The following is a 72089-nucleotide window of genomic DNA, read 5'->3' as shown; positions in this document are numbered from 1 at the left end:
AAATGAAATTTACAAGTGAATACAAGATAGATGTTCCTCTAGCCTGAACATATAACTACATTAGACTATCTTGATTCATAACGCTCTAATCATATTACATTGAGTTTTGAGCTAATTGACTTTAGTTGTCTTCTCTTCTGACTTCACCTTCTTCTAAATCTTGAAGCAATTCCTTGTCAAAAAACACGATCCTTTTCTGAAGTGAAGCTTGCAGGTCTGACTGGTTGAACTCCAACTGTCTTCAACTTATTCTTGAGTTGATTGTACCTTTTAACATTCTTCTCACAATAAGCTTGAATCAAGTCAGCAGCTTGAGTCTTCAACATGGATGAATATCCAGCAGTTCTCAAATGATGTTCCATCCAGACCAGATGCTTAGCTGAGTAGTCTTTAAGAGATTGTACATCTAGCTGACAGATTTGAAGACAATCAGACTTAAAGAATCTCACTTGATGAGGATTGTTGACCACTTGAGGACTAGCTCTGCTGGCAAACTCTTTAAGCCTTTCCCGAAGAACTTCATTCAACTCTGAGCTTCTTTTCACTTTGTTTAAAAGAACCCAAATCTCTGACAATGAACGATTCTCAAATAGATGAAGTGACACTTTGAATGATCCTTCACTCTGACAATATACAAAAATGCTCATCTCATTTAGGGATCTATCAAAAGCAGCTGTGATCCTTGAGACTTCAGTCTTGATAGCATTCATGTACATGTCATTGTTAGGATTTGAGATTTCCAGCTTGTCAAGAAGATGTAAGAACTGCCTATCATTGTTAGTGCATAGCTGAGGCATATCGAGTACTCTCCTAGCTTCATCCCACTTTCCACCAATCTTCAGTCTGACATCTCTTCTCCTTTCTTGAGCTTTAATGTCATGAAGACGTTGCTTTTGAAGAGTTTCTGTTCTTTGTATGTCTTTTCTCCTATCAATGATCTGTGAGACCTTCTTGAGTTCAGCTTCTTTTCTTTGCATCTCTGACTGCTCTTTCTGAAATTCTTTCTCAAACCTAGGATCCACTGTATCTTCTTCTTCCCAATCTTCAAAATCACTTTCTTCTTCAGCTTCAAATAACCCATCTTTATCTTCCTGAACTGGTTCAGTAGGAATGTCAAAAATATCGAAGTCATCCTGTTCTCCACTGTAGTAGGCATCATCAGCCTTTCCTTTATCTCCAGCAGAAGTATCTTTTTCTTTCCCTTTGGAACTACTCCCTTTCTTCTCCCCCTTAGTTGAGGGATCCTCTACTGACTTTCCTTTGAAACCTCCACCACTTCCAGAGCCTGATCCTCCACCAGACGGTCCTTCAAAATAAGCTCTTTGTTCTTCATTAGGGCAATGAGAATTCTTTATCATGTAATATAAGTGCTTCATGCCTTCATTTAGATGTTCCATGCCCGTCTCTATCTTTAGAAATCTTGAGTTGTCCAGTGAATGATTCATCTCAACGAGGTCTTCAAGAGAAGTCATTCTTGTATGTAGGGAGCAGAAGTTGGATATGTCATCAGCTGATAAATTTGGAGTGTCTTGAATAGAATTGAGCTTTGGTATTACAGTAGTCTTTAAATCTGAGATGTCATTCCTTATGATTGCAAGCTGATTGTCGACAGAGGTGGAAGAAGAAGACCGTTCAACCACTTGTGCTTTGAATGCTTGAGCTTCAGCTTGACTTTTAGCAAGTTCTTCTTTCAGGGCAGCAATCTGAGCTAACAGGTTGACAGTATCAGTGTCTGTGTGTGCTCTCACCTGAAGTTCACTCGTATTTGGTTCACTCATCTCACGTGCATGTGTTTCTCTCAATATGATTGCTCGTGAGGAGTCTTCCAATTGCTGTTCTTGTGTACCTGCATTAAAAATCACCCTAGCCTCTTCAAGAGAGGTCAGTGGTGGTGCAATGGGAATTCGCGAGTCCCGATCCTCAGTCAATACTATCAAATCTTTTGGAATAGATGTCTGAATTGCTTCAGGGATAGATTGACCGAGTTGCCCTCCACTTTCTCCAGATAAATCTGCGAGTGGAGAATCCCATAAGGGAGCCAGAGTTGTTGGATCTGGGAGGGGAGAAAATGACTCTATTAAAGATGGCGGAGAGTCAGATTTTCCCTCTGAAGCATGTGACTGCTCTTCTGCCGTAACTATGGCAGGCACTGTAACCGACTCTACGTGCACTCCTTGCTGTGTGTCCTGAGTATGATCTGGGGAAGTGTATGGTTCCATTGTGAGTAATGGAATTGTGCTGGACTCAGTACAAGATGCCATGGCCCTATGGCGAATTTCAATAGATGCATCCTGTTGAGAGAATGCCTCTAGTAACTGTTCATTGGCCATTTCAAAGTCCATGTCCTGTTGGGAGGACAAGGATGGGCTTTCAGATGCCTCAGAATAGGTTTTTCTTTTCTTAGGAGGAGGCAGAGCTGAGGGTTCACTCATATTTGACATTGTACTACTTCCTAATAATCTTCTGGGTAACATTTTAGACAGTGGGGGAGAGGGTGAGATAGAATGAGACTCTGTGTTTGGCTCTATGACCTGGGATTGAAGCTGTGGTTCTACAACTTCATGGTCAGCCCTATCAACCACTGAGGGTCTGTTAACAGAAGTAGGAAGAGAGTGAGAGAGAGAGTGAGGAGTTACTACCTGTAATGGAAGAGCCTGGGTGGCTTGAACCACTGGAGGTTGAGGTTGCTGTTCATGGCCGGGAAGATTAAAAATAGGCAAGGGAATATAATTGGCCATGAAAGCAGATACAAGTACTGGTACTTGCATAAATTTGAAGGTTGTGTCTTGGCGAGTGTAAATCTTTTTGCTAACTGGTGGGGGTTCGGTTACAGCAGAGTTAGCAAAAAGTGCTTTGTGTTCAGGGGTGAGTAGATGATCTGCTATGAGCATAAGAAAACGAGCATAGTAACATGATACCCTACGATTTGTAGAATGATCACGTAAAGCAGAAGTTAGACGTCTCAAGAGAATGGGAAAAAGTAGTTTGCCAAAATTGATCCTTTGATTGAAAACAACCGCAAGACCAATATACTGCAGGGTGGAAGTAATGTTATAAAAATTAGATTTTGTGCAGTTGGCAAACACTTTGGAAAGTGTATCGAAGAATATATCCCATTCAGACACCAAATTTGATTTAGAAAGTTTGGTTAAATTGATCACCCCCTGATAGTGAATAGCATTGAAAAAATTTGTGATATCGTTTTCAGAGGGTAAATTACAGAAATTGTCTAGTGGAAAATTTAACGCACGATTGACGACTGTTTCATCAACTACATACTGTGTGTTTGCGATGGTGAATGAAAAAGATTTTGAATCATCGGCCACAGTAGAAGTTGTGCAAATCAGTCTAAGTAGATCGACGTTTAAAATCACATTTGATTTAATAGCAGAGCTAACAATCGAATGATCATTTAAAAATCTAATCCAAGGCTTAAATTTTTCAACATCACATTTTTCCGGATTGAAATAACCAACTAGATTATGCGCGACAATTTGGAAATTGAGAGCCATTTTTTTTATAAAATAATAATAAGACACAAGCTTTTCAGAATTTTAAGAATAATATTAAGAAAATTCGAATTAATTAAATTAATTTAATAATTCGAATTAAATTAATTATAATCGAAAAATTTAGACAGAAATGTATCTCGTTAAAATTCTTAAATCACTAACACAGTTTTGACACACCAAAAGACACAAATAAGAAATTAAAATTAAAATGGAATTGAAGGGGCAAACTGATTTTAATTAGATTTGCGTTTTTTATAATAACTATTATTTTTCAGAAAATTCAACAGCACTTCTTTATGTATATACTTATATGTATATATCACTAAAGTGATGATTAAGTTTGCTGAGTAAAAACTCGAGCAAGGAAATAACAGGTTTGGTTTGGTTCGAAGAGAGAGAAGAGAGAAAATGGAGAGAAAACTGTTAGAAATTCTTTGAAATGAACTGCTATGTTGAAAATGATTCAAAACAAAACAGCAACAGCCTTTATATAACAGCTGGTATGACAATCCGGGATTGTCATACCGATTGTCATACCAGGCAAAAGAAGGAAAAGAAACAAATAAAAATAAACAACTGGTATGACAATCTGATAGTCATACCGATTGTCATACCAGTACAAAATAAAACAATATAATTCTGATATTAATTTTATTACTGGCATGACAATCAATAGTCCTACCGATTGTCTTGCCAGTTATAAAATTAATCTGATATTAAAATAAGCATTAACAGATTTATATTTTCATGTTTACTGAAATGATTTTCAGCAAGACAATTTTAATTGTCTTGCCGATTGTCTTTGCAGTAGAAAAACAAAATGAATATGTACAGACAACTATTAATGTACTGAAACTTTATTACAAAATAGTAAAACTGAAATAAATACTTAAAATTTTTACAGAAAATAAAGACAATATTTCAGAATTAATTATTTTTATTCTAAAAATAGATTTCTGTTGAATTTTAGCAAATAAAATTCATAGAAAAATATTTTTAGAGGAAATAAAATATTCTGAGATATTTTAAATTAACAAGTAGAGTAAATAACATAGATAAGATAATATATATTACATAGAAATAAGCAAGAAATATGATAAAATGATAAAATAAATTTGCAAATGAATTTTTCATTTATGAAAAATTCATTTGTAAATTCATTCAAGAACAGATTCCAGATATTAATTAAATTAATCACAAAAACTATTTAACATGCCCAATTTACCAACTAATCTGGTAAATGTGGATTCGTCAAGTGGTTTAGTGAAAATATCTGCTATTTGTTCTTCTGTTGGAACAAAAAATAGTTCAACAGTACCATTCATGACGTGCTCTCTAATAAAATGATACCTGATGTCAATGTGCTTTGTCCTCGAGTGCTGCACAGGGTTGTTGGTGATGGCTATTGCACTTGTGTTGTCACATAAAATAGGAATCTTGTTCAATACAGAGCCATAGTCTCGTAGTTGGTTCCTAATCCACAAGATCTGAGCACAGCAGCTTCCAGCAGCAATATATTCAGCCTCGGCCGTTGAGTTGGAAACTGTTTGCTGTTTCTTGCTATACCATGAGACTAGCCTACTTCCTAAGAATTGACAACTTCCTGAGGTGCTTTTCCTATCAACAACACTTCCTGCATAATCTGAATCTGTATATCCGACAAGGTTAAAACCAGATTCTTTAGGGTACCAAATACCTAGATTTGGTGTTCCCTTAAGATATCTTAAGATTCGTTTAACAGCAACGAGATGAATATCTCTAGGATCCGCTTGGAACCTTGCACATAGGCATGTAGCATACATAATATCTGGTCTACTCGCAGTAAGATAGAGTAACGAGCCAATCATACCTCTGTAGCTTGTGACATCTACCTTAATGGAGTTTTCACATGGTCCAAGCTTGACAGCTGTAGTTGATGGAGTCCTTGCTGATGCAGAATCCTCTAGATTGTATTTTTTGAGGAGTTCCTTGAGATACTTGGATTGACAAATAAATGTTCCATCTAACCTTTGATTTACTTGTAATCCAAGAAAGAACTTCAGCTCTCCCATCATGCTCATTTCAAACTTGCTGTGCATTAACTTAGCAAATCTCTTACAGAGATTATCATTAGTAGACCCAAATATTATATCATCCACATAGACTTGGACTAATATAGTATCATTCTTATATTTTTTAGAAAAGAGAGTTTTGTCTATGACACCTCTAATAAAGCTATTTTCAATAAGAAATTCAGAGAGAGTGTCATACCATTTTCTTGGTGACTGTTTTAGCCCATAGATAGCCTTGAAAAGAAAGAAGACAAAATCCATATGATCTGGATCTTCAAAACCAGGAGGTTGCTCTACATATACCTCTTCATCCAGCTTTCCATTCAGAAAGGCGCTCTTGACATCCATTTGATAAACTTTAAAGTTTGAAAATGCTGCGAATGCCAGAAATATCCTGATGGCCTCAAGTCTAGCCACTGGAGCATAGGTTTCATCATAATCAATACCTTCAGCTTGAGAATACCCTTTAGCTACCAGTCTTGCCTTGTTTCTTGTAACCACACCATCTTCATCTAGTTTATTCCTGAATACCCACCTTGTACCAACAGCTTTCTTGTGTACAGGCCTAGGTACCAGTTTCCAGACTTGTTGACTTTCAAACTGATTGAGTTCATCTTGCATAGCAATCACCCAATCTGGATCAGTTAGTGCTTCTTCAATTTTCTTAGGTTCCATCTCAGAAAGAAATCCTGAGAACAGACACTCATTTTGAGTAGCACGTCTAGTTCTGACTCCAACATCTGGATCACCAATAATCAACTCAAAAGGGTGAGCTTTATTCCAGACAGTCTGTCTTGGAAGATTTGATCTTGATGATTCGCCTTGAAATTCATTGTGATGTTGTGTCCTACTAGATGATCCTTCAGCATCTCCCCCTGAGTTGTTGCCATGTTGACTTGAAGATTCTCCGTCAGTAGCAGTGGTATCTCCATTGTTTCCAGAGTTTCCATCACTATTACCTTGAGTATTATCAGGATTAACAGGTTCTTCAACAGCAACAACCTCAGGTTCTTGACCATGTTCTGACTCTGAATTTGACGTATCATCAAACTTCAGTTTCTCAGAAGGATCTTCAGTTTGGATACTAGGGAGTTTAGTGTCATCAAATGTAACATTGACACTTTCAGTTACTTTGTGTTGATCAATGATATACACTCTATATGATCTTCTTCCATATCCAACAAAAATACCCTCATATGCCTTTGCCTCGAACTTACCACGACGATCATCTCCATCCTTGAGCACGAAGCATCTGGCACCAAATACATGAAAGTATTTGATAGAAGGTTTCTGTTCATTCAAAATCTCATAAGGAGTTTTCATGAAGTCTTTGTTGATTAGAGTTCGATTCTGAGTATAACATGCAGTATTGACAGCTTCAGCCCAAAAGTACATTGGAAGACCTGATTCATTTAACATCATTCTTGCAGCTTCAATCAATGTACGATTCTTCCTTTCTACCACTCCATTTTGCTGAGGGGTTCTAGGAGCTGAAAATTGTCTGGTAATCCCTTTGTCTGTACAGAATCCATTTAGAAGTGCATTCTTGAATTCTGTTCCATTATCTGACCTTATTGCTCTAACAGGGACGTTAGAATCTAACTCAATCATCTTGATATGATCAATCACAACTTGTGGTGTTTCATCCTTAGAGTGAAGAAATAAAACCCACGTATACTTGGAATAGTCATCAACTATCACAAGACAGTAACACTTCTTTGACATAGAAAGGATATTAACTGGACCAAATAAATCCATGTGCAATAATTGCAGAACACCAGTTATGGAAGATGTGTCAGTGCCTTTGTGACTTGCTTTCTTTGACTTTCCTTTCTGGCAAGCCTCACATAGTCCTTCTGGAGAGAATTCCAGCTGAGGCAGACCTCTTACCAATTCTCTTTTGACAAGAGAATTCATTGTCTTGAAATTGAGATGGGAAAGTCTCTTGTGCCATAGCCAACTCTCATTTGACGATGCTTTTGCATAGAAACAATTGACTTCAAGATTGCTTCCAGAGTTCATGTCAGCTACGAACAGATTTCCTTTCCGTATTCCCATTAAGGAGGGTTTTTCACTTTTCTTGTGCAGAATCTGACACTTCAGCTTGTCGAATAAAACATTGTAGCCGTTGTCACAGAACTGACTAATGCTAAGCAGATTGTGTTCAAGTCCTTGCACAAGATATACATTTTCAATGATAACATTTCCAGCTTGCAAACAGCCATATCCCTCCGTTAAACCTTTGCTGTTATCTCCAAAGGTAACCACTGGGCCAGCTTTCTCAACCACATTTGATAGCAGGGCTCTATCTCCGGTCATATGTCTTGACGATCCACTGTCAAGAATCCACACTACCGGTTGTACCTGTTTAATGCCCTGCAATACAAATGGATTAGAACTTCTTCGGAACCCAAGCTTGGCTGGGTCCGGCATACTTGTAAAATTGGCCTTTATCAGGTAAAACAACATTCTTAATTTCACTATTCTCAACATTCTCAATGACTGAACATTTGACCTTTAAAACAGCCTTATCAGATTTATGTTTAGGCTTAGGCACAAATGTCTCCTTTCTAGCTTTAGGAGGACTAGCAGTCTTAGACCTATCATGCTTTCTATTATTCACATGCTGACGAGGAGTAGTCTTATCATTAGAAGCATGCTTACCATTAAAATAAGCAAACAACAGATTAAAAGCACAAGACATACAATCAGGAACACCACATGCTTTATGAGAAGGATTAACAATAGGCAACTTATGCATGGTAGACATGGCATTTGTGCTATCCAACTCATGTGTGTCTGAGTTAGTCTCAGTTGCTTTCACAACCTTGACTGGAACTTTTGACACACTTGACTTGGAGACAGCTTTCCCATTAGCATTATCTTCAGCACGGATTTCTTCTTGAATAATAAAAGAGGTCTCATCAAATGGTTCAGCAATTGATTCCTTATAGAGGGGTTCATCAACACCCTTAAGCACATGTGGTACTTCCCTGCCTTTAGCACATACATGAGGAGGGGAGTTTATGCCTAATTTTCCAATAGCAGCATTGTAATCATAACCTATTCCATGTGTTTGATTAACAGCTTGCTTATTGTAAAACTCTTTGGACTTCGAACAAGAATTAAAGTAAGCTTTAACCTTAGCCTCAAGACCGGTGATCTTGTCTTTGAGAATAGTTTCGAGTTGTCTGTAACAGTCAACTCTATTCTCTAGAAAAGATACTTGGTCTTTAAGTTTATCTTGATTAATGTGCACAAGTCTTAATTCATTGACCTCTTTCTCAAGGTCTTTGATTTGTTGATTTAACAATTCATTATCACGACGAGCACAATCTAAGTTACCTCTTAGATGATAAACCATTTCAGCATCAGAAAGTTTTACCTCTTTTCTTGACGATGAGGTGCTTGCATCACTAGCCATGAGAGCAAGATTCCCAACTTCTTCATCTTCACTGTCAGTATCATCCCAGCTTCTTCCCTTTGCCAGGTACGCCCTTTCAGATTTACTCTTCTGATTAGAATCGTAAGAGTTCTTCCTTGCTTGTTTTGGCTTCCTGCATTCTGTGGCAAAGTGTCCCAACTCATTACAGTTGAAGCATCGAATGGTGCTTCGATCAACCATCCCTGTTTTATACCCACCACTGCTGGTGTTAGAGGATGAAGATCCACCTTTCTGGAATCTGTTGTAGTTGGACTTGTACTTGAACTTGGGATTCCTTTTGAATCTGACATTTGAGAATCTCTTGACAATCAGGGCCATTGACTCATCCTCCAATTGCTCCAATTCTTCCAAGGAATAATAATCATCTCCTGATTGATTTGTAGTAGGAGAATCAAATTCTGCTACTATCACATTATCTTCAACCTTGGAAGACTGTACCATTCTATCTGACTGTTGAGATTGTTGTTGATATAGTGGTTGTTGTTGCTGTTCATCAGCTACTAGAGCAGTAGACGTGCTGACCACTCTTCCTTTCCCGTAAACTTCCTTCTGCTGAATCTGCTCCAACTCATAAGTCTTTAACACAACATAGAGCCTTTCCAAAGAAATCTCACTCAGATCTCTTGCTTCTCTTATGGCAGTGATTCTATGTTCGAGATGAGTTGGGAGTGTCAAAAGGAACTTTTTGTTGACCTCCCTGATGGAATAGTATTTACCATTAATGTTCAGGTTGTTGATCAATGCATTGTACCTCTCAAACACTTCAGTGATTCCTTCTCCTGGATTGGATTTAAAGTATTCATACTCAGAGGTTAGGATTTCTAGTTTGTTCTCCCTAACTTCCTCTGTGCCTTCATTAATAATCTCAATAGTTTCCCAGATATGTTTGGAATCTTTACAATTCATCACATGTCTATTCATTAGGGGATTAAGGGAATCTACTAAGATTAATTGAAGGCTAGCATCCAGGGAAGCTTCTTCTATTTCAGCAGGAGAGAAGTCCTCAGGATCCTTCACATAAGTTCTCGCTTTGGTGATCACCACATCATTCTCTATTACCTCTGGTTCAATAACCATAGGAATTTTTGGACCCTTCTTCAACACTTGCAAATATTTGGGATTAGCAACCTGTAAAAACAGTAGCATCTTCTTCTTCCACATCACATAATTTTCTTTATCGAAAAGTGGAATTTTAACGGTTCCAACTTTTTGTGTAGTCATTATGAATTTTTGAGTGAATAAAAATTCAAGAAGTGAAAGAAACACAAAAGTCTAGGATCTTGATTTGTACGTTAATCAGAAGGCTCTGATACCAATTGTTAGGTCCCAATTTGTTTGTAGAAGGGGGGGTTGAATGCAAACAATACCGTTTCGTCGAATAAAATGCGGAATAAAATTGTGAAACAAAATTCAAGTTAAATAAAACTTTTATTAAACTTGAAAGGTGTTACAACTACGGTATCGATTACAAGGGATTAATCTCAAATCAATTATTACAAATTTAGAATAAATTCGACATGAACTTTTTCTATTTTTGTAATTAAAAGATCAAATGCTAAAAGCGATTTGAGATTAAGTTCTAGGGATTTTAATCCGCTAGATTGATATACAAGAACAAGATAAGTAATTCTAGTGGTTTGGATTTAACATTAACAAACTAGAATATTTGATCTTGAATAAGCAGATGAATGATGAAATATTTTCTTTTGTTTTCTGCTGTGTTTTCTCTTGTTCTGTATTGGTTGCTCTCTTGATCTTTTATGATATTGTCTTCTGCTTCTTTTTAAACAATCACAGCCAAAGTTGTTGAACTGGTGTGACAATCTATTTGAGCTTGAAGGACTTTCGGTGAGACAATCTATTAGAGCTAGGAAGACAATTAAAATGAACTAGCAAGACTTTCGGTATGACTATTGATTGTCATACCGATTGTCATAGTAGTACAATTGAAATTGTTTTTCTGAATACATAATTGATTTTAATCTAATTGAAAATTCTATCAATACAATCAACTGAATTAGCAAGACATTCGGTATGACTATCAATTGTCATACCGATTGTCATACTAGTACAATCAGTTGTCTTTTTAGAATTAACACAGATTTTAATCAATTAACATTCTGAAAATCCTCAATATTAATTCTAAATTAATTAATCAATTTAATTCAATTAATCAATAAATTAATCCTTGCAGATATAATTTATTCTCTTAATTAAATTATATGACTTAATTAATTAATAGAGAATTAATACTATCCCTGAGCAGCATCCATTCTTCTGAAAGTCTCTGAGACTTATGAATCAATTTCGTCACTTCAATGCTGACACTCGATGTACTGTCTAGTTCATGAGTGACTAACTTTTGTGACGTTTCTTCATGTCTTGACTTTGTTGTTCTGATTGAATCCTTGTAATAAATTATACCTTGACGAGATCTCTGTCACTTGATTAAATCCACGATCTTGATTTATATCACTGAGGCATGATCAAATTCTTGAACTTCTTCCAGTGAATCTTCAAGTCTGCAGATGAACAATGTTTCTTTATTCTTTGACAGATGTTACTTTGTGAGATCTCTCTGATGCTTGATCCACTATTTACTTATTACATTCTTATTTGAGTTGAGTTAAATACTCGAATAAACGAGTAGGCTATGACATATGCCTTTCAGATATGCATTATCAAAAACTAACTGAAACTGATACATATCTTAAACTAAACAGATAAAGTCCTATCTCTCAGACGTAATAGATATCTGCTCCACATTATAAGGAATAGAACAAATCCTCTAATGCTGGCTGTCTTCAAATACTGATGTCATACAAATCCTAATGACATACCAAATCCTGACGGTACATCAAATCCTGATGACATCCGAACAGCCAGATCCTGAGCTTCTTCTGATAATTGAAAATTCAATATGTAACATCCTGGTAATGGATTAATAATGTTTCCAAGTGGCCAACATCTAAAAACTCTTATGAGAAAAATGGGGAAAGCTTAACTAGAGTTGGGGAACTCAACAATTTGTTCAAAAAAGGCATTGATTGTAAACTTCTTCTCTGCTATAAAGGTGAAGGAAATTTTTGGGGTCACATTTTTGATCAGAAGGGATGCGAAATAGAGTATATCATACCAGAAAAACCGAATTTCTATGTGGCCAAGCAAGGTATAACTATAATATGCTCTTCATTATATGGTTGAACATTGCATTGTTTTAAGTCATGATTGTAATTATACATTTTACAAACATGATTAGTCAATGTTGCTGGAGCTGGATGGAAAATTTTAGTTGAAGCTAATGAGAATACAATATATGATGGCTTAGTTGTAAGTTATTTTCTTATAAACTTGTAAAATGCTTTAACTGGGCAAAACTTTCTATTTACATAATAGGAATACATAAGATACATATGTTTGCACTTTTGATGCAGGATATTCCACATTCTTTCGTGGCACGCTTTGGCAAGCATATTCCCGATGTTGTTCTCTACTGTTTCCCTTTGGATACAGTATTTACAGGTTATTTTTCCAAATATGATAAAAAGTTCTTTGGTCTTAATAAAATTCCAGAAAATATTGAACTCAACCTGGGAGATTTTATTGTGTTCACCAACTGGGAAGCTGGTCGGTTTGATAGTGTCATTTTTGACAAATATGGAGTGCAAAGGATGTTTGCACATCATACCCCAAAGCCTGGTGAGAACTCTAATAATAACTACTCTATTATACAGTATGGTCATATTAATTGACGATCATTGCTGAACTTACATAAACTATTTTAGGTTTAAACTGAACTGATTGTCTAACTCCATTTGAACACACACATTTAAAGATACAAATGATCTTTTTCTTTATACAGAGAATGTCCAGGGAACATAGGTCGGGATTAATGGAATGAAGATGAATTTGAGTGAAAACATTTCATGACCATGCTTGCATGTCTGCTGATATTCCAATATTTTTAACTTATGCTTTCAACAAATACATGTAATATTGATACAATCGCCAATTGTTTTGGCATGGATTACACTTTTAGACGTATCATTGCAAACATGGCATTTGCCATGTTTGGTATTACTGAATTGTTATAATTTTTGATAATTATCGACTAAAGATGGCATTGGGCTTATGTATTAATTCCCTAGGTGATACCATTAAGATACTTATCTAATCATAGTATCAATTCATGGCCTATAAATTGCACATATTTAGTTGTGTTTAATGAAAGTGCATATAATAACCCACATGTAGATTCAAAACCTATGTCAGTTACACTTGTATTATAACTAATATCTCATGATACTCATAAAAACTATAGTTTCACAATGATGGTTTCAATGACTAAAAATTTGGAAACTTAGGGATTTCGTAAGTCCATGATCTTTACAAACTAACCACGTCTAACAACTTTGAGGTTATCTTCCCATGTCAAAATTGATTTTATGTCCAAAATATGGCCAATTATGTATTCTGCCATATTTGTAATTGTGGTTTTGACATCACAAAACCTATAATTATATAATTATTATCTCTATCATATCTTTATTTATTGTAACAAAATATTGTATCATACAATCTATCTTGGACTACATACCAAATTAACTTCATTTACATGTTCAAAACACATATAATATAGCACATTCTTCATCTTAGTTTGATCAACAACAAAGAAAAATAACATTTCATTCAACATAAAAACTAGAAATTGTAAAAGTTAAACTACCAAATGTTTCAATTTCGTACTAAATTCAATAAAGCTGCAAAACATCAGTCACACACATCACCAAACAAGATCTTGAACAAAAGTAACTGCACCTTGCAATTACCATAACCTGAATTCCATATGTGTGACATGGTTAAACGTTCATTAAAAAATTCACCTTTTTCACGGTATTTCTATTTCATAGTCAACTCACAAAGTGAATACCAAAGCTGTTCACCAAAAGGATTTCCTTCAATCCTGTTTATTGGGTCTTTATTTCTTGTATTTGGACAAAATTTAGAAAGAGGAAGCAAATTGTATACATCTGATATGTACCAGTACATATTCTCAAGCAAATGAACAATGTCTACTAACTTCGATTTAAGATCAACCATTCCAACAATATGAGACATTTCTTCAACAAATTGATCTTTTTCATATGGTCTGTACACGGCTCTAAAAAACACAAAACTAAAATAAGATGGAAAATGATTACTAGAGAGAAAAGATAGAGTTTGAAGATTCTGATCCACATTATTGTGCATGAAAAGCATTCGAACCTAGTTATAAAACATAGTTTGCTCAACTTCAAGAAAAATGGCAAAACGAATAAAGCCATGGAATTGGTCACCCCTAACTTCTAGATAATGATTATGGTACTGGTATAGAGCATCCTAGTTAAGCTTCTACAACATCTCTTTAACTTGGATTCGGCTCGCTTTGGTGAAATAGGCCATCAACAACTTTCTAAACATGTGAAAGCTATCAAGATCGTGTATTATGAATGCAAACAATATAGCCATAATATCAGTATCAACGGTGAAAATGTTAAAGTTTTCCATGATGTAGTGAAGATAGTTATTTGGTAATGAAGCAGAATTAGAATGATAACTGATTATGATAAGGTCTAAATAATAGATTAACTAATAAATACAACTGTTATACAATATAAAGGCGGGCAAACTTGGAGTTGTTCAACTCTGTAGAAATATAAAATGGTTTATGTTTTCCAATTACATGAATTAACTACATTGAATGTGAAGAAAAACTTTTCACTTTCTACTCTACTTGTTCATTCTTTACAGAGTTGTAACTTCAGAAATGCGTAATGATTAAATGGCAGTGACTTCGATTATTGGAAAGTACTACTACATCATTATGACTTATAATAATAAAAACAATTTCCAAAATATTTTTGCCTTGTGGGAATAAACATAATCATGACTTTAATTGAGTAACGTGTCTGTACAAAAAACAGCATTGTACGTAATGGAAAAAATTAGGAATGAACAATCCATGTAACATCAAATCAAACATATTTACACATTCAAATATTTACTAAGTACAATATTTATTTACATTGATATATAAAACCAAACTGTACATTATTTTTACATTTTTACATTTTTACATAAGGATTCAGTACTTATATATAATTAACAGGAACAAACACAAATAATTGAACATGCTTAGAAATTCACAACCACACCATCTTGAACTGGTTCAGGGTTATCAATTTCAACATCTTGAAATCGGGCTTGTGGAGGGCCAATACCTAAATCCATATTAAGAAATTCTTGAATGTTGTCAACAGGTCGGTCCGATGTCTTCAAATCATGGAGATTTTGTCTACCAATAGATGCTAAGCATCTTGCAATAGAGTTCCTTTACGGATGTACCAAATTAATTTCATAACGAATGTTAGGATCATCAAGACGTGAAAGGATAAATCTGAAAGTGCTCCTAGTATGTGGTGTTAATCTGTCCTCTATGTTGTACTTGTATTCACGGTAAGCCTGGATATTATCAGTCCCAATGATAACACGTTCATACTGGTCTTGAAATACTCTACGCATTCCTATCAAAACAGCCCATAAAGCACTATTCATATTAGTTAGGCCTGGAATGGTGCCATATGTTAATCTAAAAAGAAAGCCATTTGAATCTCTCACAACAATGCCAATGCCATTTCTATTTTGGCCTTTAGGAGCATTCTGAACAAACTCACTATGAACATTTATCTTGATCCAACCTTGAGCAGGGAATTCCCATACATGTTCAATATGTTCCATGATTATATATTTTGTGTTTTTTTTACTAAAACATTTAAAGACCAACTAATCTCAACCATAATGACACACTTCTATAAATACAAAAAAGATACAGAGATGTGATTATTGGGGAATGGATGTTAAGTTTTATTTATAAAACAGTTTTTTCCTTAATAACTAACTTCAAACAATTATAACTATATAAGATTAACTACTTGTAATATATATAACTAAAAAAAGGAATCAAAAATTTGGTATTCCTCTTAACATTGCATTAAACATGAAAAATGTGATTATCCAAAATTATGAATTAGACGACAAACAAAACCAAAGCGCAATCTTGATAAATTATAATATAAAAACAAACTTGAAACAACCGGAAATAATGTTTAGAGTTCAATATGATAAAGAAATTTCATAAATAAAAACTTAAGAAATTGGATTACAAGATCGAATGCCCCATCCATGCCACAAAACAGATGCACATCATCAGTTCTCCTGTAATATTAGAGCATTTTAATGTAAGACACGCATACGTTAAGAGAATAACTTAAAAGCTAATACTACTATTTACCATTTTATCTTCTTACTGACGAATTTGCAAGATCCCGGGGTCTTTGAACTCTCAGCCTGATCAAATGACTATAATGCAAATGTTAGTCAATAATGTTTAATTATATTCCAAAATATGCAATAACAGTAATTTATGAAAAAAATCTCATACCTCTGACAAATCAAGGGTAGGGAAATCAACATGATTGGATGATTCAGAATTTGACATGGCATACATGTTTGAATCATACATGTCTTGGGCTTTAATGATAAAATTTTCATAAACATCGTTGGCTACATGAACTTCAACAACAATAATTTCTTTCCCGTTCATGTCATGCAGAAATGCAGGAAACACTTTAGCAGCTACCTCTTCCTGTTTTGGTAATTAAATCATAAAAATAATTGGTCTGTATTACAAAAAAATTATAATCTGGAAACAAATTTTAAAAATATAATTGATTGAACCTTTGTTTGCTTCAAATAAAGATGTGAAGAGGAGCATCCTATGAGCCGTTTCACAACATGATCCATGAGAAAAATGCTCCATGAGAACGATTGATCCTCAACAACAGCCTTTACACTGAATCTGTGAGTAAAAAAAAAGTATTAAATAATTCAACATTTCCTTATCTAAAGAAATTGTACAAACTAAATGTTTAATATATTATTTTCTATGTGTCAATATCTCTTTTCAGCAACTGGAAAAGTGCGATTACATTTACCGCATTTAAATCTATTCCGAACTTCAACAACTTCTAAATGACATTTGCTACATGAATATGAAAACCAAGGATGTCCTTCCTCCAACTAAGCAATTGTGAAACCACAATACAATTTCTTCTGCAATTGATAATTTTGAGGATAATGATATAAATGAAAACTATATTGCATATAATTCAAAGATAATGCTCTAAAACTTCTGTCAAAAATGAATTAACCTCAACACTGCCAACAACATTGTCAATTAATTTTTTCAGAATTATAAACTCATAAGGAGAGGCCAATGTTAACGCATAGCTATTATCCGCATCATCCCTCGACGGCCTGTAGCCTTCAAGTTCAAGCCTACACATTATATGATGTACATATGATATGCAATCTTGGCAAAATATGGAAAATGAGTAAAAGTTTATAAAAAGTGTACCTGTTTCTCATCTCAAGTACACAATCATCATCAAGATTGAAGTACACTTTCAAGGATTCCAAGCTGCTGATTTGAAGCGTATCTAAAGTTTTAAAGCAATATGTATCTTACATATAATATAATTTAATATAACCGTGTGTAACCTTACTGACAAATTAGTATATAGCATAAAATACTAAAGATCAAACCGTTGTATATTTCTAGCTTTGCGCTTGTCAGGATTACAATAACATTTTCCTCATGGTTATATTCCTCATATTGATCACTGACAACTTTCGCCATATCTCCCCCATATACCAACCTTGTTCTTATTTCTATAATGTAATCAAGTAAACATTTAGTTATTTATAGATCAAGGTCCCAAAATTGATAACGACGTAAAAATTAATAAAAAATTATATGCTGAATTAATAGAATAAACTTGCATCACAAATTTTGAATCGAACAATATCCCTATCTCCAAACTTAGTGGGGATTTTGCTTACTTTAATAAAGTCCTCAACAACTCCAATTATATCTACAATATATAAACACATGGATTGCAGTCAAAACTTTTATAACAATTGTCAATACGAATAATACTAAGCCAAATAGGAAAGAGGAAGTAACCTATAGAAAATTCTGGATTCTCTTTGGGACCATATTTTCTGGCTTCATCCATCAAATCACCCAAATCCATAAATTCAAATTTGTATTTTGGAATCATAACATAATCGGTGCATGGTTAGAAAGTGGTAGCATTTGTAAATCTTATAGACGTGTCTGTAGAAATAGGCTTTAAATTCCCAGAAGCATCCCTAACCATAAACGTCTCAATAATATAAACAGCTCCTTCAATAATATTCTTCCCAATCAGTTTCCAAGTATTAGAAAAAGAAAATGCATGAATATGAGTATTCTGCACATAGTATAAAGTGGAAAAGTATAATTTTAAATATCCATTCTAAAAATGTAAACATAATCAATATAAAAGGAAATCAACAGATTAGGTAGTTACATCATCATCAAGAAGAATAAGATTCCAGCGTTCGTTATTCCTGATTCAGAAGACACAGTTGGCCACATTCTTATAACTCTTTCCTTGATCTTCCAATCTGACCTAGATTTGTCAAGACTTAAAATGTGTTCAAACATGAGGGCTTCCATCTCTGCAAGATTCTGTGAAAACAATTTGTAATTTAAATTAAATAGAATCATCTATTATTAGAATTTAAAAGTAACGACTCATGATAGAGCTCACATGTTCTATTCTTAATGGAGGTACTGAACTTAGAATATCACACCGACGTGGTAGTCTTTTTGTAGTCTATTACCCTACATTAACGAGAATGACAATTGATGACATGCTGTTGAATGAAGTGCATGACAAACATATATTGCGGACTTGATCTTTCCCTTTTACTACGTGATATAAGGCTTATAAAGGGATAATCCAATTAGCCTACAACTGAATCATAAACATATCCTTTGATTGGATGGATTATTATTTGATACGATGAGGATCAATGTGATTGGATCAGCTCAACCAAAGGGAGGGGGAGAGGAGCGTATGCGAAGAGGGAGAGCTATAGAAGATAAAGTTGAAAGCTAGATACGAGGAGAGGTTCCGAAGGGATATGGATTAGTGTGAACTAATTATACAGCTTTGTTATAAACATTCCATTCTTTTTTATTCTTTTTTAATACTATAAATTGTTTTTCCAAACAAAACTCAATGACACAAAATTATAATAAAAAAACATTCAACTGTTAAACAAATCACATACCACGAAATAAGGACTTCAAGTACATAATATTCGTAGTCAAACAATTACAATAAGTTAGTTGAAAAAAATATGATCACAATTTAGGAAGGTTATAGAAAACTTCTTCAAACACAACATTTGATGTAATATTGGTACTTTTCCCATTATCGTCATCAATAAGAATATGTAGTCCTTCTGGAGATGTAACACGTGATATTAAAATATATAACTGACCATGAGAGAATACGGGTCGAGGAAGATATAATCCAATTATGTCCAATGATTGTCCTTGGCTCTTGTTCACAGTCATGGCAAAATATATTTGGAGAGAAAATTGTGTTCTTTTAAATTCAAATGGCCAATTCGTGTCTTTTGAGACCATATCGATTCTTGGAATTAGATGTTTCATACCAAATTGAGATTCACAGAGAATTTGACAGTCTATACTATTTTTTTCATCCAGTAACTATCATCCTTGTACCATTGCATAGACCCATAATCTGATTTAAATTCCTCATCAACATAACAACAGCTCCAACCTTTACTTTTAACTCATGTTTAGGCATACATGGCATATTAATGGAGTTCAGATACTCAACTGGAAATGATGAATCAAAGTCATTATCGTCAACGCCCCTGTCTTCAATTGAATCTTGACTGAGATAAGTATGCACATTACCCGGAACTCTTTCAAGAATCTACGCATTGATGTCATCAACTATAACGTTTGTTGGAGTCAAAATAGATCTTGATCTCAAATACTCCTGTGAAAGCATATTATTCTAAAAATCTGGATATATAATGTCAATTAGGGTTTTTATGGGACTTTTTAAGGGACTCTTGACAACATAGTCATCAGGAACTACAAAATTAGTTTCAACATCTGCACAATGAGTATCAATGCATTCAACTTTTCCGTCCTCAATCTCAAGTTGCCATTTACTAAAGTCAGCTATTACTTTATTTCTAGCTTCAGAATTACCTGAATGTAATCTAATGTTCTGACTGAGAAGAAAGACTTTGCAAGATTTCCAAAGCCGGGATTTGTTAAATGATGCATTCACTATTTCAGCCCTTCCGGTCTTAGGCAAAATAGGTATTATCTGTCGAAAATCGCCATAAAAAACAACTGTAATACCACCAAATGGTTTTTTCCTCGTTCTACATCAACGACATCCATTATGTCTTGAAAGCTTCTGTCCTCAGCTTCAAATGCATAGCGATGTTGTATTGGAGCTTCATCCCATATTATAAGACGTGTGTGTTGCATTAACTCTGCAATGTCTGTACCATGTTTATTCCAGCAATAGAATTCTGATCTAATTTAAGCGGTATTTTAAAACTAGAATGAGCTGTTCAGCCACCTGGAAGAAGTGTAGCATCAATTCCGGAGCATGCAATAGGAAGAACAATCTTTCCTTTTGATCGAAAACGTGAACAAAGAGTTTGCCAAAGGAACGTTTTACCACATCCACCGCTCCCGTAAACAAAAAACATTCCACCTTTTTTTGTTTACATTATCAACAACTGCATTATATACATCCAGCTACCTTGAGTTCAGATTTTTATGAGCTTTTTTGTGATTAAGTCTCAATTCTTCTTTATTGTAGCTAGTTTCCTCAACAATGAGATGATTGACAAAAGTGTGAAAAAATCGTTCATCAGGAAATGGCATAATATGAAAATCTCTTAAGGACTTACCAACATCATTTAAGAACTTTTCAATCTCCGCACAGAAAAACAATGGTAAATGTGCTGACATCTATTAAATATAATAAAAGTAATACTACAAAGTAATGGACGTATCATGTATTTAATAATGATCACACACCTTCTAAAGCATAGTTTTTGATTTCATACTCAGACAATGTTAAATGAATGTTATCTGAAATCTTGCACCTCATATAAAGAACATCGTCTGACAATGCTGGCCAGTGTTTTTCCCATAGCGTAAGTGGATCATACACATAATAATTTGCCAGGATGTTAACAAACATAGCCCGAATTTGGATTGGCATAGCTGAGAATGCATTTTTCCAAAGCATCATGCCACTGCTTGTCATTATTTAACAGACCAAGAGCACCACATGCTTTCTTAAATGTATCATATGTAGTTCCATCACTAGTTCACAGCTGAGTGAAAGATAGAGCACATTTACATCTAAGTAACAACATTCGAAGATACAATCATTCACCAGTTGTTGCATGAACCTCTGCTAACCTCCCAACCACATCACCTCTTTGTCTAAGCTTCCATTTAGCAGTTTTTTTATCCATGTAAAATGGGTGGGAAAGTCGGAATACGTAAAATTTTGAGCTTGTGGAAATTCACTGTTAGCTACAAACCAAGCCTCTAGTTTACTTTTTTTGGAAGTAGTGTTATTGCACACATTCTCCAAATCTGTAGAACTCTGAAAATTCAAGTACTTCTGATTGGGAAAATGTATTGGTAAGCGTTCAACACTTGGGGAACGATGGTGATTGTCAAACCCAAAAATCTTCCAGGATGCCTCAGATGCACAAACATATCTACCATCAAGAAAATTCTTTACCTCATCCAAATTCTTCACGGATCTTGCAGTTTGTTCATTACCTGATTTGTTACTTTTATTCTTCAACAACATTGCAGCAATGTCATGACCCTTCAAACAGTACTTGAAGAGATATTTCAACGATCTTGAACTGTTGTAAATTTCCAGATTTATATGACACTGAAACCGCAACATAAGATCTCGATTGTATAGAACTACAAATTGATTGTCAAGGTTGATCCCTTTTTTGTTGATAACTCTACCAGTGTTACGCCTCCGATAAACAGGAAAACCATAATCGTCAAAATAGGTATTACCATTAAATCTGCAAAAAAAATTACATGCATCGACATTAATAATAAAATAGACTTATTACGGAACATATGTATCATTCTATTTATTCACATCTCTTTGGGAAATGACGCATGCATTTTCCTTTCACCATACGTGGAGATGTGTATAAGTCTTTACCATAGGGTCCATGCATCATGTAGTTTTTAACAGTTTCATATGCTATTGGATCAGAATTCTTATCTGGTATTTCAGTAGAAACCAACTGGTCAACCTTTTTAATAGAATTAGGTCTGCTTTCCGGGCTCAACCAGATTAGCATATGCACGTGTGGCAAACCACGCTTCTGGAATTCAATTACATGCATAACTGTGCAAAACATAAGTAAAGAAAAAATATGTCATTAAATCTATGCATGTGTAGATATGATTCAAAAAATTAAATGTAAAATTGTCGGTGTCCAATAAAATAAATTTACCTCCTATACACTTTCTAAAGTAGTTCTTCTTTTTAATCAAATATAATAGTTGATCAAGCTTCAGTTTAAACACGCGAGAAACAATATCCGGTGCATCAACATGATAAACATTGGGCAACAATTTAAGCATTTCTTGTATCTCTGGCCACTTTGAGTTGCAAGTCACGGTGAGAAATAACGATGGATGACCAATTGCACGACATATCGCCAAGGAATCCTTAAAGTATTGAGATATATATCATTGAGATCTAGTGAATGAAGCAGGCAGTATAACAGCTTTTCCAACGTGCATTGGATCATGGTCTCCTTTACTGAGAGCATCACATACAGAATTATACAAATCAACACGGATGGTAGTTTGATTCGTTGAAACCCAATCTAATCTATATTGTTCAATGGCAGCAGACTGATCCACAACGTATTGTTTCCACAAACGTCCGGCAAGGTGTGGCGTTAAAACTGATATTAATGACACGATGGTGAGAATATGCACTAATTCATTATGCATTTTATATTCTAATCACATTGCTTACTTCTAAAAAATACCTTCAGAAGTGCGTATCATAATCTTGTAACAATAATACTCTCTTAGTGAAACATGTCGCCTCTGTGTTGAGTCAGGATCAAGGTCTTCATCATCTAAATTCTCTATTTTAGAGTATTTATTGTTTATCAGAGGTATACGTTTATAATAACCCTTGGTTCCCTAAGGAAACAGTAATGGATATTGTAACTGCATGAAATATGGATCTGTTTCATATATTCTCTTCAATCCTTCTTGTTTGGATACACAACCGTGTCTCTAAAACCACCGGTATCCGTATCATCATTAACAATGAAAGCGACAACTTCATCAGATGGAGTAATATAGTTTGGTCTCCCGCTAGAAGATTAAGATGATATGAAGACTAACTTAAACTCATCCAGATCTTTATTTTCAAACCGATTTCGAGCCATGCGAAAAGCTTTGATTAACTCATTGTTCTTGTCTAACATACTTAAAAGTTCCTCGACAAAAAATGGATCAACATTGTCAGAAGCACCTCCCATTGTATTGATTCTATTCTCAACCTTATTATGCGTGTCGTATATGTATACCTAGCAAAATTTGGGGCAAGATCCATCCAGCGTTACTACAATCCTAACCAAATGATAGTTTTGACATTGTAAGAGAAAATAATATGGTGAACTACCTCTGTTTATTGAGTTATCAATCTTACCATCGGTGGAAGTGAATTGGAACATGCAGTTGTACACTCTTATGTACTGTTTAAAATGCCTCGATTTCTCACCACCAAGTAACAAAGAAGCTAGTGGTTCTGGTGGCGGTCTTTCTTTTGGCCAATGTATCTGACCATTCCGACAGCACATAGAAAATGTGGGCTCTTTACGCATACATGATTTATTCTTACGCTCTTCATTCCACATAGTAGCACCATATTTATTGCACAACTTTGATGGAGGACCAAGATCCATATATCCACGTCACAAATTCTGATTCAATATCACACGATCCAGGTCATCGTGGTACATATCATCAATTCCAACATTTGAATCACTGGACTCTGAATTGTCAATTTCAACCATATTTTCAAAATCTAAAATCAAATTCCTCTTCTCAGGAGATGCTTGACATTTATTCTTTCCTGCACTGTTTCTTAACTTTGGTTCATGGGGATTATGACATCTATGTAAATGAGACGTCCCAGGTTGGCTCATTCTCCCATCTTCGAAGACGGGATTAGAGTTTGAAGATGCGTCAGCGCTATTCACAGAGGACATACCAAGTCCTTTACGTTTCACATCTGCATAGTAAATAAATACTTGAGTACACATCTCCTTTGTTGAAGAAAGTGGGATTAATCAATTACATTCTATAAAGTTTTAAAAAAATTAGAAACAAAATATTCTAAAAGAAAACGTACTCATGGCATTTGTATACATCTTCTCAATATTAGGATCACGTAATCTACATTTCTTATCTGCAACAAAATACAACAATGGAAGTTAATTGTTTTCCCATCAAACAGAACATAAAATCTTACAATTTTATTAATAGGTAACACACTGTTCATATCTGAAGGCGTGGAAGATGGTTTTGTGTTCTTCACCGCTACACTGTTATTTTCTACACTTGTAATTCCCGATAAAGATGATTGATGAACAAAAATAAAATAAAATACAAAGTTATTAATATACATTATTAGTAATGAAAGAAACTAATTAGGGGCAATAATGAAATAGGAAATCATAACAACTTATTTAAAACATAATTATTAAAAGACAACATACATATGGGGTTTGTAAAAATCTTCTCAATATTGCAACCACGTATTCTACGTTTCACGGCTGCAACCAATAACACAATATAATGTTAAACATATAGCAAAGGCAACAGAACATACAAACTTCGTAATTTCAGTATCAAGTTATAATATAACGTACACGACGTATTGGTAATATCTGACAATGCATAAGCTCTTTCCATGTTCTTGGCTTTTGGAGTGTTATTTTCTTCAAGTGTAATACCCGAAATAGGTGAAATTGATACATTGCAAGGAGTGTTATTTGATCCACCAACAGATCTCAATCCCATACTTCTGCTCATACGTTTCAAATCTAGTAATCAACAAATATCACAGACAATAAAATTATACACAACAACATACATCTGCAAGGAACATTGGTACAGAAAGTGAACATCTGCACAGAATATTTGTAAAGAAACTACACATACCTGTGAAGGAATATCTGCTGCTTCTATTAGACGATACAAGAAAGTTAGAAGGTTTATGGGGGAATCACGCAAAACATTTGTCCCATTTCTGTAAAGGAGACCTAATTCCCACAACAAAATGCATATGTTACACATGAGTTTCAAAATTAATTTATGTAACAGATAAGATATGTACGATATGGAAAACTTACCAGATGATACTACATAACCTGGTGTCTGTTGATTTGAAACTGTAACATTGGGACTGATATTTTCTTGGGCAAAACAAATATTTCTACGCTTCACAACTAAGTTCATGAAACAAATATAAGAACATGATTCATATTCAAATCTAAATATAGAAAGACAAAGAAAAATACAATACCAGAAGAGTCATGAACATTCAAACTTGGGAAAGGCTGCAATTCAAAGAATTCAAACGTACTATTCAGTTGCTACAATCAGGGAGTGGGTTAAGTGTATATTAGGGTAGTTTCTAAAATGGGTTATAATGGATATAAATGTGAAAGATCCATGGATATGTGTATAATATAAAGTTTTATGTGTAAAAAAATAAAATGGGTCATGGATCATAGGTCATGGGTAAATTTATGGGTAAATCTTATATGGGCAATAGTAGCATTTAAGATTATATAAATATAAAAGACGAAACATTAAAAATTTTGGTACGGTACCTATTTTTTGGTACACGTTGAATTTACTGAATTATACTTATTTTACTTAAAAATTTTATTAGCCTTAGGAATGAAATTATAATAGAATAGGAAATAAAAATCGTTTTCAACTATAACACGTTACCTTTTTTATTTCTCTCAATTAAAACAATTTCTCTAAATATCACGGACACATTTATTTAATAAAATAGATTAATAACATTATAACCACTAATAACTAATAAACAACAACCACTAGAAGAACAACTTAGCATCATCATCCTTATTACTTCCTGATTACTTGACAACAACAACAATCTCATCTTATCATTTAAAACAATGCAAAAACCCTTTGTTCTTAAAACAATGCAAAAGTCAAAATATAAAAGACGAAACATTGAAATTTTTGGTACGGTACCGTTTTTTTGGTACACGTGGAATTTACTGAATTACCCTTATTTTATTTAAAAGTTTTATTAGCCTTAGTAATCGAATTATAATAAAAAAATAAAAATCATTTTCAACTATAACACGTTACCTTTTTTATTTCTCTCAATTAAAACAACTTCTCTAAATGTCACAAACAAATTTATTTAATAGAATAAAATAAAAATATTATAATCACTAATAACTAATAAATTACCTTTTTCAGCTACGTAATTGATTATTTTATTTAATTATTGTTTTAATTAAAGACTTTGCTAAGTTTCTTGACTTTAACAATCCATAAATTTTTAACTCCTTTACAAGAACAACTTAGTATCATCATCCTTATTCCTTAACAACAACAATTTCATCCCATCGTTTAAGATAATGCAAAAACCCTCTGTTCTTAAAATAATGCAAAAGTCAAAATCATATGCACCTCTAACCAGTAGTTGTCGTATATATATTTTGTACGGGTCCAATATAAAAAATATTTGTTTTATATAATTTTTTTCTATTAATGTAAAGACAAATCTCTACTATATTATAATAGATGAAACATTAAAAGTTTGGTAGTCGGTCGGTACTTGCTGAAATTACTTAATTAACCTTACTTAATTGTTCTAATTCTAATTATTGGGTCGATCAATTCTAATTCTAATTGATATTGAAGTCAACTTCCTTTGTTGCTTTACCAATTTCAATTCTATTTCATATCAAACTTTATATCATTATAATTTATATTGAATTTAACTTCTTCTACCAAATTAAATTTTAATTCATATCGAGTTCTATATCATCCTAATTTTTTACTTCGGGCTAAATTAAATTTAACCAAACTAAATATAATTATTAAGATTTGGTTGATATATAATATGACATGGGTTAAGATAAAATAATAATACTATTAGTCCTCCTAAAAAATTATACTAACGAACTAGGATAAACAAAATAATATATTTTAATTATTCATGATAAAAAATTACATTATACAATTGATTCAGACTAACACAAAACTAAAATAAAAATACAATTCGACCAACAAAAAAAACATATATACTAATTATTGAGTCTAAAACAAAATTATCTTATTGATCCGGAATTTAAAAAAAAAACAAAAAATAATTAGTTTGATTTGGTCGGTGTATTGGGCATCAGGCTAAAATAAAATATTATAAATCACTGATCCGAGACAAATCAAATTAATATTAAGTATAATTCGTGTCCTATTCATGTGCAATAAAAAATCAAATTTTATTTAAAACATATTTTTTTAAAATACACATAGAATTATCAATAAAACTATATTGTTCAATCAGTAATATTACCTTTTTCAAATATCTTTTATGGAGTTATAGTTAATCGATTAAGTAATCACCATGCTAAAATAATATGTTAGATATATTTGATAATGTCATGTGTAATATGATTTGTGTTTAGTTTTCAGATCTTACCTAACAGGACAAAACAGTACTTAACTGGAAATCAGTACTTATACTGAAGACAGAACTTAAGATATCAGAACTTAAGTTATCAGAAGATATTTATCAGGAGATAATATCAGGACTTAAGATGACTTTCAGATAAGGTAGACGGCTGATTGAAAGGAAAGAAGATCGAGTCTAAGACAGAAAGAAATATGCATGAAGAAGGAATTCTATGAAGAATATAATACTTGGAAGAAGAGATAACTAGTTGATATATTTTAGGAAGCAGAATTATATTCCATATCAATTAGAACATTATCTTGTAACTTTGTAGTATATAAACACATACATAGGGTTTACAATATAAGTGTTATCATTATCGAAGTTATTATTCTTTGTAACCCTAGCAGCTCTCGTGATAATTTGTTCATCACTGAGAGAGGACAGTTCCATATTGTAACAAAGTTTATTGTGGTGAATAAAATCTGTTTTATATTACTTGAGTTCTTATATTTGATTTGATTGTAGTAAACTCTGTATTCAACCCCCTTCTACAGTGTGTGTGACCTAACAAGTGGTATCAGAGCAATCTGTTAACACACAAACAATTTAAGATCCAAAAACAATCATGTCTGAAGAAGAAACTCCAACCAAGCCCACCAAAACTGAAGAACCTCCAAAAACCATAACCCATAGTCGATATGAGACTATAAGAGTTCCCATGTTGAAACCTTCTGAGTATTCCATATGGAATGTGAAGATGGCTATGTTTCTGGAAGCTATAGATTCAGAATATCTCGACAGGATTAATGAAGGACCACATATGCCAACCAAACTCTCCGTGGAAGTTGCAGGTCAGCCAGCAAAGTCTGTACCAAAGGAGAAAAGTGATTACACTGCTGAAGATATCTCATCGATTGTGAAAGATGCAAAGGTAAGACACTTGCTGCATAGTGCCATTGATAATGTCATATCAAACAGGATAATTCAATGCAAGACTGCAAAAGAGATATGGGATGCTTTGGAAATAAGGTGTCAGGGAACTGATTCAATCAAGAAGAACATGAAGACTATACTCACTCAAGAGTATGAACACTTTGACTCAAAGCCTGATGAGTCATTAACTAATTTATATGACAGATTTGTTAAACTCTTGAATGATTTGTCACTAGTTGACAAAGAGTATGATATTGAAGATTCAAATCTTAAATTCCTGCTAGCTCTTCCTGAAAGATGGGATTTGAAGGCCACAATAATAAGAGGCAACTATAATCTTGATGAAACAACTCTTGATGAAATTTATGGGATGCTCAAGACTCATGAACTTGAGATGGAACAAAGAAGCAAGAGGAATGGAAGAAAGTCAAGGACAGTTGCCTTTGTGGCTGAGGAGGAAAGTCCCAAAGTTGCTGCCTCAAAGAAAGGAAAGGGAAAAGCTCTCATCACAAAGTCTGATACTGAGTCATCAAGTTCTAATAGTGATGATGACTCAGAAACTGAAAGTATACCTGAGATAGACCCTAATGAAGAGATGATTAAGCTGTGTGCTCTTATGGTGAAAGGAATCACAAAGATTGCATACAGGAAATTTAGGAGAGGAAAGAAGTTTTCCAGGAAAGGTGCAAGTTCTGATAAGAAAGGGTTCAAAAAATCTGAAGGCAAAAGAGGAAAGTCTGACAGAGGAGATTACTCAAATGTTAAATGCTACAACTGTGGTGAGAAAGGCCACATATCTCCTGATTGCAGAAAAGGGAAGAGTGACAACGGCAAGGATATTGTCACAAAGAAGAAAAGCTGGTCAGATGCTTCAGATTCCGAGGATGAGGAAAACTATGCCTTGATGGCAAATGCTGATAGCAGTTCTGATACTGCTGACTTAAAGGTACCTCAAGCTACTTATGCCTTTCATACTGATGATATTACTGAGTTGAGAAGATATCTTAAAACCATGTTCATTAGTTAATAAGATCAAACTTTAACATGTGAAAGATTAACTTCTGAAAATCTTGCTTATAAAAAGAGGAATGATTATTTAGAAAAAGAGTTAGTCATGTTCCATCAAACTCAGAAAGATAGAGATGATGCCTTTTATGTTAGGGATGAAGTGCTAAAAATGAATGAATCTCTAAAAACTGAGTTAGAAAAGGAAAGAGAGATTATTAGGACTTGGAATAACTCTGGTAGAACAACTCAGGATATTCTTAGTAGTGGAAACTGGAAAGTGGGCTTAGGTTATGGAGATGATAAGAACAGTAAGGGAACTGTAGAAACTGAGCCTATAGTTGTTAAACAAAAACTAAAGGTAAATCCTGTTAAGTTTGTAACTGCAAAGTCTGATATTGAGAAATCGGAAGTTAAGGAGAAAGTAACTTCTGACAAACCTAAACAGGATAAGCCAACTAAAGTTAACATAGGCTTAATGACCAAGAAGCAGCTTAAGCATAAGCTGAAAGATGTTAAGAATGTAAACAAGGTAAAGCCACCTAGGAAAAATAGGAATGAAAAGGAAGGTGTGAACAAAAGTAACAATTATAAGCCTGTTCCTAATGCTCCTAGAAAAACATGTCATAACTGTGGAAATTCTAACCATCTGGCTTCTTTTTACAGGAAGAATAAGAACATAAACTCCTTACCTTCAAAATCAGGAGTTAAGAGTCAGTCTGTTAGATATAAGCCACAAAATCCTTGTTTTCATTGTGGTAGTTTATGGCATTCCATTTATACTTGTAAGGAATATCATAGTTTGTACTATGATTATTATCAAATAAAACCTTATGTAAAGAAAGTTAGTATTATTCCTTCTAGTGTAAGTTCTGATGCAAAGTATGATATTGCAAATTCTAATAAGAAAACTGTTAACATAAACTCTGATGCTAAATCCGCTGCAAATGTTAACAAACTTAATAAGGCCAAATGATCCAAGCAAGTCTGGGTCCTTAAAACTAATCATTAGTGGTCTTTGTGATTACAGGGCAACAGGAAGAATATCCTAGTTCTGGACAGTGGATGTTCAGGACATATGACTGGAAATAAAGCCCTGCTATCAGACTTTGTGGAGAAAGCTGGCCCAGGTGTTTCTTATGGAGATGGCAATATTGGAAAAACTCTGGGATATGGCAATATCAATCTTGGGAATGTCATCATTGAAAAAGTAGCTCTGGTCTCAGGACTTAAACACAATCTACTGAGCGTTAGTCAAATCTGTGACAGAGGTTATCATGTGGATTTCTTTGAAGAACACTGTGAAGTTGTAAGAAAATATACAGGAAAAGTTGCTCTGAAAGGATACAGGCATGGTAACATTTATGAAGCCAAGCTTTCAACAAGTACTGATGGTTCTGCAATCTGTCTGTTAAGTAGAGCATTAATTGAAGAAAGCTGGGATTGGCACAAGAAACTCTCTCATTTAAATTTTAACAATATAAATGAACTAGTCAAGAAAGATCTTGAGAGAGGACTGCCAAAATCAGTATTTGCTCCTAATGGCCTTTGTGATTCATGTCAGAAGGCAAAATAAAGAAAATCTTCATTCAAGAGCAAGACTGAATCATCAATTCTTGAGGCTTATCACCTACTACATGTTGATCTATCTGGTCCAATTAATGTCATGTCTATTGCAAAGAAGAAATATGCTATGGTCATAGTGGATGACTTCGCCAGATACACATGGGTATATTTCTTGCACACAAAAAGTGAAATTGCATCTATCTTGATTGATCATATCAAGCAACTGGATATATTGGTCAAAGATTCTGTGAAGATCATATGAAATGATAATGGCACTGAGTTCAAGAATTTGATCATGGAAGAGTTCTGCAAAGACCATGAAATAAAGCAGGAATTTTCTGCTCCTGGAACTCCACAGCAAAATGAAGTTGTTTAAAGAAAGAATAGAACTCTTATTGAAGCTGCACGAACTATGCTTGATGAAGCAAAGTTGCCAACCTACTTTTGGGCTGAATCTGTGCAGACTGCTTGTTTTACTCAGAATGCAACACTTATCAACAAGCATGGAAAACACCATATGAGATGGTGAAGAAAAAGAAGCCAAATCTGAAATATTTTCATGTATTTGGATGCAAGTGTTTTGTTCTTAAGACTCATCCCGAACAGCTATCCAAATTTGATCTAAAAGCTGATGAAGAAATTTTTGTTTGATATCCACTTTCCACAAAAGCCTTCAGAGTCTATAATTTATGAACAAGGGTTGTCATGGAATCGATGAATGTCTCTTTTAATGATAAGAAGATTACTGGACTTGAAGATTTCAATGATCATGATCAGCTGAGATTCGAAAATGAAGTTTTAAATTCTGATTCTGTAAATCCTGACAGTCTTAATCCTGATACTACAAACTCTGATGGATTAAACTCTGATGTTATTGAAACTGTGGTGACTACGCCAAAGGAAAATGCACCTGTGCAGGGGGAGCATACTGAAGATCCAACCACATCTCAAGAAGCATCAGAACGTATAACTGGCTCTTCAAGTTCTGATGGGGCAAGTTCTGATAATTCTGGAAACTCATGTTCTGATATTTCTGGAAACTTAAATTCTGAAGGATCCAACTCAGAGAGCATAATTTCAGGGGGAACATTAGAAAATGTTGATGGAGACAGCATGGATCATGGGGGAGCCTCCAGTTCTAGAGAGAACCTTCCATCTGCAAGGAAGTGGACTAAAGCACATACACTGACTTAATTATTGGAAATCCTGATGCAGGTGTCAGAACTAGAACAACTATATCAAATGAATGTCTCTATCATTCTTTTCTATCTTATACTGAACCAAAGAAAGTGGAAGAAGCTCTTCAAGATGCTGATTGGGTGCAAGCAATGCAGGAAGAATTAAATGAATTTGAAAGAAATAAAGTCTAGACCCTAGTGCCAAGACCAAAAAACAGGTCTGTTGTTGGTACAAAGTGGGTGTTCAGAAACAAAACTAACAGTGATGGCATAATTACAAGGAATAAAGCAAGGCTGGATGCAAAAGGATACTCTCAACATGAGGGAATTGATTATGATGAAACATTTACACCAGTTGCTAGATTGGAAGCCATAAGAATATTTTTGGCTTATGCTGCTCACAAGAAGTTTAAAGTCTTTCAAATGGATGTGAAAAGTGCTTTTCTCAATAGAGAATTGGAAGAAGAGGTATATGTTGAACAACCTCCAGGCTTTGTAGATCCCAAATTTCCCAATCATGTCTACAGGCTTGATAAAGCACTTTATGGCCTTAAGCAAGCTCCAAGAGCATGGTATGAGACTTTAGCTCAGTTTCTTCTGAAAGTGGATTTAACAAAGGGGCTATTGACAAAACACTGTTCTACCTCAACCATGGAAAGGACTTACTTTTGGTGCAAATATATGTTGATGATATCATTTTTGGTTCTACAATTGACAGACTTTGTAAAAATTTGCCAAGCTGATGCAGTCAAGATATCAAATGAGTATGATAGAAGAACTTAACTATTTTCTGGGCCTTCAAGTCAAGCAGAATGAAGAAGGAACTTTTATTTGTCAATCTAAGTACACCAGAAATTTGTTGAAAAAGTTTGGAATGCAAGATTGTTCAAGTGCATCCGCTCCTATGGCCACTGCAACTAAGTTGGATAAGAATACTGGTAAATCAGTAGTTATTACTGATTACAGAGGTATGATTGGCTCTCTACTCTATCTAACTGCAAGTAGACCTGATATCATGTATGCTACCTGTCTTTGTGCAAGATTTCAAGCAGATCCAAGAGAACCTCACTTAACAGCTGTTAAAAGAATTTTCAAGTACCTTAAGGGTACAGCTGATCTGGGATTGTGGTATCCTAGAGAATCAGACTTTAAGTTAATAGGTTACTCAGATGCAGATTTTGCAGGATGCAAAATTGACAGGAAAAGCACAAGTGGAAGCTGCCAATTTCTTGGAGGCAGATTGGTTTCTTGGTTTAGCAAGAAACATAAGTCAATTTCCACATCAACTGCAGAAGCAGAATACATTGCTGCAGGAAGCTATTGTGCACAGATTCTTTGGATGAAGAATCAGTTACTGGATTATGGGTTAGAATTTTCTAAAATCCCTATTTACTGTGATAATCAAAGTGCTATTGCTATGACAGGTAATCCAGTTCAACACTCAATGACAAAGCACATCTGCATTCTGTACCACTTCATAAGGGAATATGTGGATGAAGGTACAGTGGAATTGCATTTTGTTCCAACAGATCAACAACTAGCAGATATCTTCACAAAACCACTGTATGAAGCTACTTTTATAAGATTGGTAAATGAACTTGGAATGGTTTCAGGTTCTTTCTCTAAATCTGCTTAGTTTATGTTATGATACATCAAACTTTATGATCAGTATTTACAGATATTACTATCTTTGTGTATTCTGTGCTTAAATTGAAATTTGCTTAAGTGCTGATTATTGTCTGATGTGAATTTCTAAACTCTGATAGTGATATGAATGTTTCTGTGACTATTCAATCCAATGAGGATAACTGTGCTAGATGCTGACCTAGTAGTCTTTAATATACTAAAGATCCCATGTTTGAAGTAATTGTTTATGTGGAAATCTTTTAACAAAAGCAAATTATGATATTGAGCTTAGTTGAAGTTTACTTCGTGTATCTTATTACTAAGTCAAGAACTAGAATAGTGCTTCTTATCTGTTAAGCTCTGATGTTAGTAAATCTGATAGATGTACTAAGTGCTGATAAGCCTCACTTATCAAAATAAAAAGAAAAGAAATAAATATCAGGTACTCCTTTGAGATCTAGAGTAAAAATGTGGAAAGGAAGACCCAAGTGCATTGCTGGTATTAAGTAATATGCATTAGAAAAGCAAAATAAAATTTTCTTGGTGACTTTTCACACTCTATGATTACTGGAGAAATACTCTGATAACAGCATAAATTCTGATAAGCAGTCGTGACTTACTTACACTGAGAAGCCACTGTAAAATGGAATTTCAAAAGATGCATAAAATGAGCACAAAACAGTTGAGGTGGACTCATGCATGAACTCATTCTAAAGTAGACTTCAGAATAATGACAGATTTTGAGCAAAGTTCTTAGTTATGCCTTATTTCTAAGATGTACTGAAGTGAATCAGACTTTACTCTTTGTCTGATATTTAGCTTAATGCACACACTTACACTCCATATGAATGATGAAAATTACCGTGGTGATAAATGTTGTTTTAGATGAACAGTTTATGTGTCAGATTGCATAAATTCTGAGGACAAGTTCTGATGGAAGTTTTGATGATTAAGTTCTGATGAAACCATATCAGTATTTGTGTGAAGAATTACAGGGATAAACATTCACTTTTCGAGTTAATATTTTTACTTGGTTTATTTTTGGTCATTACTTGAACGATAATATTTTTACAGAATATTGGTTAATGTGAGATAAAACAGTCATAATCATTAAGGGTTAGTGGTTAGCGTGTATGTCTTGAAAAATTGCATGCGCACAGTAGTTCTTATTATATCCCGTGCCCAATAACTCTGGATTTAGATCTTTCACTGACTGTTATTATTACACATTAGTCTAGGGAGTCGAGGGGTCATTATTTTTACTTATAATTTTTAACCAGTCCTCGATTCCCTTGGTATTTTATTGGCTATTTAAACCGACCATTCATTCCAGCCAAAACATTTTTCATTTTCTCACAAACTCACTCTCTTTTTATTCATATCAACAAAAATGGTCTGTTTCAACATGTTCCTGAACTATTAAACCTTTAACATCGTGTTGAGTTGTGATGAATGGCAACAGGAGTGGCATGTCACCTCCATTCCTGATGAGCTTTGGAACTCAGTTCCACAAGAGGTTCACACAGAACTCTTGTTCTTATCAATGGAGTATCACCTCCATCTTGATAGGTTGGAAGAGGAAAGGAGAGAAGCTCTCCGTCAGCAAGAACGGATCATCTGTCTTGCAGTGCTCTTCGTCAGCAGCATAAGAAGTAGTCGTTAGGTCTTCTTAGACTATGACTAAGGCTGTTGATGTTAAGAATCATAGAATAGGACTATCTTGTAATTTTTGCATGTAATTGATAAGTTTCATGAAATGTAATCATCTGATATATCAATGAAATTTTCTTTAATTGCAAGATTTGTTCTTTGTTTCTCAAATTATGTGACTGTGCATGTTTAATTGAAATTTATTAATCTTTACTTCATCGATTTTTAATTTTATTTTGTGATGAATGTTTTGATTGAATTCTGTTAATTTGAGGAAACAATTGACGAACAGGTTCCAATATCAGAACCTGTTGTTGTAGAAGCTGAGAAGGTTTCTTCTCAGAAAGATACTGTAACTGGGAGTTCTAGGCCCCTCAAAAGGCTTAGAAAGTTAAATTCTAATGATAAAGCTCCTACAGTGTCTCCACCATTGAAGAAATTAAAGAAACAGAGAGCTCACAGGGACATAGTTGAGTCAGATTCAGAGGATATAGTGGAAGCAGCTAAGGAAGGGGATCAGGAATTTCTGATCTCAACAGAACCAATTGTTATTGAATCACTTCCTTCTGCACAACCAGAAACCGCTCAAGACAGAATACCTATACCTCCTATGTCACCTATAGTTGATCCAGTACATACTGAAGAACCAGGTACAAGTGCTGAAATTGATATTCATAACTTGATTGTGCCTGAGGTTTTATACTTGGAAGCTCCACCAATTCAACTCACTCCACCAATAACATCAATTTTGGATGTTGATCAGAACTTGGCTGCAGATCAGAATTTAGAGGATGATGTTGAAGCCTCTATAGCCTCACATACTGCTATTTTATCAGAGGATGTGGATCTACAAGTTCTGATGCTGCCAATGAAGAAACGGCTGGTGAAGCTGCTGCTAATTTATATGCTGATGCAGCTGGTCCATTAGGACATGCACCTCAACAAACAGTTAATAAAGCTGATTTAGTCAAGAAGTTTGTTACAGGGGAAACACCTGTACCTTGGAGTGAAACTCCTAGAGGAAAGGAGTGGACTAAGGAATGGAACACAGTTAGTTTTGTTCCTTCTAAAAAGATTCTTGCTGAGCATCTGACAAAAGCTGATGAAATGTTGATAAATGATGATTTCAAGGCACAGCTGAGAGTTACTGCATTGAGTACTAGGCACCTTCAAGGTCAACACTCGACAACTCATGCCAAGGTGAATAAAATTTAAGAAATTTTGATCCAGCAAGATATGAATGTGAAACTTAAAAAGAACAGATTTTTCAAGCCAGCCTTTGACATAATTACCTACATTGAGAAAACTTAGGAGAAGCAACAAACTCAGATTGATGAAATTTTAAAGAATCAAGCTTCTCACCAAAATCAACTCAATAAGATCCAATCCTCAGTGGAATTGCTTGTCTCTCTTCTTTTACCTGCTGATGCCAAAAAGGGGGAGAAAGTGATTAAGTCCAAATGCAAATCTATTTAGAAACTGAAGGGAAAGGATGATGGAAATGATGACCAGGGAAACTCTAACAAGGGTAGAGGTCAAGGTCAAGGCAAAGGATTTTCATCAAGTAAGGCTAGAATTACAAGTCAAGGAACAAGTTCTGATACTGGTAAAAGGATAAGTTCTGGTGAACATCTGAAACTTGATGAAGAAATTTCAAAGGAGTTATTTCTTAAAGAAAATCCAGGAATAGACTTTGAGAGTCTAAAGGAAGAAGAAGCTAGACTCAAAGCAGAAGGTGTCAAGACAAAATCTAAAGCTTCTGTTGTTGAAAAGAAATTTCCAAAGCCTAAGGGTATTGTGATAAAGGAAAGAACAAATTCTGAGGCAACCAAAGCCAAATCACAAGTAGAAATTGATCCAAGGTCCAAGGTCCAAGGGTAAAGAAAAAGTTAATGAACCTGTAAAGGTTTATATGCCAGTCATGGATGAAGAAATAACTGAAGAAGATGCTAGTCTTACTCTGATGACAAAGAAGATTTCTCAAATAACCTCTGACATGGCTCATGTTGTTCAGAGTCAAGATGTAGTAAGTTCTGATATGACAGTGAAGCAAGCAACCTCTGACATAGCTCAAGTTGACTTGATATCAGAAGATAAGGAAAAGGAAACCTCTTACATTGCTCATGTTAAACCTTCAAAGATACTCCTACCAGGATTCACCAAAGCTAAAAAGACTCAACCTTTGAAGACTGCAACAAGTGGTTTTGAAGCAAGAGTTGTTACAGGAAAGGAAGCAAGAGATAAATCTGGATTGGGTAGTTCTGATGAAAGAAGAGTACACAACACTACCAATGATCCAACTTCCTTAAGTGAACCAGGAGTAGGAGCAACTCCTGAGAGATTGAATCGACTTGAATCTGTACAAATATTTTACCATTCTGTTTTGAAAGAACATATCTTGTTATATTTTATGACAGATGGAAGGGTATTCCATATCAGGCAAAATGCTATTCCACTGAAGTATTTTGAAGAACTAGAACATGTTCTATTCCTACTTCAAGTGAGAAACAGATTAACAGATAGTGCTGAAGGTTATTTAAAGTCACAAATTCTCCTTCGATGGATTGGCGAATCTCGAAGAGCATTTAAATTACTTTGAACAGATTTCAAATATTTATTAATATAGTGACCTCACGATGTATCGTTTCTTCGCATCAACACTAAAGGGAGGGGCTCAAAAATGGTTTTAGCAGAATACCGTCCCGGAGGTGTTGGATTAACTCCTGAAAGATTGAATCGACTTGAATCTGTACAAATGGTTTACCATACCTTTTTGAAAGAACATATCTTGTTATATTTTATGACAGATGGAAGGGTATACCAGATTAGGCAGAATGCTATACCACTGAAGTATTTTGAGGAACTGGAACATGTTCTATTCCTACTTCAAGTGAAAGACAGATTAACAGATAGTGCTGCAGGTTATTTAAAGTCTCAAATTCAAAGACAGGAGAAGCTTTATTCTGTAAAGTCTGACAGCACATACTGTCCCAAGTACAGAGATCACAAAGGTGATATTGTCGAAATGAAGCCTAACTCTGCTAAGATTATAACTACTTTTCTGGGTTATAAGGCTGTGGAATTCAATTTGGAGTCTGACAAGGCATATCTGATCAGACTAGATCAGGTGATAAGAAAAGCTAAGATAAATGATCTCAGAGAAGCTATTTTTCAAACTGGTGAAGATACAGCTGAATTGATAAATGCTAAAAGGAGGATGGTCAATGAACTTGAATATGCTGAGAGATGTTTGTTGGAGAACTATCTCAGAACAACACCTGATATCAAAGAGATCAGAAATTGAAGCCAAGTCAAAGATTTACAACTGCTTAAATTCTGAAGTGTATACAGACTGAAGCTATTATCAGAAGTTAAATATGGTAAAGCTGAAAGGACTGTAAATTGTAGTTATCTAGTCAAATTCTCATGCATTTGTACTTAATGTTTTTGACATCATCAAATATCTGTTGAACTTGTATATTATGCTAATTTACAAGTTGGGGGAGATTGTTAGATATATTTGATAATGTCATGTGTAATATGATTTGTGTTTAGTTTTCAGATCTTACCTAACAGGACAAATCAGTACTTAACTGGAAATCAGCACTTATACTGAAGACATAACTTAAGATATCAGAACTTAAGTTATCAGAACTTAAGTTATCAGAAGATATTTATCAGGAGATAATATCAGGACTTAAGATGACTTTCAGATAAGGCAGACGGCTGATTGAAAGGAAAGAAGATCGAGACTAAGACAGTAAGAAATATGCATGAAGAAGGAATTCTATAAAGAATAGAATACTTGGAAGAAAAGATAACTAGTTGATATATTTTAGGAAGCAGAATTATATTCCATATCAATTAGAACATTATCTTGTAACTGTGTAGTATATAAACACAGGCATAGGGTTTACACTATAAGTGTTATCATTATCGAAGTTATTATTGTTTGTAACCCTAGCAGCTCTCGTGATAATTTGTTCATCACTGAGAGAGGACAGTTCCATATTGTAACAGAGTTTATTGTGTTGAATAAAATTTGTTTTCTGTTACTTGAGTTCTTATATTCGATTTGATTGTAGTAAACACTGTATTCAACCCCTTCTACATTGTGTGTGACCTAACATAATAGTTTTTTTAAGGTACCAACATAATAGAGACATTATAATTTTATCCTCAATAAAATAATAATGTTGTTATAATAATATTTCCCCTTTACCAATGTTATCACTTTAAATAAGTTTAAATGTTCAAAAAAGTTATGAACATATACGTCTACTAATATAATTATTATGAAGTCATATTATTTAAAATTTTAAATGAACAAAATTAAGAATTGAATTCAAGTATCTTTTTAAAAATTATGTAATATTAAAAAAAATCTGTGTGATTCGTGCATCACACGGGTTTTAAGCTAGTTATTATATTATAATAGACGGAATATTAGAAGTTTGGTAGTTGGTCGGTCGGTATTCGCTAAAATACTAAATTACCATTATTTTATTATTTTTCATTAAAATATTAAAACCAATAAAGACAAATATAATATACTCCGTATTTGATATAACATGCGTCTCATGCAAATAAAATCGCACTCCTCACGTGCACATGACATGCCACTCCTTACATTATCTTTAAAGGTGTTATTATATAATTTTTTAATTTAATAAACCTAATCTAATTAAAACTCCTTTTAAATGATGTTATTGTATAATTATTTTATAAACCTAATCTGATTAAAACAATTAACTATTTTGTTTATTTATATAATTATATTAAAAATTAAACATTGAGACAATCACACCCTATTCATTTATCTAGGCTTAAAAACAATTGAAAATATTGATGTGGGATAAAGTAAAAAATAAAACTAAACTAAATATGCTTAACTATATTAAAAATAAAATATTGAGAGTTTTGTTGATAATTTGACCTGATCACCTGTATTTTCGTCATTCTCTAAATTTATCTTTAACATAAAATACTATTATTAATAGATTAACATTTACAATATAATTAAATAATACAAAAAAAAATTAAAAATATATAATGAGCTCGATTCTAAACAAAATAATATATAATATTCATGTGCCAAAAAAAGTTATACTATTGAATCATTATAAAATAAAATTAAAATTAAAGATAATTCGTTAGTAGGTTAAATGACCTTTTCCGTATTTCTTTAGCTTTACAGCGTTTGGTAAAATTCAAAACCTGTTTTTTTTGTTCCGAAAATAGCTTTTCGTCTCACAACTGCCTAAGTCCCCATATATTTGAAAAAAGTTGTTTGGTAACATAAAATACCATCAAATCTTATCAAAAACATTATTTTTTTTATTTTTTACATCAAAACATAGAAATATCAGAAACAGTACCAAACAATTATCTAAATTTTATAACATCACTTATTTTATTATCATCTCTTCTATATATAATAGGAGAACAAGGGATAATTAGTTAGATTAAAAAGTCTCATTTAAAAGACTAAACTATCCCAGTTTTTAATTTTAAATGTGCTTTGTGGGAATCGAACTCGAGATATTTCATTCACTTATACAACCTCATATCACTACACCATAATGTCACATGTGCCTTTTATCATACACATAATATGTAAGTGTGCTAAATGAATATTTTATTTAACTTTAAAGATAGTTACTTGAATTCCGTAAAAAAAAAGATAGTTACTTGAAAATTTGTACTGTTAATTTTAAAGAATTAAATTCTGGATACAAAATTAAACACAGTAAATAAATGAATTATTATCTTCTTTGTTAATCTTTTTTTAGTTTGAAAATGTATCTCATATATTTTTAACATATTTTATTATTATAAAAAGTAATTAAAATACTCAAAATTTGTTTACATGACCCGGCCCAAAAACATCGTCACATTCTACATTTAGTAAATTTAAATTACAAGTTCGGCGAGAATATCTTACCAATAATGTGAATGTTTTTAATATCTTATATTAATATAAATTAATATGTTTGAGGTGTTTATAAGATCAAGTCAATTGATTATTTATATTAAAATTATTAACTTCACTGGTAGTGCATTATTATTTTTAGGACATGTCCCGATTTTAAAAAATATTCAAAATTTGATATGAGATATCACGAGATTTTTCAAAACTATGATTATATACTTAATCGATTTAGTTTTCATTTTTTACTTTAAAAAAATTATCCTTTTAAAAAGAATTCTTCTATATAACTAATATTATTGATCAAGATAATATTGTACAATATTTTGAATTATTTTTATATTTTGAATTATTCAAATAAAAGTTATATGTGACGGCTTCAACCCCAGGTCAGGAGTTGACGTCATTCAAAATATTAAACTACAACTATAATACAACCAACTTACTTTTATTTCGATATAAACAACCCTTTCACAAGATCTTTTCCAGGTTTAAGTATAATTTAGGTTACACACTTATTACAACCCAACTTATTGAAAGCAACCTGACATAACTATTAATCTACAGCAACTCACAAACCGCACTGGGTCTGACAAACACACCCAGAGGAGCTCAACACAGGAGGAACTGGAAACTGGCCCTTACCAAGACAATAACATCTCCTAGGCATTTGCAATGCGAAAATATACAAACATATTTGCAAGAGTGAGCGATCAATCGCTCAGCATTACCACTATATGAATATTAATTAAAACAGCTTATATTAAATAATTGTAGGAACATAAATCACAACTTGTTAGTAGAAATAAGTAAAACAAGCGTAAACATATGAAAAACTGATGAACTGTTGAAAACTGGATCTCAATAGCTAGCATGCTCTCTAAAACATTTTATTAACTGTGTTGTGTAAATATCAGAGTTAAATTTTAGCATGCTACTTTCATTTCCAAATCTTCCGTCTCATCGCAGGACCCATAAAACCATTTGTTCCGTTACGGGAACCATAAAACTTGTCCCTCTCCGGGAACCTCAAAATCACTTGCTCAGATATAAAAGTATTGGATGATCCCTGGTGAGACAGCTGATCAGGCTATCTCCATAGGATAACTCTATCTTGGCTATCCTATGAAAACTTGTTCCGGAACTCAGAGACTAGCTAGGTCTCTGTCACGCTGGGCTGGTGGTTATAATAGGGTGCGCAACCACTTCACCTCTTACGCTATCTTCCAGGCCGTTACGGGCCTCCTGCGCACACTCATCCAACTATCTGATCATTTTTATCCAGCTTTCCAAATCACTTACCTATCTCTTTTCAAAATAATTATATCACAACACACTTTCCAAAACATTATCATTTTGATCAAAATTTAGAGATAGGCATTTTCCGAAGTTACTTTTCCCCCAAAACACAAGTTAACAAAACCATTTGAATACAGGGGATACATAACTTAAAACGTTCTGTTCCACTACGAGAATAAAACATTATCTATTCATATATACTGAACCATAAAAGAATGGCCAGGGGTACTTGCCTCAATACGCTTTAACAACTATTTCTGACTGGCTTTGCACCGACCGGGATGCTAAGGATTTCGACTGGAACCTACAGGCATCTAAATACGCTAAATTAGACGTCCGAATATGCTTGACTATCCTCACTAACAATCTACCCGTACGTTAACTAACCCGACTCGTAATATTCTCAATATAATAATACATGTATCAATTAGGGTTCACGTCCTTGAAAGTCGGTTCGGTGTTCATTTTCATAAAATAGGTATATTTGTCCTTTTACGAAATTATGGTTATCGGTTTTCGCAAAGTATTTCATCACAACACATAACCAGGGTTCGTACAAAGTAGTTACATATATAGCCGATCGACGTTTCGATAGTCATTGGGTACGATCTCGTATTTTCGTATTTAATTTTCGAAAATTGGGCAACACCTCCTTTAATTATCGGCTAACCCGTCGAACGTCCCGACGTCAAATCAATCACAACACAATCAATCGCAATCCAAAATCCAATCACCAACTTCAATCAACAACGTCAATTCACAAATTCGCCAATACTAATTAAATACAATTATTAATTGTTAATCGCGTTCTTATGTTTTAATCCATATTTTAGAATTTTATTTGTAATTTGTATTTTAAATCGCATTTTATATTTTAAATCGTAGGCCTCAGATCGAATCATCATAGTCCATCTCGGCTCGCCGATGCTCATTGCTGACGGTGATAAAATTTACGGGTTCCCGTAAATTTTGGATATCCTACGTAAATTTCATCGATTAAATCTAATATTCCGAACATAATTAATTTAATATCACGAAAATCAGTCAAATAAGCCCTATAAAATACCCAAAATTCCAAAGTCAGATTAGGCACATCAGAATAGGGGACCAACAACATGCGGACAGGTACACATGACCAGGCCGCCAGGCCGGAAAACCCCGACGGCAGCCGGAAAATAGAAAAACACGGCAAAACATAGCAACACAGCAAGACACACACCACAATATAAACACACACGCACGTATAATGATTAAAACAGGCCGGAAACGCAGCGAGTTGACCGCCACACGCCACCATCCTCGCCGGAAAATGGCGAGGGCGGCGGTAACAGGGAATAACTCATCCACGAGTAGTATTACATCGAATATAAACACACACGAACCACTCACGCACCCATACACAACCGAAATCGAACATCACAGAAGAAGAAAGAAATCGAGAGGAAAGAGAGGGAAATAGAGAAAACAAGAGAGAGAGAGAGAGGGGTCGAGATAGAGGAGAAAGAAGAGGGGGATATGGGTATACCGGAGAAAGATGGTAGCGGTGGAGGAAGAAGGGAAAGGGAGGCAGAGAATGGAGAAAGATGAGGGAGATAATATGGGGGGTGGGGGAATTGGGTTAGGTTTCTATGGTTTTTTTTGTATACTTGTAATACCTATTGTGAAATGCCCGTAAAAACACGAAACTTATACCATAACAAGTAAATTATGAGTAAAAACAATTCTAAAATTTTACCGAAATAACTTTAAAATTAGCGCAATAATTAACAATTAACTAATTTTTTTTTAAGATTTAAAAATCAGTTTTAAGAGTACCCTGAATCCACATTTTTCAAATAAACAAAATAATGCGCGGGTCAAATAAATCTCAAAATCTCCAAAATAATTTAAAAATTCCCCGAATATTCCAAACTTAATAAAATACAAATTTCATGATTTTTAAAATATTTCTGAATTTAATATTGAATTTACAGTAAAATACAATTAGAAAATCATCCAGGACTAAATAATTAATGAATTATTGATTTCTAAATTTTATAAATTCCTAAAAATATTAAATAAAATTGTAAAGCGATAAAAATGATTTTAGAGACAATCCAAATATTTATGGAAATAAATTTTGAATAAAATCACCTTTAACCATAAAACAAATAACACACGTCATAACTAATTACACAAACGATTCTCGAACACCAATAATCACACATAATTAATAAAATATTAACAAAAATAATATCCAACTGACAGAACCCATACACATAATTTATTTATTTAAATATTTAGTAATTACATATTTTAAATATTATAGAAAGGTACGAGTCGTTATATCCTTCCCCCTTAAAAAGATTCTGTCCTTAGAATCTGATCTAATTAAACAAATGAGGATATTTGTCAAGCATATCTGACTCTAATTCCCAAGTGGACTCTTCCATTCGAGGATTCTGCCACAGTATTTTAACTATGGGGATAAACTTATTTCTAAGAACTCGCTCTTTACGATCTAGGATCTGGATTGGTCGTTCCACATAGGACAAATCTGGCTGAAGCTCGATTGGTTCATATTCAATAACTTGGTTTGAATCGGGGATAGAACGCTTCAACATGGACACGTGGAATACATTGTAGATATGCTGTAATTGCGGCGGCAATGCCAATTCAAAGGCAACTTTACCAACTTTTCTCAATATTTCAAAAGGTCCGATATATCTAGGACTTAACTTGCCTTTTTGCCCAAATCTAACCAATCCTTTCCAGGGCGATACTTTCAGCAATACCAACAACCCTATTTCCATATCCATGTCTTTTCGATGAAGGTCCCATTCTTTTTCTATCTATCTTGGGCTGCTTCTAACCTTTTTCGAATTAATACAATTGCGTTCTTGGTCTGTTGAACTAACTCAGGGTCTACTAATTTCTTTTCTCCTACTTCATCCCAATAGAGAGGGGACCTACACTTACGTCCATACAGAGCTTCGTAGGGCGGCATTCCTATACTGACATGATAACTGTTATTATAAGAAAACTCGATCAACGGCAAATGCTCGTCTCAATTTCCTTTAGAATCCAAAGCACAAACCCTTAACATATATTCTATCGTCTGAATGGTTCTTTCACTTTGGCCATCTGTCTAGGGATGGTAGGCGGTACTCATTTTCAACTTAGTTCCTAAACATTCCTGGAATTTCATCCAAAATCTTGAATTAAATTTTGGATCTCGATTAGACACGATTGAAACATGAACTCCATGCTTGGTCACAATTTCATCCAAATACAACTTGACTAGCCTGTCCAAAGAATACTTTTCATTGATCGGAAGAAAATGTGCAGATTTGGTCAATCTATCAACAATTACCCAAATAACATCATGGTTCGATTTTGTCTTTGGTAGTCCTACTACAAAATCCATCGCGATTTCTTCTCATTTATACTGTGGAATCTCCAAAGGTTGCAACAATCCACTTGGCCTTTGATGTTCCACCTTTACCTGTTGATATTTGATCTATTTATAGATATTTTATGTCATGTTATACTTTTTTTAACCTTGTTTTGTGATGCTTTAGTCCTAAATAATAAGTACTAGTTGTTATTTAACTTGGATGAATGCTAATTCTTAATTTTCTATGTTTATAGATAATTATGGAAGAATAAGGTGCAAAAGGGAAGAGTATATGATAAAAGAAGAATTTAGAGGAGTTTAGGACCTGAGTTGGGAGGCTCAGGGCCTGAAGGAATCAGTGGAGAAAATGCACTTACCTCAGGGCCTGAGCTTGTGAGTTCAGGGCCTGAGAGAAGCAGATTTGAAGAATAAGGAGTTCAGGGCCTGAGCTCTTCTGAAGAGGCCCTGAGGACATCATTCAGGACCTGAGGTTGAGGTTCAGGGCCTGAACCTGATGAAAATTGTAATCAAATAGCTTTCCCAACTTGTTTTGAATTCACTTTTAGTTACCTTGTATGACCTTTAAAAGCCCATCCAAGTATATATAAACATATGTATTAGGGTTTTAATAAGAGGAGAATAGAGATATCCATTATTCTTAAGAGAGAAGGGAGAGAGGCAGCTAGAGAGCGAGATTGGGAGAAGGAGCGAAGGGATTCATCCAGATTTCAAAGGAACTTTTCTAGTTGTATTCTCTGTATTTAAATTCTTAACTCATGATTTATGGGTTTAATATATATATTTGTTTTCTTCATATATCATGAGTAGCTAATCCCTTAATCCAAGTGTTGGGTAGTATTCTTTGGCTTGTTGTGTTTATTTAGTTGTTTTGTGATTTTCTTGTGATGGTTAATCTTTCATTGAGGGCTTAACACAATTGAGGGAGTCGTGAACCTTTGATTTTATCTATAGGAATTATAACGAATCGGGAGAGGAGTTGTAATTCTAGTACATGATATGATAAACAAAATTTAAATATTAGATCAGGAGATTGATATGAGAATTGTGAAACTTATAATCCTTGGTTTTAATAGTCTATAATTGTACTTTGTATGACCATGGGAGTGGCGTTCAATGGATAGTTATAGGCACTATAATCTACCTTGGGAGAGGATTTTATAAACATTAGAAGGATTGTTTTTAACAAAATAATGACACAAATTAGACATTCATGATAGCCATTGAAGACCTTACTATTGGATTTTTTCTCTCAAATATATTATATAATTATAATTATTTATTAGTTTAATTAGTTGATAATCACACACACAAATTATTTTCCACACTTCTAAACTGTAAGAAATAAAAGACTTGGGATTGGTGTTGATATCGGTCCTTCCCTGCGAACGATACTCTAAAAATACACATCAACAACTGTCTGGCATACATGTCATTTGTTAACCCAATTTGCAATTTCCTTTTTCATTCCTGGCCACCAAAAGTTCGTTTTCAAATCTTGGTACATCTTAGTGCTTCCTGCGTGAATGGAAAACTTGGAATTATAAGCTTCCCGCAATATCTCATTCCTCAGTTCAGCCACATTGGGAATCTATATCCTCGAGGAAAACCTAAACATACCCTTGCTATCCTTTTGTGTGCAAAGTTCTTCTCCAGTTAAACTATCTAATCCTTGATCCATCATTTCTTCCTGACACTTCTGAATCTTGTCCATCAATTCTGCCCGAAAAGTGATCTCATACATTGTCCTCTATTTTCGTCTTTCACTCGAACTTTAATTTCCAGCTTTTCCAATTCTTTGGCGAGTTCCTCGGAAACTTTGATCGCATTCAACCTTTCCTTCTTGCTTAGGGCATCTGCCACTACATTGGCCTTTCCTGGGTGGTAATTAATGGAACAATCGTAATCCTTAATCAGTTCTAACCATCTTCATTGTCGCATGTTTAGATCCTTCTGGGTGAATATATACTTTAAGCTTTTATGGTCCGTGTAAATCTCATATTTTTCTCCGTATAAGTAATGTCTCCACAGCTTCAACGCGAACACGATTGCTGCTAATTCCAAATCATGTACTGGATACTTTTGCTCATGAGGCTTTAACTGTCTGGAAGCGTAAGCAATGACTTTATCATATTGCATCAACACACAGCCCAAACCTTTCAAGGAAGCATTACTATAGATTATGAAGTTTCCTGTCTCATCTGGCAATGCTAGTACTGGAGCTGTTACTAATCTCTTCTTTAACTCTTGGAAGCTTTCCTCACACTTCTCCATCCAAATAAACTTCTCATTCTTCCCGGTTAGCTTGGTCAATGGAGTCACAATCTTGGCAAAATCCTTTACAAATCTTCGATAATAACCTGCTAACCCAAGAAAATTTCTAACTTCTGTTGGGGTCTTTGGTTGTTCCCACTTGGATACAGACTCAATTTTTACGGGATCCACTTTAATTCCATCTTTTCCTACTACATGACCTAAGAATTGAACTTCATCCAACCAAAATTCACACTTCGAAAACTTTAGGTACAACTGCTTCTCTCTTAGCCTTTGCAGGGCAATCCTCAAATGGTTAGCATGATCTTCTCTAGTCTTCGAATAGATGAGGATGTCATCAATAAATACAGTCACAAACTTATCCAAGTACTCTTTATACACCCGATTCATTAAATCCATGAAAGCAGCTGGTGTGTTGGTCAATCCAAACGACATCACTAGGAACTCATAATATCCGTATCTGGTTCTGAATGCAGTCTTTGGTATGTTTTCAGGCTTAATCTTTAACTGATGGTAACCCGATCTCAAATCAATCTTCGAGAAATAGCACGCTCCTTTAAGTTAGTCCAACAGGTCATCTATCCTTGGTAGGGGATATTTAGTTTTGATGGTCAATTTGCTTAACTCCCGATAATCGATACAAAATATCATACTTCCATCCTTCTTCTTTACGAATAGTACTGGAGCACCCCACAGAGATACAATGGAAAACTCAATGGAAATAAACGAACACTGAATCAACATTTTATAAATAAACGAAATAACGCGCGGGTCAAATAAATCCCAAAATCTCCAAAATAATTTTAAAATTCCCCGAATATTCTAAATTTAATAAAATACAAATTTCATGATTTTTAAAATATTTCTGAATTTAATATTGAATTTACAGTAAAATACAATCAGAAAATCATCCAGGACTAAATAGTTAATGAATTATTGATTTCTAAATTTTATGAATTCCTAAAAATAATAAATAAAATTGTAAAGCGATAAAAATGATTTTAGAGATAATCCAAATATTTATGGAAATAAATTTTGAATAAAATCACCTTTAACCATAAAACAATTAACACACGTCACAACTAATTACACAAACGATCCTCGAACACCAATAATCACACATAATTAATAAAATATTAACAAAAATAATATCCAACTGATAGAACCTATACACATATTTTTTTTTAATTATTTAGTAATTACACATTTTAAATATTATAGAAAGGTACGAGTCGTTATATTATATCTATACTATATTGTAACATTTGATTCAATGCATTTTATACTATTTAAAGAAAAAATATATATTTTTCAATAATCTGAATGAATTAACCAGTTCAACTGATATTTATAAAACTTTATCAAATTGAAAAATATTTAATTTTAGAAGAATAATATACATTGTTATCAAATTATTATATGAAGAAATATTAGAGTAGTAATGAAAGAAACTTAAAAATGGTTTAAATAACGATATAATTATAATTTTTCCTTCGAATCCTTGAAAAAAATCATAAATATCAACAATAAGTCTTTATAATATATAATTTATTTTTATGTTACAACCATGATTGATACTCAGTTGCGTAAAAACTAGATATAGATTGTTTGTTAGTGATAGTATGAATACCATATTTAAATTATTGCAATTTATTTATTAAATAATTTTAATTGTTGAATAATTATAAATGCATATTATTTAAGTAATCATTTGTCTTACTAGATGTTAATAGTGATTATACATGTACATAAATAAGATATTTAACATATACATAATTGAAACCATCGTAATTTACTAAGAAATGTAATATACGACAATTTACATGCTAACACACACACATAACTTAATGTTACTTTGGTAACCGTAGTGTAAATAAAAACTAACATTTTTTCATGCATACATACGTTGAATTTCAAAAACTAATCTTTTTCATTAAAATCAACTTTTATATTATGTGATCATCTTCCTGGAAAGAGGTAAATTTTACATTATTGTATATTATGATTGCAAGTCATCCTGACTTCAATTACGCATTTTTTATCTTTTTAAATTGAATAAGTTAATTGTAAGTTAGTAGTGAATTCAGTAATACTATAGACCAGTACATATACTTTATTTAAATAAAATTCAAAATTTTTGGTTAACCATGTATTCAACATAAATGTTATTTTTTAACTTTTTATTTGTAAACATACTAACGGCATTCTACAGATTAAGTATAATCGTTTCATTTTAAACGTACATTGACTACCCTATTTATATTAATTCACTAAATACAAATTATACAACATAAAGAAGAATATATATATATATATATTGCTTAATGAGTTATATTTGAAACGTTGTGTAATTTGATATTGTCTTTTATGAAAATAATACACATTGAGAAACAATCAACTTGTATTTGATATAACATTTAAAAATAAGAAAATAATTAAAAACATTATAATTGCATGATGCATAAAAAAATTCTAGAAAATGACCCGTGCCTCGCACGGGTTATTATGCTAGTTTTTTCTAACAGCACTTCACTTTTAACAGCAATTCCAAACATAACCTAAAAATAAAATGATACTATTGATCCGGGTTGAAATAAAGATTAAAAAAAGTAGATGTAGTTAGTTAGAGTTGCTGTATCGACTTAAAAAAATAATACTACTGACGCATTTATAAAAAAATTATACTATTAAATCGAGTTAAAATAAAATTAAAAATAAAAAATAAATTGTTGGTCGATATAATGATATCGGGTTAAAACATAGTAATATATACTACTCTGCCGTGTTAAAATAATTTCTTTTTCAACATGGATAAAAAAATTAAAAAAATAAACTAATATAATTATTTGAATTTGGTTTATATCTAAAAAATTTCAATTCAAAATTAAGTTTTTACAATATACATATAATTTTAAAAATTCCATGCGCCGGGTGTTCGGGTTGAAATAAATAATAAATACGAATGAGAATGTAAAAATAATTATTCCATAATTATAATTTGAAAGATAATTCGTTGATCGATATAGTGATATCGGGCCAAAAACAATATTTTACTTACTTATTTAACAAATATAATTAATAAAATATTAAAATATTAATAATAAAATAATATTTATTTAAAACAACCGTGAAGCTAGTATAATATATCTATTACTATTATATAAAAGAAGAAATATTAAAAGTTCTCGTACGGTACCTGTTTTTTGGTACACGCTGAATTTACTGAATTACCCTTATAATACTTAAAAGTTTTATTAGCCTTAATAATCAAATTATAATAAAAAAAGAAATAAAATCGTTTTCAACTATAACACGTTATCTATTTTTATTTCTCTCAATTAAAACAACTTCTCTAAATATTATGGACAAGTTTATTTAATAAAATAGATAATAATATTATAAGCACTAATAACTAATAAATCACCTTTTTCAGCTACTTAATTATTTATTTTATTTAATTATTATTTTACTTAAATACTTTGTTAAGCTCTTGACTTCAGCAATTCATAAATTCTTAACTCTTTCACAAGAACAACTTAGCATCATCATCCTTATTACTTGACAACAACAACAATCTCACAACAATATCATCATTTAAGACAATGCAAAAACCCTCTGTTCTTCTTAGATCAATGCAAAAGTCAAAACCATCTGCACCTGCAGTAGTTGTCGCGAATATATTTTGTACGGGTCCATGGTTATTTTTTTATATATAATTTTTACTATTAATGAAAATACAAATATACTTAAAGTAAGCATTATCTTACAATTCAACTATAAACAAAATAAAAATAATTTGATTTTTGAAGTCAAATTATTTATCTATCTATATTATTATATCAAATACGAAACTTCATAGTCCTTCCTTCAATTACATAATTGCCATTTCTTAACAAAATTTAATATTTTACTTAATTGCCCTTACTTATTTCATATCTAACCAATTACCTTTATAAGTAAAACACGTTGCCTTTTTTATTTTCACCGATTAAAACAATTCTTTATCTACAAATATTTTAAACAATTTTTTTTAATCTATAAATTTTTTAAGTAAACAATGTTGTCTTTTTAAGTAATTTTTTTATCTTCTTTTTAATATATGTTGATAATCTATCTATCTTCTATACTATCTATACTATTATATAAAGATGAAATATTAAAAGTTTGATAGTCGGTCGGTCGGTATTTGCTGAAATTACTTATATATCTTTACTTTATTATTTTTATCAAACTAATTAATTACTCTTATTTAACTATTTAATATTGTTAGTCCCTTAACAATATAGCAAGAATTACAGAAGGGGGGTTAAATGGAATTCTTGAACCTTTTTCTTGAAATAAAAATGTTCAACTCAATTATGGATATATTTGTTTTGATTAGCACAATGCGGAATGTAAACTTGAATGAATCAAAACATAAGTAATTAAAAACAAGAGTCTTTAAAAACTTTCTGGTGGATTTAAACAATTCCACCAGAGATATATTTAATATATCGAGAGGACTCTGTGTGCAGAAATGCTCACAGCTACTTACACAAAATAGAACTGCTAAGAACACAGGAAATGCTAAAGATAGTGCTTACAAAGATTTCTATGTTGTTGTTTCTTAGCTATCTCAGTTATTTTTCTATTTTCTACTCTCTTGGTTTATATATTACCAAGATTACAAAGTCAAAAGAACTGAACAAATATAAAATCTAACAGTCTTGATCTTTGCTGCTTTTCATCCTCTATTACCCAGTTAATGGGCTTCCACATTGTGTTTGTATCCAACTCAACGGCCGTGTGTCAGCTTTCACTGTTCAACTGATGTTTGAATTCTTGATATGATCATCCGTCGACTTTCAGATCATCCGTCGATGACATGATTGATCATCCGTCGACTGCTATGTTAAACATCCGTTGATAGTCATTTGATCATCCGTCGAAGCTTTGTTAATCATCCGTTGGTAGCTATTTTGGCACTTGACTTCATTTCACTTATACAGAATTACAAGACATTGCTTATGTACAGTTAATCAACCTATTCTGCATATCTAGTTAAAGTCAATATGACTTATATGCTACTCCAGATTCTATACAAAGGTGCATACAACACTGTGCTACAAACTTATTATTACATAAGCTACTCACTCGATGGATAATTGTTTAATCATCCGTCGGGACTATAATGAGTTATCCGTCGGGACTATAATTCTTATCCGTCGAGTGCTACATTATTTCACTAAGTAAAATCTACTCAGATGTTTTGTTTAGGTAATCATCAAGTACACAACATATTCACAACAATCTCTCCCAATTTATGTCTACTGGAATTGTAGCCATAAATTAAGAGATACTTGATGATAACAAAACATCCTAAACATATATCTTTAAAGATAAGCAGATAAAACTGAAAGTGCTTCAATTTAAACAAAAATGTACAAGGTTTGGCTCACAGTCAGTTCAAGATGCTCCTCTAGTCTGAGCAGATTTTTCTAGTTTCTTGAAGGTCTTGATCTTCTTCCAAGCTTTCTGTTGTTTTCTTCAATTTGATTCTGGAGCTGTCTGTGGAATTCTAATTCATCAGATTCTGAGAGATCTAACATTTCTTGCATTTCCAAGAGAGTCTCATTGCTAGAGATACTCAATTGGTCTTCTAATCTGAAGAATCTTCTCACACCCTTGTCATCCATGAATTCCATCAGCCAGTAGGGCCTTAGATGCACTCTTCTCCCTGTGTATGGGATGTTAAGAGTTTTGGGTAGTGCATCTTTGGCTCTAACACTCCTTAGCTCTTCAATCTTCTTCAAGACTAATCTTCTTGCAGTTACATTGAACCCAAAGTTTTTCTTGAAGGATGAATAGACTTTGATCAACACAGCTTGGCTTTCTTGAAGTATCCTGTGAAGAGGCCACTGAATCTCCCTTCCCCCTTTGTACTTGAACACCAACCTTTCAGGTAGGTTTCTGTATGCATCAATTGCCCTTACCTCATCCAGCTCCTCCAGATAAAGGTTTAGATATGAGAATTCTTTGATGTCACACAAGTACAAGTAGTCTCCCCTGTTGACCTTGGGATGAGCTTTGACTACTGACTTGGATTTGAGAGGTGACAGCTTCACTTTCTTGACTGCCCTTGATTTTGTCCTTCTTGGCTTAGTAAGAATTGGCAAGTTAAAGTCAGGAATTGGTAATTTATCCCACTCTATTGGCTCATCCTTTGGCACAATAGGCTCTCCATGTATGTTCCTGTAGGGGTCCACCACCCTTATATCTTCAAACACCACAGAGGGCTTTGATGCTTGAGTTTCAGCTTGAGTGGATTCCTTTGGAAATTGATCTTCCAATTCCTTGTCAACAACATCCAACTTTCTTTTTGTTCTTTTAGCCAGTTCTTTCTTTCTTGGGGATTTCTTCTGTTTTTCAATCTTCTTCTCTGATTCAGTAGCTTGAGATGGTTGAGAGGGAATTTATTGAGAAGAATTCACAGCCTGTAGCTTGGCCAAGATAGCAAACTGTTCTTTCTTTTATTTAGAATTCTTTGCATCTAGAGCAGCTTGCCTCTTTTCCTGCTTCAATCTGGCTTTTTCTTCTTCCTTTGCATGAGCAAATTGTGGATGTCCAGCTACCACACAAATTTCCTTCCCATTTCTGAATATCTTTGCAATTCTCTTTCTTGAGGCTGAATCAGCTGGATCTTTGTAGAGGAGAATAGATCTTGACAGAAGCTTCTTTTCATCAGGCTTGGGTGTCTCATACACAGAATCCATAGGGTTCTTCAAAGATAACTTTGGATAGTTTGCCCTTGGTTTAAGAATTATCTCAGCCTTTGTAGTCTTGATGCAGGAAGATTGTCCTTTCTCCAGATAGTTCATGCTCATCTCATTCACATTGATTGGCTTGACATGAGAGTGATGGATGGCTGACTGATCTGGTTCCTTGACTAATTGAAACTTTTTCTGTATTTCCTCATCAATCTTTTTCCAGTTGATCAGAGTCAACTCTCCTTTATCAGCATCTTTCAAATTTGCTGCTGCTGCATTTATAAGATCTATACCATCTGCAACTGGTGGCTTGGAGATAGTAATTGAAGGTACAATTACTTTGCTGATTTGAACTAGAAGTTTCTCCCCCTCAGTTTGTCCTTTCTCCCCCTCACTTGATTCTCTCTCCCCCTTTTTGTTATCATCAAGTGGAGGAGTTAGGCCTTGTGCTTTAGCCAGTTGCATAAGAAGATTTGTCTGAGTCTGTTGATTTTGAAGAAGTAGAGCCACTGAATTCTCAATAACTTGAACTCTGTTCTCCAGCTTGGCTATCTTCTTGTCAGAATCTGATTCCCTCCTTAATCTTAGTAATAGATCATGCATGGTACCATATGGCATTATTGAATCCAGCTTCTCAGAGTTATATGTCTTTAAGTCAGCTATCTCCTTTTTCAATTCATCCACACTGAGATTCTGTCTTGAGTGTTGGATCTTCATTAAATGTAAAGAGTCTAGGTGAGCTTGAAGAACAGCCTTGGTACCAGCATCTGAAGCTTCCTGAAGGGCCTGCTGAATAGCTATTACTTGTTTTACCAAAGACACCTCAAATTGCCCTGGTGAAAATTCCTTTGCCCATGCCCATTTAGGTAAACTGAAAGCAGAACTTGGGCCTTCAGCTCCCCCTAAGTTTATGCTTCCATCCAAAGAACCAGAGTCATCATCATCAGAATTTACTCCAAATTCTTCAGATGGCTCTCTAGCTTGAGAAGGCATTTTGTTCACAGCAGCTTTATCTCTTTGAAGAGATTCTGTGGTGTGCACTAAATTCAAAGTCTGCTCTGCCTCCACATTGCCCTGAGCAGCCAACAGTTGATAGGCTGAAACAGGGTGAGTAAAAGTGTCAGCATCCAAGAAAATGTTATCAATTACAGCTTTGTAATGTTGCTGAAATTGTCTTCCCTTGTCAGCATCATCCACAATCATTGACTCACTAGCAATGGCTGGTTCCATCCTTATTTCTCCAGTACCTGCCTTTCTCTCATATTCTCTCTTTTGTTGCATCAGGGTCTCACCCTGGCTCCCCACCCTCACACCCTCACCTTCACCTACTAAGGCGGGACTCCTCTCACTCACTTTTGCCAATCCTGAATGAATGGATTGTTGAGATTCACTCTTTTTCTCTCCTTTTACCTGGGAGCAACCCAGCCTCTCACTCAATGCACTCTCCTCTCTCAGTCCTAAGAGTGATTGTATTACCACCAAATCTTCTGCACTTGAAATTATTGAAGTTTGAAGTTGTGCAGAGACACTCGACGGATAAGTGATATCCGTTGGGTGAATGGTAAAGCTATCTGACGGATAACTGCTGTTAAGCTTATCCGTCGGGATACAATCACTACTCGACGGATGAGCAATATCCATCGAGAGAGTAGAAATGAATGAGGTGGGAAGAGAAACTATTGTTGACTCTGTGTTGATTGAGGTTATTTGAGGCACAGATGACACAATAGAATCAGAAAGAATTGGCAAGTGAGCCAACAAATCATCTAAAAGATGATGCTCACTTGCACTGGATTTTGGCATCCCCAACAGAGTTAAAGAAGGGGAATCAGGAATTGAAGTGTTTATCATGTCCACTTCCAGTGAGTTAGTTGGTGAGTATTGTGTTTCAGTGGCTTCTATAATGAGAGATTTTGGCTGTGACTCCACATTTATTGGAGCCACATCAATCTGAATTTGAGAAGGTGCAGGGACTGTGTCTTTAGCACCAGTTTGCACTAAGTGTGTACCCTGTGCATCCCCAGTTGTTTTGGATTTCTTCTTTCTAGTATAAGTTTGGTGTGAGCTTGTGTCCCTAACCCTCTTGGCCTGTGCTCTTGGATGAGAGCTTTGTTCAATAGCCACATCCTTTTGGGAGGATGCAGCTAGAAGTGAGCTTTTGTCCTTTTTAAGCACTACAGTTTGTTGGGAAACTGCAGTGTGGCTAGGCTGGGATTCACTCAACTCTCCAACCTTATCCTTGGGGTTTCTTTGATGTTCACCCCTTCCCTCACCTATCTTACCCTCCTTCACAATCCCCTCTATGGTTTTGGTAGATTTTTGAACTGATACCTTTTGAGAGATACCAGAGGGGGTTTTCTTTGATTTGGATTTAGAAATTGCAGTTGTTTTGGCAGCTTTGGTAGGCAACTGTTTGGTCATTGTCACAGTTGCCATAACTATGCCTGAAGTCAAAGAAATAGAAGAGATTGGAATAGTTGAGGGTCTGGATGAACTTACCTCACTTACCTGAGGTGTCAGCATTACAGGAAAATAGAACATTGGCACATCCTTGTGATGGTTGGCTCTGTTCAAGTCTGCAATGATTCTTCTCTCTTGAACCCAACAAGCTAATTTGTTGTTTGGGTTCTCAAGTTCAATCTCTTGACAAAGATGGTTAGCCAAAAGCATAAAAAATCTAGCATAGTAAATATTCTTTTTCTCTTTTGGCTAAGTCACCTAGTTTAAAACCTAACTCATACACAACAAGGTCACTGAAATTGTAATATTTGTCTGTAACTAGCATGTATAGCATGTTAAGCATGGAAATGTTCACAGAATCAAAATTACTGATTTTTCCAGAAAAGACTTTAGTTACTACTGTTAGGAATATGTGTATTAGTTTGATGATAAGTTAAACAAAACACTTAAGTAGAAATCTAGTGTTTGTAGCCTCAACGGATAAGACCATCTTGGCTATCCGTTGAAGGAGTAACTTTACTTAGCAATAAGTTTAGTATTGTAGCACATTTCATTCTCTGGTTTCAAGTTGTAATTCTTAGATGTTATAGGAAATTATCAGTCATGTTGACTACTAATGGATATACAAATAGGAGGGCTAATTGTAAATATTTCATGTCTTGTAATTTTGTATGAGTGAAGAAGTATCAACAGATATCGAATACCTTCAACGGATAAGAAACAAAGCTTCAACGGATGTCTCTAATGCTTCAACGGATAATATCCATCAACGGATAAGTGCTTCAACGGATAAAGACATCAATTGATAATGCATCAACGGATAAAGCTTCAACGGATAAAGCCTCAATGGATAAGGCATCAACGGATGAAAGCTTCAAGGGATGCTTGGTTCATTAACAGTTGATAGTGACAATTCACAAGCTGACAGAGGCACATGGGTTGATAGAGATAAACTGAAATGTGGAAGCCTCTAGGAGGAATCAAGAAAATGCAGCATTCCCATTCTGATGCAAACAAGGAAGTATTCAAAGATTCACAGATTATCCTAGATTGCATTGGATAGAGAAATGAAGAAGAAACATGTGAAGAATCCTTTCAATTGTATTTTACAGTTTTGTCTTCACTTGTAAACTTGGTGATATATAAACCAAGTAGCAGCTAGTAATTAGAAGTGAATTTTCCTGAGCTGTTTAGAAATATCAAGAGAGAAAATCATCTAGTTTGTACTAGGAAGCAGCTGTGATTTAATTCTTTGAATCACAGATTTTCTGAAATAACACATCTCTGGTGGAACAACAAATCTACCAGAAAAGTTTTTAAGTTCTTTGTGTTCTTTACATTTGTGTTTGAATATATATCTGTCTGTATCAGCTTCAAGCAATTCACACACATTTGTTCACTTAAACACTTAGCCTTAGAAACTGCTCAAAACTTGAAAAAGTTTTGAGATTTACATTCAACCCCCTTCTGTAAATCTCATTGTTAGTCCACTGGGAATAACAATTGGTATCAGAGCGAGCTCTTAACATACAAAGAGTTTAAAGATCTATTCTACTAACATCATGAGTAAGAAGGATATTGGTGTAAAGATTCCAATCCTGGAAAGAGATAACTATCATCACTGGAAGGTAAAGATGCATTTACATCTTCTCTCTCAAGATGAAAGCTACATCAACTGCATTGAGAATGGTCTTCACATCCCACACAAGGTGGCCACAGCTGCTACTGCTACAGTTGCTGTTGGACAGTCTATTCCCAAGCCAAAGGCAGAATGGATTGTTGAAGATATTGAAGAGGTCCATAAGGACAAGAAAGCCATGAACATTTTGTTTAATGGCCTGGATCAAGATATGTTTGACAATGTCATCAACAGCCAAACTGCTAAGGAAATTTGGAATACTGTGCAGCTTATCTGTGAAGGCACTGAGCAAGTTAGAGAAAACAAAATGCAGCTTCTCATTCAACAATATGAATATTTTCATTTTGAAGAAGGAGAATCATTGAATGATACATTCAACAGATTTCAGAAACTATTGAATGGATTAAAGCTGTATGGGAGAGTGTACCAAGTTAAGGACTCCAATTTAAAATTTCTAAGGTCTCTACCAAAGGAATGGAAGCCTATGACTGTTTCTCTAAGAAATTCTCAAGATTATAAGGACTTCACACTTGAAATATTATATGGAATTTTGAAGACTTATGAACTTGAGATGGAGCAAGATGAGCTGTTGGAAAAGGGAAAGAGAAAAGGAGGATCAGTTGCACTTGTAGCTGACAGTGAAAAAGTTGAAGCCAGAAATGAGGAAAAGACAATGCCAAGTCTCAAAATTGGCACAAGCAAATCAGAATCAAGCAAGGGTAAAGAGCAAGTTGCTGAGGATGAAGACAATTCCAGTCAGGATGAATCTGATGATATTGATGAACATCTGGCCTTTCTGTCCAGGAGGTTTGCAAAGATGAAGTTCAGGAAAAACACAAAGTTCACTAAGCCAAACAAAAACATGGTGGACAAATCAAAGTTCAAATGTTACAACTGTGGCATTAGTGGACACTTTACAAGTGAGTGTAGGAAGCCAAATTCTGAGAAAATGAAATTTGAGCAAGTTGATTACAAAAAGAAGTATTTTGATTTGCTCAAACAAAAGGAAAGAACTTTTCTCACTCAAGATGATTGGGCAGCAGATGGGGTAAATGAAGATGATGATGTGGAATATGTCAACCTAGCCCTGATGGCTAATTCTAATGAAAATGAAACTAGTTCATCAAGCAACCAGGTAATTACTACTGATCTCTCTCAGCTTTCTAAACATGAATGCAATGAAGCCATAAATGATATATCCAATGAATTATATCATTTGCATGTTTCTCTTAAATCACTAGCTCAAGAAAACACTAGGATCAAAGAAAATAATGTGTTTTTAAGTGATAGGAATGCTGTGTTAGAGAGTCAGATAATTGAGCTTGAAAAGATTAAACTTAAATGCTTGACTGTTGAGAGTGAACTAGAAGAAGCTGTTAAGAAAGTAGAAATTCTTTCTAAACAGTTAGAAAGTGAGCAAGAGGTAATCAAGGCCTGGAAAACATCTAGGGATGTTGGTGTTCAAATTGCCAAGGTTCAGGGAATTGAATCATTCTATGAGGATGCCTGGAAGAAAAACAAAAAGAAGTTAGAATTAATTGATGGATTGTCAATGGATGTGGAATCAACGGATGATGAAAGTTATCCGTTGAAGGAAGAAAAAGAGCATCCGTTGAAGGCTCATCAATTAAAACAGGCAAATAATAAAAATCTTAATAAGAAGAATGATTTAACTCTCAAGAACTTTGTCAAAGAAGGAGCCAGCACATCCAAAGATGTCAATAAGGTGAATATAGGACACATGACTTTAGATCAGCTGAAAAATAGGCTTAAGTTGGTTGAGGATAAGAAGGAAACTAAAAGAAAATCTAAAAGAAATGGGAAGGTAGGGATTAATAAGCATAACAATTACACACCTGATAGGTATGCTCCTAGAAAAAGCTGTGTGCATTGTAAAAGTGTTAATCACCTATCTGATAATTGCAAATCTGTTAAAAATGCTCCCATGCCTTCAAATCCCTCCATGCCTAACATGTCTATGTCACCTCTGCATGCTATGCCTGTTATGTCTCATTAGAATCCTCATGCACATCTTGCAAACATGCCATATATTAATAATCCCTATTTTACTGCATTTAGTATGCCTCACATGCCATACAATATGCCTATGTGGAATAACATGTTTGCACAATCTATGCTTTATCGATCAAATGTGCTAAATGATTCTGTGACTAACCCTATACTTCAACCAACCACATCTGAGATCAAGGTTGACCCAAAGTTACCTAAATCAAAAGATGCAGGAGGAATGAAGTCTAGGAAAAAGACTAACAAGGCTGGACCCAAGGAAACTTGGGTACCAAAATCAACTTGATTGATTTTGTTGTGTGCAGGGACAAAGAAGGAATCTATGGTACTTGGACAGTGGTTGTTCAAGACACATGACAGGAGATTTCACCCTGCTCACAGAGTTTAAGGAGAGAGCTGGCCCTAGCATAACCTTTGGAGATGACAGCAAAGGATTCACTATGGGATATGGCTCGATTTCAAAAGGAAATGTCATCATTGATGAAGTTGCATTGGTTGATGGTCTCAAACACAACTTATTGAGCATCAGTCAACTTTGTGACAGAGGGAATACTGTCTCCTTCAATTCTGAAGCCTGTATTGTCACAAGTAAGAAGGACAATAAAGTGGTTCTAACTGGAGTTAGAAAAGGAAATGTGTACCTAGCTGACTTCAACTCTACAGATGCAGAATCCATTACTTGTCTTTTTAGCAAAGCAAGTGCAGTTGAAAGTTGGCTATGGCACAAGAAGCTATCCCATTTGAATTTCAAGACAATGAATGATCTAGTCAAAAAGGACTTAGTTAGAGGAATGCCTCTAGTGGAATTCACAAGGGATGGACTATGTGATGCTTGTCAGAAAGGAAAGCAAAAGAAAGTATCATTCAGTAAGAAGCTTGAATCTGCAATTGATGAACCATTACAACTGCTACACATGGATCTTTTTGGACCAGTCAATGTATTGTAGCAAAAGAAAGTATCATTCAGTAAGAAGCTTGAATCTGCAATTGATGAACCATTACAACTGCTACACATGGATCTTTTTGGACCAGTCAATGTATTGTCAATTTCAAGGAAAATATATTGCCTAGTGATTGTTGATGATTTCTCTAAGTTTTCATGGGTCTATTTTCTTGGATCAAAGGATGAAGCTAGTGAAATCATTATCAATCATATCAAGCAAGTCAACAATCATCCTGATTTCAAAGTAAGGAATATTAGGAGTGACAATGGAACTGAGTTCAAGAATTCAACCATGAAGTTGTTCTGTGAAGAAAATGGGATCATGCATGAGTACTCAGCTCCAAGGACTCCACAACAAAATGGTGTGGTGGAAAGGAAGAACAGATCACTAATTGAAGCTGCAAGGACAATGCTTGAAGAGTCAAAACTCCCAACTTACTTTTGGCCTGAGGCTGTTAACTGTGCATGTTACACTCAGAATATTTCTCTAATCAATCAGGCAAAAGGCATGACTCCCTATCAACTATTCAAGAGAAGAAAACCAACTTTAAACTTTCTGCATGTCTTTGGTTGCAAATGTTACATCTTAAGGAATCAATCTGATCACAAAGGGAAGTTTGATGTAAAAGCTGATGAAGGAATATTTGTTGGTTATTCTGCTGGAAAATCTTATAGGGTCTACAATCTAAGAACAAACATTGTCATGGAATCTGTGCATATTGTGTTTGATGATAAAAAGATTGATGGACTAACAGATGAGGGACATCATGAAGGGCTCAAATTTGACAACATTGAGATATATTGTGATGATAGTGAAGATGAGAATGATGAAGAAGGCATCTCAAGAAGAATTCAGAATCTGCCTTTGGATAATGCACAGAATGCTGCATCCGTTGAAAGTCATAATTCAGCTTCCGTTGAAAGAAGCAATACAGCATCCGTTGAAAGACAAAGTGCATCATCCGTTGAAGTTCATAATGAAGCATCCATCAATCACAGTCTGTCAACGGATAATTAATTCACTTCATCAGTTGATAGAGCTCCCAATTCCTTTCAAAGGATCAGCAACTCAGGGGGAGTTTCAACCAATCAACATTCTATCTCACATCATGACAATAGTGAGGCAACCTCATCTAGAGCTAATCTACCACCTCAAAGGAAATGGACCAAAAATCACCCTTTTGAACTGATCATTGGTGATGCTACATCTAAAGTGCAAACTAGAAGGGCTACTCAAGATGAATGTCTGTATAGTAGCTTTCTATCACAGGAGGAACCTAAGAGAGTGGAAGAAGCTTTATTGGATCCAGATTGGATTTTAGCAATGCAAGAAGAGCTAATCCAATTTGAGAGAAACAAAGTATGGAAGCTGGTACCCAAGCCAAAGAACAAGAGTTCTATTGACACAAAATGGGTATTCAGAAACAAGATGGATGAAAATGGCATTGTCATAAGGAATAAAGCCAGATTGGTTGCTAAAGGCTACTCTCAACAAGAGGGAATAGATTTTGATGAAACATTTGCTCCAGTTGCCAGACTTGAAGCCATCAGAATCTTTCTAGCCTATGCAGCTAATGCCAATTTCAAAGTTTATCAAATGGATGTCAAGAGTGCATTTCTAAATGGGGAATTAGAGGAAGAAGTTTATGTAAGCCAACCTCCAGGATTTGAAGATCCAAATTTTCCAGACTATGTGTATTATCTGTTGAAAGCACTCTATGGACTAAAGCAAGCACCTAGAGCCTGGTATGAGACTTTGTCAAAATTCCTTCTAGATAATCACTTCACAAGAGGTACTGTTGATAAAACTCTCTTCTTTAGAAATGTTAATGGCTCTAAAATACTTGTTCAAATTTATGTAGATGATATTATATTTGGATCTACAGATGATAAGCTTTGTAAAAAGTTTGCTAAGTTAATGCAAAGTAAATATGAAATGAGAATGATGGGAGAGCTAACTTATTTTCTTGGTTTACAAGTTAAACAAGTTAGTGATGGAATTTTCATTAGTCAAACTAATTACATTTATGATCTTTTAAAGAAGTTTGACTTAATGGATTGTTCATCTGCAAAAACTCCCATGGCCACTGCCACCAAGCTTGAATTAAACAAGGCTGAAAAGTCTGTGGATATTTTAAGTTATAGAGGCATGGTTGGCTCACTTTTATATTTAACTGCTAGTAGACCTGATATAATGTTTTCTACATGTCTCTGTGCTAGATTTCAAGCTGACCCTAAAGAATCTCACTTAGTGGCTATTAAAAGAATTTTCAGATATCTCAAAGGGACTCCAAATCTAGGAATTTGGTACCCTAGAGAGTCTGGTTTTGATCTAATTGACTACTCAGATGCAGATTATGCAGGCTGCAAAATAGACAGGAAAAGCACAACTGGTTCCTGTCAATTTCTAGGGAAAAAGCTTGTGTCATGGTTCAGCAAGAAGCAGAATTCTGTTTCCACATCAACAGCTGAAGCTGAGTACATTGCTGCTGGTAGTTGTTGTGCACATATACTATGGATGAGGAATCAACTATTTGACTATGGTCTGACTGTTGACAAAATTCCAATATTCTGTGACAACACAAGTGCCATTGCCATTACTGAAAATCCAGTGCAGCACTCAAGAACCAAGCACATTGATATCAAGTACCACTTCATTAGGGAATATGTGATGAAAGGTACAGTGGAACTTCATTTTGTTCCAAGTGAAAAGCAGATTGCAGACATATTTACCAAGCCACTTGATGAATCAACATTCACAAGATTAGTAAGTGAGTTAGGTATGCTTAATTATTCATAATTTTTGTCATCTATATAATCTGCCTTGAAGCCTGAAATGAATTTGCTGCAAGAACAAAGTTGGCTTTAAGTAAGACTTATCCTATCAACGGATATTCCCTATCCGTTGAAAGCCAAAATTGCTCTATCAACGGATGTTCATTATCCGTTGAAAGACACATACATTTCTGGTAATTTTATCCTTCAACAGATAAAATGGTGTTGATCATCAACGGATAACTATTTACCTTATCCGTTGAAGTGTCACATCAGTTACTATAAGTGAGTCACAGCCGTTGATTCTTTTACTCAACCGTTGATACAAATATACAGTGTTGTATATCTTTGTATTTAAGGTTTTCAGAATTTCTACAGTTTTATTTATTCTTGAACGGCTGTAACTTACTTAAAAGTATCATTTAATCATTTTATTTATGTTTTAATTCAAGAAAGTATAAAAGCCCAATTGAACTCTTATTTTCACTTTACGCTTTCTTGCAATTTTATTCTCCTTCTCTCCCAAAAATTCTCAAGTTTTTCTCTGCAACCTCTACTCACAACAATGGCACCAGTAGTCAAAATTATGTCTCAAACAGGATTTGTTTATGAAAAGAATAATTTTGTAGCCTTGGTTGAAAAGAATGAAGCCCATTCTGATTATCACAAGATGATGGACTTCATCAAAAACTGCAAACTAAGCTATGCAATGCTGGAAGCCCCAACCATCTACTGTGAGGTGATTGAGGAGATTTGGACAACTGCAGAGTTCAACTCCACAGATATGACTATTGCCTTCTCTCTCAAAGGTAAGGACTATTGCATTAACTGTGATGATATACAATCTTGCTTTAAGTTGCCTGAGAATAATGCCATGACACCATACACTGATAAAGACGTATCTGCTATGTTAGATTCCATAGGCTATACTTTCGATTCTGCTAGTTTAGGTAGTATTAGAAGGAAAGGCCTTAGGAAAGAATGGAGTTTTCTTGGAGATGCCTTCATTAAAGTTTTCTCTGGGAAGATTAGCAATTTTGATTCCATAACTTCATCTCTTGTTAATATGCTCTATATGCTAGTTTCTGATAGGTACTTTAATTTTAGCAACTGTGTTATGCTAGAATTAGGATCCAGATTAGGTAACAAAGCTAATAGACCACATAACATCTACTATGCTAGATTCTTTATGTTATTGGCTAACCATGTTGCTGAAGGTTTGGTTATATCAAATGAGAATAATAAACTCAAATGCTGGGCACAAGAGAAAAGGGTCCTTGCAGACCTTTTGAGAATGAACCTCAACAGCCAGGGGCCATTGGTATATTTGCCAATCATGAATGCACCACAGGTAAGTGAGGTAAACACTTCTATAACTCCTACTATTTCCTACCCCATTGTTTCTTTGCCCTCTAGTGTGGCCAAGGAATCTGTGTCTTTGTCCAAACAGGTTCCTGCCAAAGCCACCAAAACCAAAGTTTCAAAACTCAAGTCAAAGAAACCTACCTCTATTGTTTCTCAAAAGACAACAGTTGTAACAACTACCATAAACCCTGAAGGGAGTGAACAGGGTGTGAGTGGTGAGGGGAGGGGTGAACATCAAGAAACCCCCCAGGATAAGGTGGGAGAGGTGAGTGGTACCCAAGCCAGCCAAGCCACAGTCTCTCAAAAGACTGTGGTGGTTCAAAAGGAGTCCAACACATCCCTAGTTGCATCCTCCCAAAAGGATGTAACTATTGAAAATAGTCCCCAACCAGGGACATGGAACAAAAGAGGGAGGGACACTGAAGCTACACATTCACCAATTAAAGCCTTTTCAAGGAAGAAGAAGGCCAAGACCCTAGTTTCCACACAAGGGACACACACAGCACAGATACATCCACCTGTATCTGAGCCTTCACAAATTCAGCTTGATGTGATTCTAGCAAATGTGGAATCACAGCCCCATTCTCTCATAATAGAAACACACCAATCATCAAACTCTCCATCACCCTCTCTGGATGTGGATATGATATTCACATCAATTCCTGATTCTCCCTCATTAAAACTCAGGGAGGAGCCCCACTCAAAACCTGATGATCATCATCTTTTAGATGATTTGTTGGATCATCAGCCAATTCTTTCAGATGTAATTGAAGAATCTGTGTTACCTCACTTAAAATCAATTCCCACAGATTCAACAATTATGTCACTTTCTATATCTGCATCTTTTCCTTCTTCAACGGATATCTCTCATCCGTTGACAAGTGGTTGTTCTTCAACGGATAAGCTTAACAGCAGTTATCCGTTGATACCATCAGTTTCCACTTCAACGGATACTCCCTATCCGTTGATGGTTTCTACACACATAACAGAAACAATACCAACTGTAGAGGACATGGCTACTGTACAATCACTTTTAGGTTTGAGGGAAGGGAGTGATCTTTTGAGTGAGAGGCTGGGTTGCTCCCAGGCAAAAGGAGAGGTTGAGAGTCACCATATGCATGCTATTTCTTCCAGCATGGCAAAAGTGAGTGAGGGGAGTGCCACCTTAGAAGGTGAGGGTGAGGGTGTGAGGGTGTGTGTGAGCCAGGGGGAGCCCCTGATGCAAGAAAATAGAGAAAAAGAGAGAAAGGCAGGTACAGAAGATATAAGGGTGGATCCAGCCATTGCTAGTGAGTCAATGAAAGTGGATGATTCAGAAAAGGAAAGACAATTTCAGCAACATTTCAAAGCTGCAATTGATAACATTTCCTTGGATTCTGACACTTTTACTCATCCTGTTTCAGTCTATCAATTATTGGCTGCTCAGGGCAATGTGGAGGCAGAACAAACATTACACATTGTACACACTTCAGAATATCTTCTCAGAGACAAAGCTGCTGTTAACAGGCTGCCTTCTCAAGCTGGTGAGCCATCTGAAGAATTTAGAGTGAATTCTAATGATGATGACTCTAATTCTTTGGATGAGAGCATGAACTTAGGGGGAGTAGCAGGCCCAAGTTCTGTTCCTGATCTTCCTGAATGGGCATGGGCAAAAGCCTCAACACCAAGAGAGTTTAGTGTCACTTTGATTAGACAAGTCATGACAATTCAGAAGGCCCTTCAGGAGACTACAGATGCTGGTACCAAGGCAATTCTTCAAGCTCATCTGGAATCTCTGCATCTCTTGCAGTTGCAGCATTTCCAATAAAATCTAAGTGTGGATGAGCTCAAACAGGACATTGCTGATCTGAAATCCTACAATGCTAAGAAGTTGGATTCAGTCATACCTTATGGTACTATGCAAGATTTGTTGGGGAGACTGAGGAAAGAATCTGATGCTGACAAGAGACTGGCCAGATTGGAAAACAGGGTTCAAATCATTGAAGATTCTATGGTCACAATTCTTCAGGATCAACAAACTCAAATAAATCTACTCATGCAGCTGGCCAATGCACAAGGCTTGACTCCTACCCTTGATGATAACAAAAAGGGGGAGAATAAAGGGAAAGGGGAAGGAGAGCCATCAACAACAGTTCAAATTTCTCAAGTGCTAGTTCCTGTCATCACCACTTCTCCAATTATTCAAATCAAAGGAAAGCTTGATGGAATTGATCTAATCCAGATAGCAGCAGCTGAATTGCAAGTCAAAGAGCAAAGGAAGAAGATTGATGAAAAGATGCAACAAATATTTGGTTCTACAACTTCTCAATCACAATCTGTGAAACACATCATAAAAGTGGAATCAATTATTATGGAACTCAAGCCAGTAGGGAGGAATAAGGTTGGAGAGACTTCTTCCATGGATTTGAAACCTATGGTCCTCAAGCCCAACAACAGATCCAATAAGGACTCTACAAAGAATCCTCTAAAAGAAGTGGATTTTCCTCTTCCAAAGGCTGATGAGGACAAGCTTTTGGGTAGAAGTATCTCATATCTCAAAGAGACCATGGATGTGGCTGTAAGGAGAAACATGGCTATTATCTTCAGAGAGGGAAAGAGCATATGTGTGATGCAAGGACATCCCAAATTCTCAATAGCCAAGAGGGAAGAAACCAGAAGGTTGAAGGAAGAAGCCAAACAGCTAAAGGCTGACAAAAGAGTACAAGCAAAGCTTAAAAAACAGCTAAAGTCAAGTCAGGCTGAAGAACAGAAATAAATTGAAGACAAAAGTGAAGATGAAGCTATGGGGGACATGGTTGGTACTGAGATGGAGGAAAGAAGTAAGGGAAGAGAAGAATGGCAGAAAGGGAACAGAAAGAAGGTCAATGCAAAGAGAAAAATGGTAGATAAGACTGAAGAAACCCAATCAATATCCAAACCACTACCCTCTATTCCTGAACCCATTGTGCCTGACCCCTTCATGAACATTCATGGTGAAACAATCATTCCCAAGGAGGAACCAATTGATTGGGACACCATAAAATTGCCCACCTTCCTAACCTCTTCTCCACCATCAAAGAAGCAGAAAAGAAGAATCAAATCAACACCCTCTAGAGCCTCAATCAAATTCACACAGAAGCCTAAGCCTAAACCTCAAGCCTCTAAAGATGATTATGTTCACAGACAGCTACCAGAAAGACTAGTGTTCAAATACAAAGGAGATGGGGAAAGAACCTGGCCTCTTTATAGAATTCTGAATGAAGGCTACTCTACCTTGATTAGAGTCTACTCAGCCATACAAAGGGATTCTGGCTTTACCAGGACTGCCAAGACTGAGATTCTCAACAAGATTGCCAACATAAGGAAAACTTGGAGGGAGCCCAATGCTTTGCCTAGAACTTTACTCATTCAAGAAGGAGGAATTACAATTCACAAATCACCTCATTGGTTGATGGAGTTCAGAGACAACAAAGGAGTCAGAAGATTTTTCAGAATTGAAGATCAGCTCAAGATTGTCAGTAATGAAACTCTCAAGGATATGCAATCTAAGTTAGACATCAATGAAGAAGATGAAGCTGAATTCTACATACAACTTCAACTTCAAATAGAGGAGAATGACATGAGGCTAGGAAAGAAAACAAGGAATCAAAGGAAAAGAAACTAATCTGCTCAGGCTAAAGGAGCACCCTTGGAAACAATGTAATTCTTCAATACCATCTCAGCATATACATTTTTGTAGCACTTTTTGAATTTCTGCTTTATTACAGTTTATATATTTGTCAAGTGTTTTGTTATCATCAAGCTAAACCCAAATTTATGCCTATAGTTCTAGTAGACATAAATAGGGGAAGATTGTTAGGAATATGTGTATTAGTTTGATGATAAGTTAAACAAAACACTTAAGTAGAAATCTAGTGTTTGTAGCCTCAACGGATAAGACCATCTTGGCTATCCGTTGAAGGAGTAGCTTTACTTAGCAATAAGTTTAGTATTGTAGCACATTTCATTCTCTGGTTTCAAGTTGTAATTCTTAAATATTCTAGGAAATTATCAGTCATGTTGACTACTAATGGATATACAAATAGGAGGGCTAATTGTAAATATTTCATGCCTTGTAATTTTGTATGAGTGAAGAAGTATCAACGGATATTGAAGACCTTCAACGGATAAGAAACAAAGCTTCAACGGATGTCTCTAATGCTTCAACGGATAATATCCATCAACGGATAAGTGCTTCAACGGATAAAGACTTCAACTGATAATGCATCAACAGATAAAGCTTCAACGGATAAAGCCTCAATGGATAAGGCATCAACGGATGAAAGCTTCAACGGATGCTTGGTTCATTAGCAGTTGATAGTGACAATTCATAAGCTGACAGAGGCACATGGGTTGACAGAGACAAACTGGAATGTGGAAGCCTCTAGGAGGAATCAAGAAAATGTAGCATTCCCATTCTGATGCAAACAAGGAAGTATTCAAAAATTCACAGATTATCCTAGATTGCATTGGATAGAGAAATGAAGAAGAAACATGTGAAGAATCCTTTCAATTGTATTTTACAGTTTTGTCTTCACTTATAAACTTGGTGATATATAAACCAAGTAGCAGCTAGTAATTAGAAGTGAATTTTCCTGAGCTGTTTAGAAATATCAAGAGAGAAAATCATCTAGTTTGTACTAGGAAGCAGCTGTGATTTAATCTTTGAATCACAGATTTTCTGAAATAACACATCTCTGGTGGAACAACAAATCCACCAGAAAAGTTTTTAAGTTCTTTGTGTTCTTTACATTTGTATTTGAATATATATCTGTCTGTATCAGCTTCAAGCAATTCACACACATTTGTTCACTTAAACACTTAGCCTTAGAAACTGCTCAAAACTTGAAAAAGTTTTGAGATTTACATTCAACCCCCCTTCTGTAAATCTCATTGTTAGTCCACTGGGAATAACAACTACATCACACAAGTAACTCCATTCCTTCCTAAGACCTAGTCTTCTAATTTCACTTAGTTTTGCAGTAGGAAGTGCATAATGAATGGAATTGAGCATATTGACAATATCAGTGTCAGTGTGTGGTGCAGTTACATTATCATCAGGAATCTTGAAACATGCTTTTATGACATCACTATTGATACAGAAATCATTACCTTTGATGGTTAGAGTGATGGTTTTGTCAGTAGAGTTATAGATTGCTGTTGTCCACATCTCCTCAACAACTTCACAATAAATTGTGGGTGATTCCAGCATGGTAAAACATAACTTGCAGTTGTTCACGAAGTCCATCATCTTATGATAGTCTTCAGATTGCTGAATCCCCTTATTGACCAAGGCAGTGAAGTTGTTATTCTCATAGATGAACCCAGTCTGTGACATGATCTTAACTACGGGTGCCATTGTTAGAGAAGAAAAGCTTGAAAAGAAAGAGGATTTTTGCTTGAGAGAGAATGAGGTAACACAGTTGAATTTGAGAATGATAAAAGAAAATGATTAGAATGAAATAAGCTTTTATACTTTACTCAAAATCAACTGATAAAAATAATAA

The 72089-nt window shown here is 34.6% G+C and overlaps 1 protein-coding gene across 1 annotated transcript; it reads right to left on the bottom strand.

Annotated features, from left to right (window-relative positions):
- Positions 1-21424: 21424 nt before the first annotated feature.
- Positions 21425-23558, bottom strand: LOC141691939 (uncharacterized). The gene is made up of 7 exons (XM_074496687.1): positions 23452-23558; positions 23304-23391; positions 23055-23214; positions 22837-22967; positions 22509-22725; positions 22297-22399; positions 21425-22064 (listed from the first exon to the last, which is right to left on the bottom strand). Exons 1-7 carry the CDS (start codon positions 23556-23558, stop codon positions 21425-21427), a joined length of 1446 nt encoding a protein of 481 aa, XP_074352788.1.
- Positions 23559-72089: the final 48531 nt, after the last annotated feature.

The sequence above is a fragment of the Apium graveolens genome, chromosome 2, assembly GCF_009905375.1.
Source record: "Apium graveolens cultivar Ventura chromosome 2, ASM990537v1, whole genome shotgun sequence".
Taxonomy (NCBI): domain Eukaryota; kingdom Viridiplantae; phylum Streptophyta; class Magnoliopsida; order Apiales; family Apiaceae; genus Apium; species Apium graveolens.
Note: the sequence above shows the minus strand (reverse complement) of the source record. Positions and strands in the feature narration are given on the sequence as shown.

Excerpts from the sequence above, each read along its gene's own strand:
- LOC141691939 (XM_074496687.1), bottom strand. The coding sequence starts at position 23,558 with ATGGGAGGTGCTTCTGACAATGTTGATCCATTTTTTGTCGAGGAACTT. Across the intron at positions 23,392-23,451 it reads TTTCGCATGGCTCGAAATCG|CGGGAGACCAAACTATATTA; the intron begins GTTTGAAAATAA and ends TTAATCTTCTAG. Across the intron at positions 22,065-22,296 it reads TCTATTAAAAAGGTTGACCA|ATTTAATGGTAATACCTATT; the intron begins GTTGGTTTCTAC and ends TTTTTTTTGCAG.